The sequence below is a fragment of the Impatiens glandulifera genome, chromosome 5 (assembly GCF_907164915.1).
Source record: "Impatiens glandulifera chromosome 5, dImpGla2.1, whole genome shotgun sequence".
Classification (NCBI taxonomy): domain Eukaryota; kingdom Viridiplantae; phylum Streptophyta; class Magnoliopsida; order Ericales; family Balsaminaceae; genus Impatiens; species Impatiens glandulifera.
In genome coordinates, this window is record NC_061866.1 from 36,001,504 (window position 1) to 36,073,592 (window position 72,089).

The following is a 72,089-nucleotide window of genomic DNA, read 5'->3' on the forward strand; positions in this document are numbered from 1 at the left end:
TAACTGGATATGTCGAACCTGGATGTTTTACGGTGCATATGGGACTGTCCGACTTCGGTAAATCGACGCTACTTGATGCTCTCCCCGGTCGTTTGGTTGCTAATGAAGGACAAAGGGAAATAGCTTTAGAGAATGGATTTGCATAAATGAATAGGAAGAAAGTGTTGAGCGATCAAGGTTCAATTTAGGGCAAATATAATATTTTTACTGAGAGCATGCCCTCTCCTCTCAGTAATAATAATATTTTTACTGAGAGAAACATTTTCCCTCGGTGATATTAATGTCATCGAGAGAATTCTTTATCTCTTGGCGATAATTCTCGATAATTGTGCATATTTTACTAGTGAGCGTTAACATTTCATACTTAAGACTAGAGTTTGAATTTCTCTAAAAATAATTATTATATGTGGTGCAAGAACATTGGTAGATGAAGCGAAAGTGAGAATGTATGCTGAAAAGTATAATCGAATGTTGGGAATGTCGGTTTGAGTAATGCAAATATTTGTGAGAAAATCTAAAGGTTCATCCACAGAGGGTGATTCAGGGCCTAAAATTATGCCAAAAGGTATTATCATACGATTAACCTTTGAATTTGAAATTACTAAATTTCGGCTTAAGTTAAACATTATAATAAATACCGGTTAATTCATGTGGGATGCACACAAAAAATATAAAAAAATAAAATAAATTCAACAACAACAAAATTATAATAATTTTAAAATATGTACTTAATGTGTCTTATACCATGCAGGTCAGAGAGAGATATTAGAGAAAAACCCTAATTATCTTTTAAACTTGCAGGAGAAATCATCAGAATTCGTCGTCGAAACTCTCCGCTCATCGTTGTGCAATCGCGTGTCGTACAATTGATATGTCATTCATTCATTGTCCCGTGTTGTGTTGTGTTGTGCAATGTCGAGCAATCGCAAACGTCGTGCCTATGCATTCGACATGTCGTGCAATTGATCTTTTTACTTGGCATGAATCCTGATGTTTTGGAATATTGAAGAATAATTGCGGTTTATGCTGTGATCATCTTTAAGGGTTTCTCTGCTCTCATCATCAAAAGTCATTCATCATGAAACTCTAATATTATTCTTGAACTTCTTGTGCAGAATATATAATTGGAGATTCTTCTCTAATAACACGATCTACACATTCTTTTGGTTGCATTTGTTCTGTTTTCTATTATGAGGAAGAAGAACAAAAAATTCACAGAAGTAAGGAAGTTCATCATTCTAGAAGAAATTAAGAATATTGAAAGAAAATAGATTGAGAGGATAGTTGATGAAGTTATCCAAACAAATCATGAGGAAAGCAATGTTAAATCAACATATCCTGCATAAATTCTGATAGAAAAGACTTCAGGAAAATATGGCAACAAAGAGGGAGGGAGTATGGAAGGTTGGTTATAACAAAAGAATCAATCTGTTTGATCTTAAAAACTAGATTACCAAACTCTCGATGCATGCATAGAAGGGAGAAATCACAATCAGTAAAGAGAAGGATCAACAAATAATAGTCCAACTTAATATTTATTATCTCCAAGACTAGAATTTGTTGAAAAAAACAAAATATTAGTAGATAGTTAAATGTTCACTTGATGCAATGAAGGAGCTGATGAAGTCTCCCAAATCCAAGACCTACACTATTAAGAGTAATTCAACATGGAAAGTCAACGAGGTATGAAAAGAATAAAGTAGAAAAAAAATCTGAAGACCATGCCTACATAGTAAAAGTCTACTTGGGGGATATCCAAACATAGGTAGAGGTACTCAACTCTCCTTTTAAATTCAATCTACCTTATGAAGTATATGAGAAATGTATTGAAAACTGAGAGTTTGTGGTGGTTGGAAACTTCATTGGGAAAACAGAGTATCATTCCCAACTACCAAAGATGCTCTAATTAAACAATGAAGAGAAAAGTACATGAAAAAGTTTCTACAAACACACATTACCTCTACTTTCTGCAGTTCAAAAAGGGCTCAAATCTGAAAGAAATGTAAGACAAGTGACATACTTACATAGGATCAAGCTAGAAAAGTGGTCAGAAGAAATGAAACTATAGAGAAAACCAAAGGAAACAGACCAGATTTAGTTCATGCTTTGGAACATTCCAACGCACATGTACAATGCTAAACCAATTAGTCATTTTGCATGTACAATTAGGAAACCATTATATATGGACCCAATAACTGAAGGAGGAGAGCACTTGTCTTTTGCTAGAATTAGCGTTGAAGTGTATCCTAAGAGTGTCCTACCAATAAAAATGGTAGTTGTTAACAGGAAATGAAAGAAAACACAATGCCATGGAAATCTCTTATGAATGAAAATCAAAGAGGTGTTCTTTCTATAACACTTTTTTGCATAATAAATGTGATAAAGCTAAAGAATAAAAGCATAAAAACTAGAAAAGATAGGTAGTAAAAAAAGAAAAAGAAGGAAACAGATGAGGCTAAACTCAAATATCAAACAGTTGTAGAAGAAAGCAAGAATGATTCTGGGAAAAAGGAAAACAGTAAAGGAAAGAAAGTAAGGGGAATCAAGGTGAAGAGAAAGAGAAAATTTGTTATAATGCAAAGGATCGGGATGGAAATGGAAGATGAATCTCAAGTTGTTGTTGAGGAAACTCAAGAGGAAGACACCCAGAATTTGAAAGTTGAAACAAAGAATTCTAAAGCCGATAAAGTAGATTCCAAAACCGATGTGGAGTCTAAAGTTGAAGCCGAAGATAAGGAAGACAAGAACACAGAAATTCAAGTTGAAGATAACAAAAGTAAAAGTCATTAAATTCTAAGAAACAATTTTTTCTATCAAATCAGAACGAGCTCGTACAAAGAGAGAATTCAAAATAAGAAACAAAAATACTCATCATCATCTTCAATAAGATTGCCTTTCATCGTCAGAGAAAGGGGAAGAAGTCCTCTCAATGAAAATGGATGGCATGCGAAAATGTCAAGCTATAATGGTTAAGTTTGAATGTAGTCTTTTCTATTTAAAATCTATATTTTTTTAGAATGCATGAATACTACTAATTAGTTTTTTATGGTCTTTTGATTGTAATCCTTAATCATAATTAGAGTTTGTTTAGCTTTGATTTCTGACTCTCCCATTTTTGGGATTTTAATGAAATTTTTCTAGCCGTTTTCGGAAAGAAAAAATTAGGATAAGAAATTTATTTAATTTTATTATATATAATGTTATATATATCATTATTAACAAAATTATATTTATTTAATATTAGGATAATATATATAATTATTTTTATTATATTTTTTGGTATGAGTATGGAAAATTTATATAATATATATAGTTATTCAAAATATAACTTATAATATATATATATATATATATATATATATATATATATATATATATATATATATATATATATATATATATATATATATATATATATATATATATATATATATATATATATATATATATATATATATATATATATATATATATATATACAAAGTTATTAAAAAAATTCAACAATCATAAGTGGTATAGCGGTTAGTTAACATTTCATATTTAAGACTAGGGTTCGAATATATCTAAAAGTAATTATTATATGTGGGTGCGCAAACATTGTAGATGAAGAGGAAGTGAGAATGTGAGCTTGAGTAACGCAAATATTGGTGAGAAAACCCAAAGGTTCGTTCACGGAGAGTGATTTAGAGCTGTAATTGAATGTTGGGAGTGTAAGATTGAGTAAAACAAATATTGGTGAGAAAACCTAAGGGTTCGTCAATGGAGGGTGATTCAAGGCCTAAGGTCATGCCGAAAGGTGTAATCGAATGTTTAAAAATGCACCTTGAAGACCACAAAGTTCTTCCATAGAGGGTGAGCAAAAGCCAAAAGGCATAGTCGAATGCTTAAATATGGTGGAAATTGAGAATGGTTAGAGGTAATAATGCATCATTCAAAAGATAATTTAGATGATATATATGGGTGCAAATGATTTTAATAATGCATTTTTTCTTTTTAGTATTAAAATTATTAATTATATATATATATATATATATATATATATAATCGGAATGTTTAAGAATTCATCTTGAAGACTGCAAAATTCATTGAAGATGAGCAAAAGCCAAAAGGCATGAACTCGAATGCTGATAATTGAGAATTGTTAGAGTTAATAATGCATCATTCCAAAAATAATTTAGATGATATACATGAGTGTAAAAGATTTAAATAATGTATTTTTTTTTAGTATTAAAATTATTAATTATATATAGAGAGAGAGAAAAGTCCATAAAATATAATAAATATTTGTTATTTTTATTTATAATATTTTTATATATATTATATTTTTAAAAATATATAAATTAGTAAAGAAATTTTAAAATATTTGATTTTTTATTTTTTTATTTATTTATTTATTATAAATAAATAAAATAAAAAATTATATACTTATTTTAAAATTGACGAAAAAAATTAATATTAAAAATATCATTATATATATATTATATTATGACTCATTATATTATTAATTAAAAATACTGAAATAAAAAAATTAAAAATATTTGTTAAAATTAAAAATAAAAACTGTAAAATAAATTAATAAAATTATTTAAATTATAAATTATAAATATTTTTAACTAAATATATTAAGTTTTAAATTTATTGAGAAGGGTATTTAAGACTTATTTATTAGTATTAAAAAAATAAATTAAAATACTTAAAATAATCATTTTTTTATTATCATATTTGTTTTTATTTATATATATATATATATATATATATATATATATATTAATTTTAAATATTTTTTAATAATTTATTATTATAAAAAATTAAATAAGACATGTATGAATTCTATATATTAATTTTAATAAGTTTTTAATAATTTGATAAAAAATTCTATGTTTAATGATTTTTTATTTAAACTATTTTTTTTCATCTAATGAATGTTGTTAATTTAAATGATTTGTTTGCATGTATTATATATTATTTTAGATATTTGACGAATATAAAAATATAAATAAACATTAAATTTGGATTGAATTTAATTTTATAAATTAAAATCAATTGAAAGATTTGAATAATATTATTTTTATTTAAAATATTTATATATAGATAATATTTTGTTTATGTCTTTAAACATGTTGAAATGCACATAATTCATGTATTTATTATAATATTTGTTTGATTTAAAATTAAAATTTAATAAAAATAAAATAAATATATTCTAATATTTTAATTGGTAAAATTGAATAATTAAAAAAAAATGATGAATTGTCATTTGGTAAAAAAGAAAAATTATCGGGTCAAACTAGCTCTCATTTTTCTCCATGCGCATATTTTTTTTCTTGAAAATTTAGTGCACAATTATTCTAAACGACTAGTCTTCTTTTGTTAGTATTTCCTCCACTATAATTTTTTTCCATTTGAATAAGACAACTTGGAGTACGAATTAGCTTGTTTTTGGACTGTTTGATTGTGATTATAAGTGGATGCGTTTTGTGCTTATTGTATAATAACTTATTAAAAAAAATTATAATCAAATATATTTTATGTTTAAATATAATTTATTTTTTTCTATATCGTTAATTTGAACAAATAAATTAGAACAGATAAGTTGACTATAAGCTAAATCAAACTTATATTTTGGTTTTTAGTTGATGAAGAGAAGGAATGTCTTATAAAAAATATTATTTATTTAAAATCTTATAAAAACAAAATTAAATAATTTAGTATTTGAATTAACAATTAATAATAAATTAGATAGTACTTATTTTGAAAATAATATCAACTAAACTACAGTCAAATAAGTTTTTGGTACATTATTTTTTTACTTGGATTGAGAAAGAGAATAAATTAAATGTTAGATAGGTTTAATTTGACATATTAATTTGATTATGAGATACTAAAAACTTATTTATTCTTCTCTAAATTTAGAATATAAAACTCATTCATTCATATGAGATCCACTTTTATTCTCATCCTTTATGTCTATTTTTTCTCTCATATTCACCCTTTCATTATATTACATTACATTTATTTTATAATTATATTATTTATTTTTTTATAATTAAAATAATAAAAAACATATTTCTATTATTTTAATAATATTATGGAATTATTTAAAATATAATTAATAAAATAAATTTTTAATTATAATTATAATAACTAATAATAATATAGTCATTTTTATATAATTAATTTTAAAATTTATATATTAATAATAAAAACATTTCTCAACAGTTATATTTAATCTAGATGTGTTTGATTAATTTATATATAATATTTTTAAAATTTTGTCTTATATTATTTATGTTTGATTAAAAAAAAGTTATTTATAATTGGTAGAAAGTTTGATATTGTAAGTATTTTTTGTTGTGGGAAAAAAATGTAATTAGTATGATTAGGTGTTAATATTTTATTAAATTACGACATACTTAAATATGTTTTATATTTAAAAAAAAGTTAATATAAAAACTTATAATATTTTATATTTTTAATTAAATAAAATATAATATAATAAAAAAATTAAAATATTAATACTAGTTTCAACTTTCAATTACAAAATAATATAGTAATAATTTTTTTTATTTTTTTTATAAATTCAAACATAAAAAATGGAGATGAGAGTTCTAACCAAATATTGTACATATATAATGACACTCATTTTCATCGTACACATCTATCAATTATATTTTTATTTTTATTCTCTTATTTTATTTAAGCCCCTTTAAATTTTATTTTTTTTAAATAAAGATTCTTTTTTATAAAAGACAAATCGTTATAAATCAAATCATATCTTCATTAATAATAAAATAATAAAAATAAATAAAAACTCATCAAATTAATGAAAATATCCAACCAAATTTAATTCTGGCCTTAAATTAGGTTCATAGTCATTGAATTTGACTTGGATACTTAGTGTGTCAAATTTTTATTTTGGACACTTATTTAGATATATTTGTAAATTTTATTGTATATGTGAAATTTAGAACATTTAGACATATTTGTAAAATGTAAATTTTAATGTATATATGAAATTTAAACGTGGTTGTATTTTGAAATGTACGGAGTTGAAGTTTATTTGGATTTAAGAAAATAAATGTTATTAAATTTATGAATATATATATATATATATATATATAATTATAAAAAAAATCATAACATTATTTATCTAAATAAATACCTAATAAATATATTTAAAAAATTGACGCCCAAATTCAACTCAAACTCTGAGGCCTTGTTCGGATTCAGGTTTTTTTTTAAAATCTAGAGGGAGAAAACAAATAATGAGGCCTTGTTCGGATTCAGGTTTTTTTAAAAACCTATAGGGAGAAAACAAATAATGATTGGTGATGATTTTGAGAAAGTGATGATTATTTTTGGTAAAAAGACTTAGGGTATTGATATATATATATATATATAATTAAAATAAAAAATAATAATTTAAAATGGAGAATATTTTAATATTTTAGTTAATAAAATGAGTGTTATAATTGTTTGGAAGTGATTGATTTAAAAATTAATTTTAGTTGAATTTTATAAAAATTGAAAGAAAAGAAACTTGAGAGCTGGAATTTGTATGGTCATTGTAATTTTTGTTGACCAATTCCATACGGCCATTAAAAATATATTATATATTGATATATCTCACCATCTTGTCTTTGTCTTTTCTTACTTTGATGTTTAATTTAAATCGTTCAAAATTTTATTATTTAATATTTTATATAAATGTGCAAGTAAACCAATCAAATATGATTGAAACCAATTAAATCTGATAGAAAACCAATTAAATTAAATGTATTGCGAATCGAACCAGCTGTTATCCCAATTGGTCGGTTCAGCACCACTAAAATCAACTAATTATTTAAAAACAATTTATATATATTTAAATAATGTAATGTCTCTATTCTCGATAGTCTCGAAAATCTTATTTGAAAATAATCCTTATAGGGCGTTGAATAATCAATTCTTGAAAAGTAATATCATTCATAGTTTAAATTTAAATGATTGATCTAGTTATAAATCACTTTGTCAATTCAAATATTAAATTATTTTTTACTTTAACTTTTTATATTAATCATTTAAAAAATAAAAACATTTGATCATTTTACTCAATTAATCCAAATTTTCACTTCAAAACTTTTCAATTAATAATCTAATAACCCTGCACCAAACAAGGCCGCCTAAATTGTTTCCGTATGTTCAAAACCACAAACTACTTTCTTTTTCTCTTGTTAATAATAATTTAAATTTAATTAAACTAAAAAAAAGTGAGGGAAAATCAGGCCTAAGAAATTAAAATAGGGATAATTCCAAAACAACATATCATGAAGATGAAAATTAAAAATGTTGGAACGTTAACTCAACATGATTTACACGGTATCAAGGTCGCGGTTCGCTTATTGTGGTCACGGTTGTTAGTCGCTTAGTGTCGTTTGTGAAACGTGAGCACGATCGGTACAATCGGCACAATCGACACGATCGGCACAATCAGCATGAACGACACAAACGAAACGATATCGGCTCTAATAGCTAGGTCGGTTATTCATCTACAAAGCTTGGTTGAAAGGTTAGGGTTTGTGGTTTACCTTGTTCTGTAATAGCTAAGGTTTTTGGTGTACCCTATTTTCTATTTTCTCTTCTTTATTGCTTTGTTGATGTGCTTTGTTTTCATTAAAATAGGAAGAAAGAAAAACAATAAGTATAAGGAAGTAAAAGAATTTTTGATGGAAGATTTAAGGGAGACAATTGAAAAGGAAATTGATAGGATTGCTAAAGAACAGGGAACAAATTGCTGATAAAAATTCTGGAAAAAAATGCAGCAGGAAAACATTGGATGAAATAAGGAATTTAGAAGGTTGGTTATAACGAAAGAGTCAACTTGTTTGGTCTTAAAAACAGATTACCAAACTCCTGGTGAATGCTAAGAATGGAGAAAACACAATCATTAAAGAGAAGGCTCAAGAAATAACAGCTTAACTCAATATTAATTATCTCTAGGATTGGAATTTACTGAAGAAAGTAGAATATGATGAGATAGTTAAATGGTCAGTTGATGCAGTTGATGCAATGAAGGAGCTAATGAAGGCTCCTAAATCTAAGACCTACACTATTAGAAGTAATTCAACATGGAAAGTCAACGAGATATGAAAGAATAAAGCAGAAAAGAAATCTAAAGATCATGCCTATAATGGGAAAGTCTACTTGGGGATATTCAAACAAAGGTAGAGGTACTCAACTCTCTTTTTAAATTCAAACTTCCTTCTAAAGTAAATGAGAAATATATTGAAGACTGGGAGTTTATGGTGGTTGAAAACTTCATTAGAAAAAACATAGTATCATTCTCAACTACCAAAGAGACTCTAATTAAATAGTGGAGAGAAAAATGAATTGAAAAAGTTTCAGCAAACATCCATGACCTCTACTTTCTACAATTCAAAAATGGCTCAAATCTGAAAGAAATCCTAGATAAGGACATACTTACATTGAATCAAATTGCATTAAGATGGAAAAGTGGTCATAAGAGATGAATCTACAGAGCAGACCAAAGGAAACAACACATATTTGGTTCAAGTTTTGGAATATTCCAGCCCACATGTACAATGGTAAAGCAATTAGTCATTTTGCAAATACAATTGGGAAATCATTATATATGGACCCAATAACTGAAAGAGGAGAGAACTTGTCATTTGATAGAATTAACATTGAAATGCATCATAGGAGTGTTCTGCCAATGAAAATGACAGTTGTTGATAGGAAAGGAAAACACATTGTCATGGAGATCTCTTATAAATGGAAACCCAAGAGGTGTGTTTTTTGTAACACTTTCTGCACAATAAATTGTATAAAGTTAAAGAAGAAGAGTATAAAACCAGAAAAGTCAAAAAGTAAAAAATAAAAAGAAGGAAATAGAAGAGGCTAAACTCAAATATCAAACAGTTGTAAAAGAAAGTAACAAGGATTCTGGAAAAAAGGAAAACAGTGAAGGAAAGAAAGTAAAGGGAATCAAGGTGAAGTGGAAAAAAAATTGATATAATGCAAAGGAGCAGGATGAAAATGGAAGATAAACCTCAAGTTGTTGTTGATGAAACTCAATAGGAAGACACCCAAAATTTCAAAGCTGAAACAAAAAATTCTAAAGTCGATAAAAAAGATTCCAAAACTGATATGGAGTCTAAAGCTGAAACCGAAGATAAGAAAGAAAAGAACATCGAAATTTAAGTTGAAGATAACAAAGGTAAAAGCACTAAAATTCTCAGAAACAATTATTTCTATCAAATCAGAACGGACTCGTACAAAGAGAGAATTCAAAATGAGAAACAACAATAGTCATCATCCTCTTCATTACAATCTCTTTTAATCGTAAGAGGAAAAGAAAGAGGAAGAGGAAGGAAAAGAACGTATCTCAATGAAAATGGATGGTATGCGAAAATGCTAGGCTGAGATGGTTAGGTTTGAATGTAGTCATTTTTGTTTGTAATCTTTATTTTTTTAGAATGTATGAATGTTACTAATCAGTTTTTTAGGGTCTTTTGATTGTTATCTTTAATCATAGTTAGAGTTTGTTTAACTTTGATTTCTGACCTTCCCACTTTAATGATTTTAATGAAATAATTTTAATCGTTTTCCAAAAAAAATACTCAAGAAGCTATGGTTGAGTGACAAATCTACAATATAGAAATCATTCAAAAAGTGGAGTTCACATGTTAAATGAAATGCCAAGAATCACTTCTTTAGATGAGAAAAGTTTTATTTAAGTTTAATGATAAAGTTGATTGATGTGAGGGTTAGAGATAAAACAAATTCGTTCAATTTTAGTTAAATAATTTTAAAATTTTATTTTCATTTTGATTGCTAAAACTTCAACTCATTTAAATATGCTAACATTTGCGTAGGTGAATTAGGCCTATATAATAGAGTTGTATACATTATTTTTTATCTTTAATTTATAATTTTAAATAATTTCAAACAAAGAAATTTATTTTTTTTAATTCTTATACGGAATCATTGAATTAGATTAAAATAAATAAATAATTTGGAAACAGTATTATATCTATCGTATTCTAAAATAATAAAATTTTAAAAATAAATAAAGATAAAATAAATAAATCCAGTATTAATATTATTTTATTTGTTTTTGAAGGAATTAAGAAAAATAAATGTTTATCGGAAATGCAAGCGACCGCCAAACCACAAGTCCTAGTCGGTTAGTCAAAGAGTCTAGCAACAGAGCTAGCCAGACCAGTCAACACCCCTTTGGGCAAGTCAATGGCCGCATAGGCTGAACCCAATGACGAAATCCAACACGCATGGCTAAAATAAACAGAGTAGATCGGTCAATGCTCGACTCGAACTCGGTCAAACTCGAGTTCGAGCATGCTTGAGCTTAACTCGTTATATAATCGAGCCAAGTTCGAGTAGTTATATAACTCGCAAAAGTATTCGTTGAGCTACTCAAAATAAATATTATATTTAAAATAAATTAATTTATATTTTATAATATTATTAAAAAATAAAAATAACAAAACCTTAATCTAATTTCATTTCACTTCTTTCTAGTTTTATTTCTTTTCTTTCTTCACCGTCGCCCTATAGTCTCCACTCTTCTTCCTTTTCAATCTTCTTCAATCATTCGTGTTAATGTAGGTTCTCACTTTTCTTTTATAATGAAGCTATTGTCTTTGAAAGAGAGCACCATTTCTTTTACAGAACTTGGGTACCCCGATTTTCATCCATCATCCAACTTTCATTCTCAGCCAACCCTTGCTCCGACACTACAGTTTTAGCCATCGATATCTAATTATCTTCATCCTTCTGTTCTCGGCGAACCCTTTCTCTAACACTGTGTTTTAATCATCAATATCTGATTATTTTCATCATTTTTATCAAGTAACATTTCTTTCTTGATTTGATTTATTTCTTTAACTTAAATTGGTTCCATTTCTTCTAATATATGAGTCCACTTCTTTTATTTCGTTTCCAATTTTCATAATGTGGGATTCTATTGAGACTTTTTTGTATTTGAATGACTAAATCATGTTATATTTTGTCACTAAATACTAAGTTTTGATTATGAATACTAACTTATCATGAAAAGAAAAACTTCAAAGTGTTTAGAAGGATTTTGAAATAGTAATAGTGGATGAAAGTAAAAAAGGCAAAATGGAATCATTGCTTCTCTCTTCTATCAATGTGTAAATATGGGTCTACACTAAGTCTTTTAAGACACATTACAAAACGAATAAAGAGAAAGATAAACTTGCGAACAACTTAACAATAAACAACGCTAAACTTTTTACAAAATGATTAAGGTTCAAATTTTCTTCTCTCTTTGCATTTTAGAAAATTTGATACAGAACATATGAGAAAGGCAACTGTTAACTGGGTAATAATGCATGAACATCCATTCACCATTTTGGATGAGAAATGATTTAATTTGATGATGAAGCGGGGATTCCTAAATGGAAGAAAAAAAAAATCAGTAAAGTTAATGCAAAGCTAATTGTATTAAAATATTTGAGATGGAGAAAAAAAAGTTAAAATGTTGAAGGTATTTGTAAAATCAGTTTGACAACGAATTGTTGGAAATAAAAAAACCAAAAGATTGATGTATTACTAGACATTGAATTGATTTTTCTTGAAGGTTAAATAAAAGAGTTTTATGTTTTTGTTAACATTCCACCACCAAGAGGAGGTCTTCAGAATTCAGATGCAATTTTTAAATGCATAAAATATTGGGGCATTGAAAATAAAGGTTTAACCATTACAGTTGACAATGCTTGGAACAATGATGTAGTTATACGATACATAAATGATACAATTAGATGGTCCAGAACATTGCCAAGTAATAGAAATTTATTTAATGTCTGTTGGTGTGCACATGTATTGAACATGTGTGTTCAAGATGGATTATGAGTGATTGAAGATATTATTTGTGATATCCGAGAAAATGTGGAATATGTGAATCGTTTAGAGACGAGATGTGTGCAATTTGGTGAGTGTGTGTAACAACCGCAATTGAAAGATCAAAAATTGGTTCGTTATTGCAAAACAAGATAGAACTCAACATTTGAGATGCTAAGCACTAAAATTTAAAGAAGCTTTTAAAATGTTCAATAAACGCGGTCGATTTTATTATTATTGCCCTTTTGAAAAAGGTTGGAAGAAGGCCATAAATATTTGCTAATTGTTAAAGGAATTTTGGACAGTCACATACATTATTTCAGATAGTAAATATCTCACTTTTAATTTGTTTTTTAATAAGTTCAAGAAATAAAATCAACATTGGATGGGCACATGAATGATGAAGTTTCTTTTATTAAAAATTTGGCTATGAAAATGTTTTTTTTTTACAAATACTGAGGTGAATGCAATTTGTTGATGGCTTTAGAGCTACAATGTTTGATCCAACCAAGAAGATGTTAGCGAGTTTTGTTTTTCTAAACTTTATTTTCATGGTGATGCCAAAAAAAAATCTAGAGTAAAAGATGCTATCACTAGCATTTATGATTTTTATGTTGCTGAAAATTCTTGTGAAAAAATTTCTCATTCATTGCATTTGGATAATCTTGATTCTTCCAGCTCTACTATGGTTCTTCATATAATTGGAAAGACTTTAATGCTTATTGTGTGAAAGTTGAGACTTTAGAGCCTTCAAAATCTGAATTATCAAACTACCTAGAAAAGGGTCGTTTGAAAAAGACTGAAATTTCAAAAGATTTTTCATGTTTAGATTAGTGGAAGATGAATAGACTACAATATTAAGTGTTCTTAAAAATGGCAGCTGATATTTTAGCAATTCCTGTAAGTTTGGTAGCTTTTGAAGAAACATTTAGTACTAGAACGAGGGTAATTGATGTTGTGATTTGTATCTCCCAAATCCGACCAGCTTGAAATAATCTGTAAAATTGCAAGAAAGAAGAACACAAGAAGACACAGATTTATAGTGGTTCACTCAAATTGAGCTACGTCCACTTCAGCCACCACCAGATTTCACTATGAAGAAGAAGAAGAAAGAATACAAAGTTTTTGCCTCACACTTCATCTCTCTAGAATTCTGTCTTTTGATGTAAACCCTTAATAATCACATATTTATAGGGTAAACATTCATGTAATAAAACCTAAATAACTCTTGGTCAGGCCCAAGCCCAAAACCAAATACAAACCCAATAAACTCTAATTGATAATTGTAGAGTTTATTATAAGTGTAGGCTCCATAACTCAATAATCTCCCACTTGGAGACTAACTTCATCATCTCTCGATCGGTAGTGGTTTTCCATCTGGTGTCTTAACAAAAAAGACCAACTGAAGTTGCACACAACTTTAGTTTCTCATTTGTCACAGCTTTCGTCAACATATCAGCTGGATTCTCACTCCCGGGAATCTTCTCAAGAGCTAATACTCCATCTTCTAAAGTTGACCGAATGAAATGATAACGAACCTGTATATGTTTCGTCCTACCATGATAAACAGGATTTTTTGCTAAATGAATGGCACTCTAACTGTCGTATCGCAACACACTTCCCTCGTAGTCTTGACCCAATTCTAGCAAAAAAGGTTGTAACCACATCATCTCCTTAGCAGCCTCTATCACAGCAACACACTTTGCCTCACAGCTAGAAAGAGCAATAATCTTCTGCAATTTTGAAACCCAATTAATTGCAGTACCTCCCAAAGTATAAATGTACCCTATTGTGATCTTCCTACTATCAACATCACCACTATTGTCAGCATCAACATATCCTTCTAAACCCATATTAGACTTTCGAAAACACAAAGCGAGACCCGTACAATGTTGTCTTAAGTATCGTAGTATCCACTTTACTGCTTCCCAATGTTGTCTACCCGGGTTGCTCATGAACCTACTAACAACTCTCACTGCATGTGCTTTGTCTGGTCTTGTGTAAACCATCGCATACATAATACAACCAATTATAGAGGCATACGGAATAGTGGCCATGTAATTTTTCTCCTCTTCTGAAGTGACTAGCTAAAGGGGCAGTAACTGATTTTGCATCATACAAGTTGAATCTACTAAGAACTTTCTTCACATATTCTTCTTGTGAAAGCTTGAGAACTTCTTCATCCCTGAAAATTCTCATCTCAAGTATTTGTTTTGCAGCATCCAAATCCTTCATTGCAAACTTTTCAGACAACTCTTTCTTGAGTTTGTTAATCTCATACAAGCTTACTCTAGCAATCAATATGTCATCAACGTAGAGTAGCAAAATAATGTACGATTTATCAAACCTCTTGATATAGCAGCAATGATCAGCTTCATACCTTAGGAAATTGTTACTTTTCATGAAGCTATCGAACTTCTTGTACCATTGCCTTGGAGTCTGTTTCAAACCATATAGACTCTTCTAAAGCTTACACACAAGCTCATATTTTCCTTTGATTTCAAATCTTTCTGGTTGTCGCATATAAATATCTTCATCTAAATCACCATGAAGAAAAGCAGTTTTGACATCCATTTGTTGAAGATGAAGGTCTTCTTTGACAACCAAACTCAAAATAGTTCTGATTGTCATCAATTTAACTACTAGAGAGAAGATCTCATTGTAGTCAATACCTTCTTTCTATTAAAATCCTTTCACAACCAATCTTGCCTTGTACCTCATGATTTTATCACGTTCTTCTTTAATCCTTAAGATCCATTTGTTGTGAAGTGCTTTCTTTCCCTTTGGTAGCTCAGTGAGCTTCCAAGTCTGATTGAACGTCAAAGAGTCCATCTCATCTTTCATCGCAAACTCCCACTTAACCGATTCATTAGATTGTATTGCTTCCTCATAGAATTCAGGTTCACCTCTATCTGTCAACAATATATAGTTTAGAGATAGAGACCACCTCTCGATTGGTTTTCGATTCCTTGATGATCTTCTCAATTGTATAACCGGTGTTTGTTGATTTGCCTCTGGGGCCACGTTCTCAACGATTTCATTTTCAACAACACATTGTTCTTCTTCAATGTTCAGTATATATTCATCTGAAAATTCTCTTAAATCGACTGTACTAGTCTCTTCCAACTTGGAATCACCATCTGATGTCTTCCCAACACAATCTTTGTAGAGAACTTGTTCATTAAAGATAACATTTCTGCTACGAATGATCTTCCGATTTTGATTATCCCATAAACGATAACCAAACTCGATATCACCATAACCAATAAAAAAACATTTATTAGACTTTGGATCAAGCAAGCTCATATCACATTCATTAATATGAACATATGATAAATAACCAAACACTTTCAAATAAGAAAGGTTTACCTTTTTATTGCTCCAGACTTCTTCAGGAATTCTGAATTCAAGAGGAACAGAGGGTCCCCTATTTATCAATTAGGCAGCAGTATTAATAGCTTATGCTCAGAAGGTTTTAGGCAGTCCTGCATGCAATCTCATGCTTCTAGCATGCTCGTTCAATGTTTGATTCATTCGTTCAGCTACTCCATTCTCATGAGGCAATCGGGGAACAGTTTTCACCATACTGATCCCAATCACAGCACAATACTCTTTGAAATCTGAATTGATATATTCACCTCCGTTGTCGGATCTCAAGCACTTAACTTTCTGATTTGTTTCATTTTCAACAAAAACCTTCTATTTCTTAAAAATATAAAATACTTCAGACTTGTGCTTCATAAAATATACACATACCTTTCTTGTCGAATCATCTATAAACGTCACGTAGTATTGTGATCCGCCAATAGAAGAAACAGGTGCAGGTCCCCACATATCAGTGTGTACCAACTCTAGCCTTTCTTTCTTGAGCTTCTTCCCAATCTTTAAGAAACTCACTCGTTTTTGTTTTCTAAGAATGCAATTTTCACATAACTGATGTTCAACAGACTTTAGTTTTGGAATCTGTCAATTCTTCAAAAGAATTTTCATCCCTTTTTCGCTCATATGGCCCAACCTGCAATGCCACAGCACACTGTTCTCCGAGTCATCAACTACAACAGCAATTGTTTCTCTTCAAGTTGAAGTCGTGTATAATGTTCCAGTTTTGTGACCTCGAGCACAACAATTGCTCCTTTAGTCACCTTCCACGCACTATTTCCACAACTAAAATTGTGACATTCTTCATCAAGTTGTGTAATAGAAATCAGATCGCGCATTAAACCTGGAATGTGTCTCACCTTATGAATCTTCCAAACAAAACCATTTGTCATCTTCAATTTGATGTCCCCCATGCCAACAATATCCAGTGGCTCACCATCTACGAGATAAACTTTCTCATAGTTTTCAGCCACATATTTCTCCATTAAATCTTTGTGGGTAGTGGTGTGGAAAGACGCTCTCGAGTCCAAAACTCATGAATCTATCAGGCTATCAATAGAAAGAATTAATGCATCAGTGACAGTTTCTGTAACAACGTTTGCTGCATCATTTTTATCATCACTGTTGTGCTTTGTAGTTTCTCTTCAAATGACTCTGTTTACCATAATTCCAACACTCAAATGTCCGCCCAGACTTGGACTGACTCCTCTTGCTCCTCGACATAGATCTGCTTTTACCTCGGTTGAAATTTCTATCATTACTTTTTCCCCTGTTTTCCACATTCAGAGCAGAACCTTTGAACGTTTCACCGGAATCAATTTTACGAACCTCTTCAACAAGAATACGATCTCTAACTTCAACAAATTTCAGTTTAGCATTTCCAACTGAATTACTAATTGCTGCCCTCATAGGTTCCCAACTATTTGGTAGAGATGCTAACAAAATCAGGGCACTAACTTCATCTCCAAAATCAATTTCAATAGATAACAATTGATTCACAATTGTATTGAATTCATTCAAATGAGTAGTGACAGAAGTACCATCAACCATTCTTAAGTAAAAGAGTTTTTTCATTAAGTGTACCTTGTTGTTAGCAGATGGTTTCTCATACATATCAGAAAGAGTTTTCATCAAACCCATGGTGGTCTTCTCCTTTGCTACATTGTGAGCAACCGTCTTGGCTAGCGTCAATCGGACAACTCCCAAAACTTTTCTATCAATGAGTTTCCATTCAGCTTCATCCATCATCTCTGGTTTCTCACTCAAAGGAACATGAAGCTTCTTTCCATAGAGATAATCTTCAATCTGCATTCTCCAAAAGGCATAATCTGTCCCATCGAATCTTCTAATCCCATGTCCTATACTGTTCTCACTTGTTTACAATGCTCAGATCTAGCCTAGCTGCTCTGATACCAGTTGTTAGGATTTGTATCTCCTAAATCCGACCAGCTTGAAACAATCTATAAAATTGCAAGAAAGAAGAACACAAGTAGACACAGATTTATAATGGTTCACTCAAATTGAGTTACGTCCACTTTATCCACCACCAGATTTCACTATGAAGAAGAAAAAGAAGGAATACAGAGTTTTTGCCTCACACTTTATCTCTCTAGAATTCTGTCTCTTGATGTAAACCTTTAATAATCACATATTTATAGGGTAAACATTTAGGTAATAAAACCTAAATAACTCTTGGTCAGGCCCAAGCCCAAAACTAAATACAAACCTAATAAACTATAATTGATAATTGTAGAGTTTATTATAAGTGTAGACTTCATAACTCAGCAATTGATTTTTATCGTTCATCACTATCCCTAGAGACCGTGCAAGTTGTTTAATGCGGTGGGGACTGAATTTGAAATTTGCATGAAGTCATGAGTAAAAAGATGAGAGTAAGTTAAATTTCAATATTAATTTTTTTACGTCAAAATATATTATTATTTGAACATTAATTTAGTTATTTATTATTTTTTGTTACATAGGGATAAAACTTATCAGAAATTTATCTTCTAGTGTCATAGTAAGTTGTATTTATATTCTGGTTGGGTTAAAAATGTTTTACATTTTATTATTATGTGATGAACATGATTTGAAGGTTGGGATCATGAATTTTGAATCTATTTTAAGTTGGACTAATTTAATATGTTGTAAGTTTGGATTGATTTTAATTTTAAGTTGTAATGACTATGTTTGGACATTGGAAGACAAATCAATTTCGGCTCGAAATACGCATTTCACATTTTTTTGGCGACCTTCAATCATACTCCCTACCGTGATTAACGACTCTAATTAGCGGGGAAATACTTAGAGCGATGTGGATAACTATTATAGACATTGAGGTCAATGAAAGAGGCTAGGGGTGAAATTGGCCAATTGTTTGTTTCGGTTATACAATAGTCATGTTGGAGGTTGAAGACTACTAAAATAGTTCATCATCCGACCAAGACTTGTGGATTATAATTTGACTGAGATTTTCACCTAGCGATCGAGGCTTGCTTATGGGAAATCGAGAAATTTTGCATCCTCACACGCGATCGGGAATTTCCGCCCTGACCTAACATGCGACCGAGGATCTGAGCCATGTGTTACGGTCCATTGTGACACAACTCATTCAAGGGGATGTCGAGGCTCATTAAAGTCTTGGCCTCATAGTGCGTCAATCTTTCTAGACTTAAGGGGAGGCACAATCGCCTAAGTAGACCCAACCCAAGGAATATTCTAGTTGAAGGAATGCCCTAAATTAGTGCATCATTAATTGACAGTTAAAAGACATGTGCTATATTAGTGTGTCATTAATTGGTAGTTAAAAGACATGTGCTAAATTAGTGCGTCACTAATTGACAGTTAGAAGGCATACCCTAAATTAGTGTGTCATTAATGTTGTAATTATAATTAATCTTATAAATACCTCAAAGGTATTACATGGTAATCATCAAATATTCAAACAATAATAAAATTCTTATTCTCAAGCTTTTTTCTCTATATAAGTGTTCTTTTGCATTGTGTTCTTCTTGCATTGTCTAAAAGGCTTACTAGCTAGAACTTGATTCGATCTAACATAGTGTCACACGGGTCGAGTTTCAACCCATGACAAGTGGTATTAGAGCAATGGTGTGCTTCCACATTCAAGCTGCAAGAAATGGATTCAAGTGCTACCGTGATTAAGATTTCGACCGGCCAAGATAAGGACAAGGGATCCAAGAGGGATAAGTCCAACTAGAGAGGTTCTTCCATGAAAGCACGGATGACCCGGCTTGAAGAAGGCATGAGCAATCACCAAGAAGCTCTCGAAGCATTTAGCGCGGTGGCCGATAGAGTGACGGTGTGAGATGAGGCAGGTGAAAAGTTGGAGAATGAGGTCATGGGAATCATTAACAATTCGAATCGTAGAATTTGTGACAAAGTGTTGGAATCGATTCGAGGGGAGGTTAATGATATCCGATAGGAAGTACTCGAGACAATCCGAGGAGAAGCCCATGCGATGATTGACTCTCTCTAAAGGGAAATGGTGGGGAGGCTCGATGCAATGGAAGGTCGGATTGGGTGGAATGGAGGGGAACTTCAAGGTGCGGCACCTCATCGAATGGATGTTCCCAAGACAACTTTGTTCAAAGGTTCGAGGAGTGCAAGGGAAGTTGAGGACTTCCTTTGGAACGTGGAACGATATTTCAGGCATCAAGCATACTTGATGATCGCACCAAGCTGCAGATGGCCCCTTTCTTCCTAATAGAGGTGGCGTTATTGTGGTGGAGAAAGCGTGAAACAGACATTGAACGAGGTACGTTGATGATGGAAACATATGAAGACTTCAAGACCGAGTTCAAGCGCTAATTCTTCCTAGAGAACGCTGATTTTGAGGCATAGAAGCGGCTAAGTCAACTTACACACAACATGACCATCAAGGAGTATGTGAAGGAGTTCCAAGAATTGGTGCTCAAATTACCTAGTCTAACGGAACATGAGGCTCTATTCCCGTTTGTTAACGGTTTAAATACTTGGGCATAGTTAGAGCTACAAAGAGCCAAGGTGTTGAAAGTCTCCGAGACAATTGCGGTTGCGGAGAGGCTGATCGAGCTTAAGGTGTCTGTGGACTGACCGAAGTTCATTAAAGATGTTGAGGAGAAAGGTGGGGGAGACAGCCCATATGATAAGGAGAAAGGTGGGAGAGACCGCCCACCTAAGAAGTGACATCCACACAATAACTCAGGGAGGTAAACCGACGAATCGGGTAAGCCAAGAGTCAGTCATATTTGTGGTGCTCATAATCACATAAAGTTTATGTGCCCGTGTAAGGGGGAAAATATTGCAGCGGTTAAAGGAACCGAGCCCTCAGAGGAAGATAAAGTACTCGAGTGGGATCCTTAAGACTACACAATGTTGTGAAGGCTAGTGTTGCGGAACCAATTAAGGGAATAAAGAGAGGCTCGATGTTCGTGGATGCCTTGATCGGGGGAAGGCACATCAAAGCACTAGTGGATATTGGAGCTACTCATAACTTCATGCGTGAAGAAGTGGCTAAGACGTTGGGTATTCGCATCCACCCAACAAGGGACAGTAAAGTATGTGAATACAATAGTCAATCTAGTGACCGGAGAGGCTAAGAAAGTGCACACTAGGATCAGAGACTGGAAGAGAACGGTCTCATTTACGTTAGTCCCTATGGATGACTACGATGTAGTGTTGGGACTACAATGGTTCGATCAGGTACATGCCTTGTATAATGCCTTATTATGATTCCTTAATTATTTTGGATCACGGAAAGACTAGTTTGATACCAATAAGAAGAGAATTATAGAGAATGAGCATGTTCTCGGCAATGCGGTTTAGCCGAGATCGCAAACGTGGTAAAGTGACATTTGCCACTTTTTCCAGGATGAATGATAGGGACGGGTCCAAGGGAAAAGAGGAAGTACCTGAGGAAATCCATATAGTGTGTGGAGGCCTTCGAGGGCTCAAGGCTAAAGACACCACACAATCATCAACGCCACAAAGTTTGGCCACGGGTTACGTTGGTCAAAATCAGTCCGCCTTCACTCTTGCCAGATCCTTAGGAGAGGAAGAAGATCTTGCTCAGGCATCTTTGGACGAAGACACCAAGAAGATGAAGGAATTGACATATCTGAAGAGGCATGTAGTCGGGTTCAAGGAGGGGGCCGAGGAATGGGTAAATTACTCTCGCAACAATATAAGTCTCTACAATCTGTGCTCAAGGGGCTTGTACGTAGATACAAGGGATCGTTTAAAATCGAGCGACGTTAAAGGAATGTCTCATATCGGTTGAAGTTGCCACCCAAACTAAAGATCCATCCAGTATTCAACGTAAGCAAACTTAAGCCATTTCACGAAGATGTAAAGGATGCAAAAAGGGGACAATCTAGTCGGGTATCAACCATTGTCACGACCTCCTTCGACAAAGACATAACAGAAATCATATCTCATAGGGAGATTAGAAGAAGCGGTGTCCCCCTGATACTAAATACTTTGTACGATGGGAAGGTCTACCCGATGCCGAGAATAGCTGGGAAAAAGAGAATCACTTGTGGAAATTCAAGCAGAAGATTGAAGAGTACCGGTACAAGGTCGAGCCGAGGATGGCCATGACTTGGGTGGGGGAGAATGTTACAGCCCATTCAAGAGGAGGCTCATTAAAGTCTTGGTCTCACAGTGCAACAATCTTCATATCTCCAAGGGAGGCCCAATCGCCTAAATAGGCCTAACCCAAGGAAAAATCTAGGAATGTCCTAAATTAGTGCATCATTAATTGATAGTTAAAAGACATATGCTATCTTAGTGCGTCATTAATTGGCAGTTAAAAGACATGTACTAAATTAATGCATCATTAATTAACAGTTAGAAAGAATGTCCTAAATTAGTGTCTCATTAATGTTATAATTATAATTAGTTTTATAAATACCTCAAAAGTATTACATTATAATCATTAGGTATTCAAACAATAATATTCTTATTCTCAAATTTTTTTCTCTCTCTAAGTGTTTTCTTGCGTTGTCTAAACGGCTTACTAGCTAGAATTTGAGTCGATCTAGTTTAGTGTCGGCCCGTGACAAATGGCCTCACATCCAATCGAGATTTTCTTTCGTGCTTCCTCTTATCCAACCATTGCCTATATCGCGATTGATGAACATGTCTGCGACGGAGAGTCAGCATCCTTTCGGCCTAGTTTTCGATCGAGACCAGTTGACTTGCATCTGATTAAGTTATTGCCCAAAATTGAAACCCGTGGCTCGGCTCGGCCCGGTCCCTAAGGACCTATTTGTTTAATTTTTTATTTTCTTATTTCAAAGACGAGTTCGATTTTATAATAAAAAAATAATGTTTTATAATATATATTTTAAACCAAAAAAAACACAAAAATATAAAGACATATTTGGTTCATTTTTAACATCTTTATTTTCTTTACACTCATAACTTGTCTCAAAATCCCCAAAAATACAAGTTAATTTTTTTTTGAAAGATAGGAATTAAGTTAGAAATCTTATAAACATGGTTAGAGATTCATTAATTAACAAAGTGTAAAATTAATTTTTTTTTAAATTATTTGTAACAGGGGTTGTCGCTCATCTGGAATATAACATCAATTATCTTTTTCCGTGTAACAAGATACCCAAACTCAAAAATTTTTTTTTTTTTTTTTTTAGTTTATATACACTAAATTTATATTTTTTCCTAATATTTTGAAAAAAAAAATATGTAGCTACTCTTTTAAACCAAAGTTAATTTATGAACAAAATAAAAACCGAATTCTAGTTAAATATATCATTTTAATTTTTTATCTTAATTAAGATTCGATAGAAAAATAAGTTATGAGATTTAGACTAGTAGTTCAAATTTTAATATTTTTCTTAAAAAGATTGATTTAAAAATTAACAGTACAAGAGCCAACATGATTTCACACAAGATTGATGTTTATGAAATTTGTAAAGCCACCCTCCGAGATAATTAAAAGTGAGTCAAAGAGTCTTTATAATGGGGAGCAGATTTGATGATCTTCACTATGTATCCATAATGTACCATGCTATTTAAATAGGAGGAATTGAAGATGGTTTAAGAAAGAAAAAAAAGATGAAACTACATACTTTTGATTAGGACTCAAACCATGACAAATTGTGGAGTATATGGTGAGAAACAACAATAAGGGTGTGTTTGATAACCCTGGAATTGGCATTGGAATTGGAATTGGAGGGTCCAATTCCAATTCTTATGTTTGTTAGACACTTTAATATTAAGAATTGGAATTGGAATTAAAATTCCAATGGAAGTCAATATAGTGTAATTTGATAGTTCTCAATTCCTATCTTTTTAGGTCGGAATTGTAATTCCAAATTAACACGTTTTTCATGTTTTTGACATGTTTAACACGTTTTTCACACATTAAACACATTTTACACGTTTTTAACACATTTTTTACACGTTTAACATATTTTCATATTTTGGCACGTTTAACATGTTTTTAGCACGTTTAACACGTTTTTGGCACGTTTAACACATTTTTGACGCATTTAACACGTTTTTCACGTCCTTGACACGTCTAACACGTTTTTGACACGTTTAACATGATTTTCACGTTTTTAACACGTTTAACACGTTTTTGGCACATTTAACACGTTTTTGACACGTTTAACACGTTTTGACACATTTAACACATTTTCACGTCATTGACATGTTTAACACGTTTTTGACACATTTAACACATTTTTCACGTCTTTGACACGTTTAACACGTTTTTAACACGTTTTTAACACGTTTTTAACACGTTTAACATGATTTTCACGTTTTTAACATGTTTAACACGTTTTTAACACATTTAACACGTTTTGACATATTTAACACGTTTTTTATATTTTGGCACATTTTGCACGTTTTGAAACGTTTAACAAGTTTTTCACATATTTAACACGTTTTTGACGTGTTTAACACGTTTTCACGTTTTTGACACATTTAACACGTTTTTTTACGTTTTTGACATGTTTAACGCGTTTTCACGTTTTTGACACATTTAACACGTTTTTTTACGTTTTTGACACGTTTACCATATTTTTGACACGTTTTACACGTTTTTCACATTTTGGCACGTTTAACAAGTTTTTCACATATTTAACACGTTTTTGACGCGTTTAACACGTTTTTGACACATTTAACACGTTTTTTTACGTTTTTGACATGTTTAACGCGTTTTCACGTTTTTGACACATTTAACACGTTTTTTTACGTTTTTGACACGTTTACCACGTTTTTGACACGTTTTACAAGTTTTTCACGTTTTGGCACGTTTAACAAAATTTTCACATATTTAACACGTTTTTGACACGTTTAACACGTTTTCACGTTTTTAACACATTTAACACATTTTTTTACGTTTTTGACACGTTCACCACAATTTTGACACGTTTAACACGTTTTGGCACGTTTAACAAGTTTTTCACATTTTTAACACGTTTTTGACACGTTTAACACTTTTTTACGTTTTTGACACATTTAACACATTTTTTTACGTTTTTGACACGTTTAACATGTTTTCACGTTTTTAACACATTTAACACTTTTTTTACGTTTTTGACACGTTTACCACATTTTTGACACGTTTTTCACGTTTTGGCATGTTTAACAAGTTTTTCACATGTTTGGAACGTTTAACACGTTTTTAACACATTTTCATGTTTTTAACACGTTTAAAACGTTTTTAACACGTTGTTGACACGTTTCACATGTTTTTTACGTTTTTGACACGTTTGACACATTTTAAACACATTTAACACGTTTTAACACGTTTAACACGTTTTTCACGTTTTGGCACGTTTAACAAGTTTTTCACTTATTTGACACATTTAACATATTTTAGATATATTTAACACGTTTTTACGTTTTTGATAGGTTTAACCCGTTTTAAACCTATCAAAACGTGTGAAAAACATGTTAAACATATTAAAAATGTCAAAAACATGTTAAATGTGCCAAAAATGTGAAAAGTGTGTGAAAAAACGTGAAAACGTGTGAAAACGTGAAAACGCGTTAAAACATGTAAAAAACGTGTTAAAACGTGTGAAAAATGTGAAAAATGTGAAAAACGTGTAAAAAACATGAAAGATGTGTGAAAAACGTGAAAAACTTGTTAAAACATGTGAAAACGTTTGAAAACGTGAAAAATGTGTTAAAATGTGTTAAAACGTGTGAAAAACGTGAAAAACGTGTTAAAACGTTGAAAAACGTGAAAATGTGAAAAACGTGTGAAAACGTGAAAAATGTGTGAAAACGTGTGAAAAACGTGAAAAATGTGTGAAAAACGTGTGAAAAACGTGAAAACGTGAAAATATGTAAAAACGTGTAAAAAACGTGAAAACGTATAAAACACGTGTGAAAACGTGTTAAAATGTGTGAAAACGTGAAAATGTGAAAAACGTGTGAAAAACGTGAAAAACATGTGAAAAAACGTGAAAACGTGTGAAAACGTGAAAAACGTGTTAAAACGTGTAAAAAATGTGTTAAAACATGTGAAAAACGTGAAAACGTGTAAAAAAACATGAAAGATGTGTGTAAAACGTGAAAAACTTGTTAAAACGTGTAAAAAACATGAAAACGTTTGAAAACGTGAAAAACGTGTTAAAACGTGTTAAAACGTGTTAAAACGTGTGAAAAACGTGAAAAAACGTGTTAAAACATGTGAAAAACGTGAATACGTGAAAAACGTGAATACGTGAAAAACGTGTGAAAACGTGAAGAATGTGTGAAAAACGTGAAAAATGTGTGAAAAACGTGAAAAACGTGAAAACGTGTAAAAACGTGTAAAAAACGTGAAAACGTGTAAAACACGTGTTAAAACGTGTGAAAATGTGAAAAACGTGTTAAAACGTGTGAAAACGTGAAAACGTGTGAAAAACGTGAAAAACATGTGAAAACGTGAAAAACGTTTGGAAAACGTGAAAAACGTGTGAAAACGTGAAAAACGTGTTAAAACGTGTTAAAACGTGTGAAAAACGTGAAAAACGTGTGAAACGTGAAAAACGTGAAAAACGTATGAAAATGTGAAAGAATGTCAAAAACGTATTAAACGTGCCAAAACGTGAAAACATATTTTAAAAGTTAACATTTTGAACCGATATTTTATTTTACAAACATTGGAATTAGAATTGAATTAGAATTGAATTAGAATTGAATCATTTTCCCAAACATAGAAATTGGAATTGAATTACAATTCTCATTTTTCCAAACATAGGAATTGAATTGTAATTCAATGCCAATTCTCATGAAATTGGAATTAGAATTCCAATGCCAATTCCAATTTCCCTCATCAAACACACCCTAAAGGTTCGGATCTGCTATTCCATTTCTGAATCAAAATTCTTCAAAAGAATGTTTAATATCAACTTTCTTCCCTCCTTAATTTTTATTAATTTTAACTCAATCCAGTGGATATTTAATCATATTCAAAAAGACTAAGTCCACCTACCCAATTAGAAACACATTTAGAGTTGAAGTTGGGTTTAGAAACAGAAAAAATCATTTAATAACTTTTCTTAGAAACACATTTTTATTAAATTTTTAACTGAATGTTCATTTAGATATTTAGATGAGATATTGTCTAAAAGATAATTTAAATAGACATAAATTTATTCAGCTTCACATGTTACAAAATGTCAAAAACAATCCCCATTTGCATACATGTACTATGATAAAGCTAAGAAAGAAATATAAAATAGACAATATTTTCTCATAAGTTAAGAGATGTAATAATTGTTTTGTTTAGAAGCAACAGTCCTCTTTTTTGTATTTCAACATTTACTTTTTTTACTATAAAATTCATCAGCATTTTTTTGACAGATTAATATATGTTTCCTATTCAAAACTTTATTTTATCATGATATCAATCATATTCGAAAACAGCTACAAAACTAAAATTGAAAATGAATTTTCAGCTCTTTTTAGATCGTGATCTAAACCATAATGTAATTTGTGTTGCGTAAACAAATTATGTCCTAAATAATGATTCAAATTATGCTGTAATTTCGTCTCATTTGGTATTGAAATATAACTATTTCCTAAATCAATGTGACATTTGACAGACAAAACAAACTTAAGTTCTTTCAATGTAAAAGAATGGTATTATACCAAATCAGCCTTATTAATAACTTTTGTGATCATTCTAATCACTTATTAATAATTCTCATCCCCAATCAAATAAATAATGAAAGATCTAACAAAAGTGTGAGTGAAGAAGAAATACCAAGGAGATTGGTTTGGCTTGAATTGGATTGATTAATGTCTTCACTTTTCTTCGGCTTTCTTCCCTTTAAGCATATCTGTGAAGCTCCCTCTCATAATTCGCCTAAATCTCGTGTCTTCAGCTGCTATTATGGGTGGTTGGAGAGAAACCTTTGGTAACTCAACTGCCTCAGCAGCTGTCACAGCTAATTGGCTATCTGTTGTTGTTTCCTTTTTATTTGTACTACTACTACTACCAAGAAGACCTCCTTCTCCAAACAGACTGGTCATGGATGAAGCAAGTCCTAGATGACTCCCCATCACTTTGCTAATGCTGTCGAAAGTCCCTCCTGATCTTTCCTTTCCTATGATCTCTAAGGCTTCTTTGTGTGCTGGATCGAGTGCATCTGGATCTTTCAATAAGTTTTGTATTGCTGGTAGCAGGAAATCTCTTACGCTATTTGCGGGTATGTCTGCACATAAATTTCATTTGATTAGAGAAGGCAATCGAGAAAACAAAAAAGTGTGGAAGAAGAATGAAACCTGTGGCATCAAGAGCTCGGATGGATTCGCAAAACGCATTTGCTCGGTCGCGTCGACACATAATGTCACTCATGGGAAATGGTGCATTTGTAAGCTGAAATATCTTGGACAATAGATGTATATACCAAGTTAAGGATATACTCATTCAAATGTGACCAACCTTGTAATAAAAAAACATATAATTAATCTTATTTAGAAAAACTTTTTGTTTCTATGACAAACTGTAAATAAATTTCTCAATTGTATCGGGCTAGGTGTTTCAGTGGTAATAATGGAATATCATGGTTTTCTGATAAATGCTTGAATGAATCAAATCAAGTAAATGAATATTATGGAGACTTTGGAAAAAGCAAAAATAAGGATCTTTTTTTTCTTCTTCTCAATTTCAGTAGCATTTTGACCAAAACAAAGAACTATTCATATATTAGAGTTAAAAGGATATAATCTCTAAGTCTGTCTGTGGTGTGAGGTATAGCCACCACTAGTGCACGAACAACCGCAATAGCAGCTTCATGTGATCCATCTTCAAGAAAAGCATCCATTTGGACTCTTATTTTGTCCACAATCTGAAAAGTTTGAATAAATTGGTTAAATTTAGATGCATTACACATTTATACAAGACAGCAAGCTATATTACTTGGTTCACATACCACGTCATTTTTGAATTGCTGTGCCACAGCTCCAAATGCATCAATACTAGCAAATTTAACATTCAAATTCGGATCAGAGCCCAGGGTGACTAGAGCAGGCAAAACATGAGTGGAAGCCACTTTAGAATCAACATAAGGCACCTATATCACAACAAAGATGGAAATAAGACTGATTGACAGAAAACAACTGCAGGAAATAATCGGTCCAAGTAAAATAGACAGCTTACAACGACTTTCAGTGTATTGGCTGCACTAATTTTCAAATCTGTGTTGGAGCTCGCAACCATCTCCCACAGAATATTGAAAACCATGGTATGATGTTCTTCAAACGTGCTGTGTGAATTTGAAATATGGATAAATTATACAGTTGAAAAGTAAGAGGCACTGATTTCTTTACTAACCAGAGAAATCGAACAGAATTAAAAATCCCGTCAAGGTGTTTCGTGTATTGACCATCTTGCTCTGATGATGCCTGTACTAACAAAGTTCTCAGGTATTCTGTAAGTTGTTCACGCTGGTTTGGATAACCTAAAACACCGGCCAAAAACAGTGGGAGGACACATAAAGTTGCAAGTTTCTTTGCCACAGATAACTTTGGCCTTAAACCTGTTGCATAACAAACACCTTAAGAAGTATAGATGAAACTGAATCTGAGGCAATGAAAAATCATCAACCACCTTTAATCTTTGGCTGGATTTTAGATGGGAAAAACGTCAAGTCATCATCATTACCCACTGCCACTGAGAATACTGGTATCATGAACCATGCCATATAATCATCACCAAAGTGTTCAGATACAGCCAATAAAATCTGTTACGAAGAATAGATTAGCAACAAAAGGAAATATTGTCAATGACTTGCTTACAACAAGAAGGAAATAATAAACTAAAGGTAAAAATGAGGTTAGAATGCTAGGAGCTTACCTTGACTAAACGGGTTCTTAGGCTATCTTCCTTCTGAGGTAACAAGGATGCAAGTTGAATGATAGCAGGAAAGAAGTCAATATGCAGCCACTCAAATCCAGACCATTCTGCCTGTCCACTGGACCATATAAATATAGAATATCAAGAAACAAAAAAACATGATCCTCAAAATCAACAAAATAAAACATGAAACATCAAAATAAGGTCCTCTCAGGATATAATGTTCATTGAAAGGTGTGGAAATACAAACACAAAACTCACATTTTCTTTTCCAATAAACTGGTAGGGAGTTTTGTTTCTTCCCAACAAAAGTTAATTTATGTCTATTAGAAAGTTGTTGCATCATCTATTGACTTTTATCTAGTGTTGCCTATAAACTGGTCTCCCTTTGTAGCTGTTGAATACTCTAAAATATACAAATCACATTTCTCTTCAAAATTTCTACAAAAGGGGGCTAGACTCTAATGAGGTGGAGATGCGCTCTCGCCTCCTGGCTCGTGTGTCCGGGGTGTGTGCTAGAGGGGGTCAGCCTATGTTTTGCGATGGAGGGACATGAATTTTTTAGCGTGGGTAACTGTTAAGAGATTTTTGCCAAGGAGAAGGTGTCTTCTTTTCCTTGGGAGCAATTGTCGTTTTATGGTATGTCCCCCAAGATGTCCTTCGACTGAAGCGCGCTATTCACGGTGGACAACCAATGTGAATGGAAAAAAGGATCCAATTGTTAGAATATGCCGATTATGTTATGGGGCGGAGGTTTCATATTTCGCTTATTGTCCATTCGTGTTCAAGATATGGGGTCTTATGTGGATTTCTTTGAGTACAGAATGGGTTATGCCGGGATCTAAAGAATTTTTGGGCTTTGTAAGATGCTGAAGATGTACAATAAATGGTTTTTAATCTCAGTCATTTTCTCGTGGACTATTTGGCATGAGAGAAATAAGAGAGCTTTTGAGTTTTGATAACAAGGCCCATCTTACAGGGATGGTCCTAAGTTCCATCTTCATGTACAATCAGGATTTCCAATTCTATCTATGGGTGGTATTGTGGACTTCCTGGAGGATCCTAGATCTTGTTGAGGTAGTTTTAGTTTCATTATCGGTCCTTGTCATTTTTATGTTGCTGGTTTTTTGTGTTGTTGCTGCATTGTGTCTTTTCACGTTTTTCCTTATTGGATTTTGTCCGGCTTGTCTTTTGATTTTGTACCTTTTATGTCATGACATTGTTTCGAAAAAGAAGAAAATGTTCAACTAAAGGTAGGGACAGGAAAAAATTACCTGGCATATAATTGCAGCAAGGAGGTGGTAAAGATTGTTTCACTATTTTCTGAACTGGTAGGAAATGGACATGTCTCAATTGCCCTTTGCTTCACAAAAGGAAGCAGCTCAAATAATAATCTTAAAAGGACATCAACATTCCACCTTTCTCTTTCACCTAAAACATGAAGATGCGACTCAAGGGAACCCTCAACACCTGAAAGAGGTGGACAACGCTGAAAAAAAAATTGAAGCATATATTGTTACAATGAAGGAACCAACCTTATGAAAATATGCAGATGAAGAAGGCAGAGAATACGATTAAGAATGTGATTTACCTGAGTGGAGCCCAACATATGAGAGACTAGAACTCTTAATACATGGTCCAATTTGTTTCCCCAATTTATTAAAGCAGGGACTAATTGTTTGATTGTAGCTTCCACTACCACCCCTGAAGGATCACATAGTAACTGAAACATTATCTCCTCTACCTGTCACAAATCAAAAAGAAAGATTGAAGAAAGCCTTATTTATTTTTTGTCATAACTCATCATATTATTTATGATCAGGGAAAACATTGTTCCCTAGACCATGTAAGCTTACTTTTAGGCAATCATCCTGTCAAGTCAGAATTCTTCTCCATGATAGCCTCGAAGCATGTTAGTGATGCTGACCTTGAAATATTTGTCCATGTTTGGAAACAGTGGAAGCAGCAAAGCGAGGTTATGAGCAGCTGCCTCACGAACAACTATTGTTGAATCCTCTATGAGTTGCTTCATGATGGATAAGATGAGAGAATCACGGATTTCAGGACGAACATATTCTGCAAGCTCTCCACATGATTGAGCGACTAGCAACCTCCGCTCCTCGTACGAATGACTTATCTGCAAAAACAGAAAACAAGATTATCAGGAAGTTTACAGAAAAAGAACTAACCCAATCAAAGTAACTCAAGTGGTAAAGTGTTTAACTAATAGGCTCAGGTTCAATTCTCACATAAAGCAATTGATTGAAATTGGGGGTCATGGCGGTGGATGTTGCTAGCCTCCTCCATGGAAAAAACCATGGTCTCAAAAAAAAAAAAAAAGAACTAGTCCCTCATAAAGAAAGAAATTAGCTTACTTGTTCCCAGCACTGTGGAAGCAATTCTGTCTCTGTTCTCATTTCTCCAACATTCTTTGCAAGAGTAACACAAGCCTGACAAAATTAGCAAATATTAAGCACAGTTATTTGATTGAAACTTAGTATACTAAGATGATCATTGGACATTATTGATAAGACTCACATCCATGATAATCTTTCTCTGTTGTTCATCAGGACGTTTGATCAAGTTGAACAATGTGTGGGTCAAGGAATCTCTTGTCTGGCTATCAGGGTGGCGCTCAATCGAACACATGATAAGAGGAAGAAGCTCCTACAATAAGGTATCATTCGTATGACATGCAAAGCGTGGTGACTTCCCCATTAGAGACCAAGCAAAATAAAATTAATTAATAAATAAAAGGAGAGAAATGTACCTCACGATGGTTGATCAGGACATAAGGAACAATCTTGGGCAATGCATCAGAGAGAATTTGAACGGTTCCCATACCCTGAGGAATTAGATATCTTAGATTCTAAGGAGTCAAGTTTTGCCACATGGATAACATTAATAGAAGAATGGTCTGGTTATGTACCATCTTCTGAGAAACTAACTCCGCATCTAAGATTTCTGGTTTTAAAACTCCACCATTCTCTATCACTTGGCCAGACTTCACGGTGAGATCATTATCATGTAAGGGACTTGCTGTTATCACCCCAGGAATTTGATCAGGTATATTAAAGGTGCCACAGGTGCCACATTCATCAAATCTCTGATCAACTGAAAATGGAGTATCCATAAAATCTGGACTATCAAGTCCTTTGTCATCTGAAGATTTTATAATTATGCTCATGTTTGACTTAACAACTTCATTATCTTTTTCATTAATCTCTTGGTCACCATCTATTGATCTTGAAATCTCCCCAGGAACAGATTGTGTTGCCTTTAAAGTCTCTATTTTTTTCTGTAGCAAGCTTATTTCCTCCATATATCTTTCCACGGAATGAGTTTGAACATCTTCAGTATCACCAATAACAGATTTTTGAGCTAAAAGAGATCCTTCATTGTGCATCTTAAGTGAAGTGATTTCGGCTCTGCAGTCATTGAGGTTCTTTCTTTGGTGTTTTAGTGCCTGCTTTAATTCTTGGACCTGAAAAGAAAAAAGGCAGTGGCATTTAAAGTAATGTCATATCATATTTTTAGGTGTTGTGGGTGTAAGTAAAAGCTACCAGTTTCTCCTTATCCTGTAGATTCGTCTGTAGGGCTTCTAAGGATTTGTTTAGTGCCGAAACTTGAGCATCAGAAACATCTTTGTATTTCTGCAAGGACCTCAATTCATTCTCGATTTTTTCATTTTCTTTCAACACACACTCATTTTCTATAAGCAATGAAATTTTTTCCTGCAAAAAAATAATTTGTTGACAGTCAGAGAACTTTATTAATAGGTCAACTTTTTCAACATTATTGGGACAAAATATTGGAGAAGTTTTGTAGTATATCTGTAATAAGAGACCACCTACATGCATATCCTACCTTAGGACAGAAAAGATCCAACAAATTTGAACAGTTCTGTATATTGAAATTTAAGACTGTTTGGAAACTACTATTATTTTGCCAAATCACGACCACATTGAAAACTAAACAAAATTGCAAGTGATTTTTTTTTTGGGTATGAGAAGTGTTATTAAGGCATATTTCTGGCGATCCAAAAATTTTCACAGATCAATTTTCTTAGAGGGTTATGCCAAATGTAGATTTTATTGTATTTTGATCCAGTTAAAAAACTATAGAAAATTGAAAGAGGGATAATATTATTCAAATGTTGAGTTGTGGTTTGCATGAGAAATTTAGATATTTAGAGTACATTGAGTGTAATAAGAGTAAGGACTGACAACAAACAACATGTTGGGTGCAAGTAAATTGCACCAATTCCAAAGAAGATGAAGAGATAATTCTACAAAAACATTCTGTGCCAAAACAGGCCGTTCCTAGGTTTTAACAAAGAGAAAAATACTCATCCAGATTGTCAATGGAAAATTTATACAGCTTCATGATATCATTGGATTCATGAAGAACAACTTTCCTAGTTCATGTGTATTTGAGGAAGTACCTCAGCAGCCTCTGAAATGGATGTAAGGTATTGATAGTAATAGTGACGCAAAGCATCAGTACAGCAGGCAGAAGAGTTCTGCCAAACATCTAGGTTCTGGTCAGTAACCTGCATAAAATATGAGCAAGTTAATCAAACTAATATGTTATACATATGTGATATATATCTTATGGGAAAGTTAACTCTTGTGACTGTGGACTACAAATTTGACAAATGTGCAAAATATCACATGGAAGACTAGCAATACAGGTTAGACTATTAAGTTATTTCTTGAATAAAATTTAGTAACCAAACCAAAATGACTATAATACTTATTCTTTAACTTGGTTGATGAGTAACCAAACCAAAATGACTATAATACTTATTCTTTAACATGGTTGATGCAATTAAAATACTAGAAAATGACTTGTCATGCTCTCTTCCATTATTTCTGTTATGTATATGGATGAAAAATGATACTCCCATGTATTAAGTTACTCGAGGACTTACTCGTTGAAAAAACAAAAATTTTAAAACTTAGTACAACATACATCTTCATAAAATGTCATTGCAGTAAGGCGGTACCCAGCTAAAAGCAAATACTCCTTCACAGCACAATTAAGATCTCGTCGCTCATTGTCCTTTAGAACACCAAAATCAGAAGAAGAGGTTTCTCTCGTCTGCTGTTGAGGGTCTGATCCAGAATTTACAGAAGTCTCTGTCTTATGTCCTGAAAAATAAATATAAGCAAAAGTACTTCAAAAAATAGAACCATAGCTAAGTGTGTGAATAAGAACAAGAAAATAAAATGTATTCCTAAAGAGATGAGCCTGAAGAGATACCATAACAGATAAAACATAGATGAACTTCTCGTGTATATAATAATCTCATATAGACATCTTCGTAGAAATGACAGCTAGAACGACACAACCCCTATATCTGAAAAGATGTTAAATATCTACCTACCATTTAATTCATCAGAAGATGGTTTAGATTTCTTCTCCAGTTCAGTTTTCAACTTCTCTATGTCTTCCCGAGCTAAGCGAAGTTCATACTCATTGAGTGACAATTTCTCTACTAGTGCTTCCTTTTCTTCCAGCAAGCTTTGGGGGTCAGCAACTGGTTCCATTAATAAGTAACAAGAACCAAAAAAAAACAGCCATGCTTATTTTAGTCCAAATAGAGCTGAAAAATATTGAATTCCAAATATGACTAGTAAATTCCATCCCAAAAAATATATCTAGAAGACAACCTCAACCCGAATACAAGACTTGCTCAAGTGGTTGAGCTATTACCAAAAAACACAGTTTGTGAATGAAAATTGAATTCTACAGTGTAAATTATCCAAACTGCACAGATCTTGTATAAACATACACTCTAAAAGTCATGTTTGTGTATGTCATGTATCAATATCAGGTCTATCTGTGACTTTTAATTGATATCATAGAATCAGTACCTTATTTTATGAACCTCAGGTAAAATCTGCATCTCTAACAAAATTCATGAAACTCAAAGAACAATAACAGGTGGTGAAAACACATAGACATTCAATAACATATCTAACTAAGACATATCTATAAATAAATCAATCAAAGAAGAAAGGAAATGAAAGACCTCGGATTGAATTTAACCGGGAGATCTGATCATGAGGAAACTGAGAGGAATCCGAGAAGAAGCCTTTAAGACGAATCGCCTGCGCATCACGGCCATCATCGAGAAGCTCGTGAAGAAGCTCAAAAGCCGTAAGTAGGTAATTCTCTTCCAAAAGGAAGTTCACGACGCAATTGCACAACGAAGATCTATCTACGTCCATTCTTAGCATTCCATCTTAATCATACATAGAAATGCAATGACTGAAACGATAAATCTTAACTTATCTTTTTTTTCAAATGATCCAATCTGCTGCGATTCCTTGAAGATTAAACAGGTTGATGATGATGGAGTGAAAGTTTGTGAAGGGTGGTGTAACTGCAAATGCATTACCGTTCATGAGGAGATGTGATCAGATAGTACGCAGCTTACGTATTCTTGATGGTTTCAGTTAAATCTCATCCGTTAAATTTGTGGGACCTACATTGAGTAAGTGAGAATACGTCCGGGCGATCGGTTTACAGCTATCTGTAAGGGTGGCCGTTAAGTTGACATGTGGGAAACCTTCTTGGTAGTTTCTTTTTTTTTACCTTTTCTTTTAAATAAAAATAATTTAAAATTTATATTCATTTAACTTTTTTGGATAAAAGGCTAATGAAGAGGGGAAAATGGATGAAATGACCATATAAAGATTAGTGCTTTTTTTTTTTTTTTTTTTTCAGCACATGAAATAAATGCTTTATTGACATTTTTTTTTACGAAAACGACCCCGTTGCGAGAAGCAATCGGATGCCTTGTGAATTTTTCTTTTAAATAATAAATAATTCGTTTTGCGATTGCCGGTTGCGTCTCGCGAGTGCCGGTTGCGTCTCGCGAATGTCTATTGCATCTCGCAAGTGCCGGTTGTGTCTCGCGATTGAGAACGACAGGGACAAAATCGTCCAAAAAAAAAGAAAAAGGTGTCATCAGCGCTTTTTATTTTAAGTAGGGTCAAAAGGTCAAATAAATAAATATTATGGCCATTTCGTCAAATTTCCCAATGAAGAGATCAAATAATTTGATTATTTTTAAGTAAATGTTTTTAATCTATAATTATAGTTCATGTGTTTTACTTTTGAATTATAATTATAAGTCTTTACAATTTTAATTTTAATTACAAATCCTATAAAAAAAATACTTATGAATTAATAAATAGGGTACAAAGAAGGACTTTAATTTATTTGGTTGATAATAATAATAGATTGGATAATATTTTTCAATGTTTGATGAGAAGATTAGTGAGAGTTGAATAATATTACAATTGTCATGATTATTTGGTTTGTATTGTATGAATAAGTTAAAATGAAGCATTAACCATTTATTTAAAGATGTTTTTTTAGAATTAATTTATTCAATTTGTACTTAGCTTATTGGAAGATATTTTTATTTATTTTTTATTTGTAATAATTAATATATATATATATATATATGACATTATATATATTTAAATATATATATATATAAATATATATGTTTAAATATATAATTGTAAAATATTAATTAATATTTTTTATAAATCATTAATAATATATATCTCATTACTTAATTATATATTTATAAGCTTAATATTTTTTATTTAAAATATTTGAACTTTTTATTAACTTAATTTTAATATTAATAAATTATTTAAATTAAAAATAATTTATTTTAGACTAAATTGTATGAAAGTATTAATTTTTATAAGTTTTTATTATTATATAGTTTTTAAATTATTTAGAAAAAAATAATAGAAAATGAAAGAATTGAATGAAAATAAATAAATAAAAAGAAGATTAAAAGAGTGATATAGAAAAAAATATATATTAAGATTATTAGAGAATAGAACAGATAGAAAATTGATTTTTAAACAGAAAATATATTTTAATATAATTTTAAGTTAAAATTTTAATTAAAATTAATGAGGTAAATGCAAATAAATTTAGATTTCCTAAGATTTTGATTCGAGGTAAACTATCTGCTGATCGTGTGGTTAAATGATTAAAAGTGTTTCAACTTATATGTTTAATTCATTGTTCCATTTTTTCCAATAAAAAATTAAATTTAGATTATAAGTTGAATGGAATGGAAAAATTAAAGTTAGATATTTACCTCTGTTTATAATAATTTATTATAAAAATTTTGTAGGTGTAAATTACAATAATAATAAAAAAAAAAAGGTTTTCATAATTTTTTTAATCATATTATAGAAAAAAAAAATTATAACAATTTTTTTGACATGGATTATTTGTAAATGAAAAATTGATGTAAGCAAAATGGTTTGTTTTCAGTCATCTTTAGCACACACTAATACTCCTTCTCAGCGCTTTTTGTATGTATAGTCATCCTCGCGCTTCATATCACGGTTATCACCAGCTTTAACAAGTTTTCTATATTCCTCTCTCTCTCTCTCTCTTCATTGAACACAGTCCTCTCTAAGGTTAGAATGTGCTTTATGCTATTGCATTTCTGTTCATTTTGATACTGCTATTGCATTTTTTATGTAAACTTCTAAATCTATACGTTTATGGATGCACAATGTAGATCAAGTAAACTCGATCGAGATTCATGCTCATGTTCATAATTGATTGCTTGAATTGGTTCATATATAATTTGTTATCAGTTACATTTGTGTATAAGTTTGAGCTATTATCATATATATATATACAATTGCGGAGAATTTGTTGAATCGCATTTATTGTGCAGTATCAAATGCAGAAAGAGGATTGTTATGGCGGTATCAACAACAACAACAACGAAGGAACTACCGCTACAGTCACGAACTCATCAACATTCCGACCTCGCAATACTCATCATCTCTCTCAGCATCAATTCAACGAAACCGATTTCAACTCAAACTCATTGCATCAATCAATGTTAGAGCTAAATCGGAGATCCATGTCGGTTACATCTTCTGAATGCTACTCTCACTATGAAACCGCACACGCCTTATCAGCTGCTAACCGTCTGAAGGAAGCTCAATTCGTTCTCGAGTACCAGCAACTCTACAACCGGTACTCGCTGTTAATTACTCGTTTACAGGAATCACTAAGAGAAGCTGGATCTATTCGCCAAGAGAATGACGATCTACGTATCGTCAACACTGATTTGATGAAACGCCTAAATCTTCTATCACAGGCTACTATCCAGAATAGCCTTCTCTCTAATCGACGATCATCTCCTCTGTCTATTATAAACAATTTCAATCATCTCAGCCTTGGAGCAAATGTATCAGACGATCTTGTTTCAGCAGAAATTGTCCATCCAAATACTACTACATCGGTTCGTTCAAGGGATTATCTGAATATTTCTCAGCGTGGCGGAAGCAAAGGAAAGAATCCTGCAGCATCTGGAAGTGGAGTAGTAAGTATCAACAAGATTTTCCTTGATTTGTTTGCCGATCGTTCAATTTCATCATATAATTCGTCATGATTTTGATATTATTATAGCAGCAAAGAGTTTATCCAGGAGGTGAGCAGGACGATGATGCACACACGAGTTCCAGGTATACAACTAGGGTTTGATGATGATGATGATGATGTTCATGACTGACTATGCAGCAAGTGAGAGAACTCGCCGGAAAACTCGCCGGTAAACAGGTTTGCCGAATTGTTTGATATAGTTTTATTATCTGCTTTATTTCAACAACTTATCATAATGATGCATACAATTAATGATGAATAGTTTTATCAATTTCATGATATGATAATTACTTACTTGATTAAGTCGTAATCTAATTTGGTAATTTGTGCAATAATAGTATTCAGTGGTAAATAACATATATGATGATACAAATTTGAATAGGAAGAAAAGGTTTTGAAGTATAAGAAAGAAAAAGAACCATTCAGGCATGCCCCATGTCAGTCAGAATTTTGGATAAAGTTTATTTATAAATTTGGTTGAAATTTGACTCTCAGTTTCTTAATTTTACTTAAAAGTATATTAGGTTTTGGTTAAAAGGTTATAACATATTTTAAACAAAGTTATGGGATTGACATAGACGTTTTAGTCAAATTTATTATTTATTTTTAACATAAAAATGTATATTATAGTGGTTTGATAAAATAATTTTTTTTTTTAATTATGATTCAAATCTCATTAAAAAATATTATTTTTAACAAAATTTTAAAATAAAGTTATGGTAGCAAAAATTACTTTTTATATTGTGGGACGCATTTAAAGTTATAAACCGGGACAAAACCAGAATTAAAATTTGAAGGGGTGATTGAAGAAATTTGGGATGAGCTTGAAATTATTTTTGAAATTATAAATGAAAATGGGTAGACCAATGTAAGTTTATCTATGTATAAGAATTAAAAAAATAAATAATGAATTAAATTTTAAAAAATTAATAGATAATATGACATTTTTAACATAAATTATTATTATTTTTTTTAGATTGTCAATATAACCTATCAGGAAATTTGATGGAATGGTCCTACTAATAGTCTTAATTCCAAAAAAGGTCCGCACCTAATAATGTTTGCAAAATGGGCTTTTTTGTTCTACAAAAAGTCTGTAATACCCATCGCGCGCCTGTTTTACCGTTCAATTACGAGAAATGCCATTCAGGAATTTTCATCTAAAAAGCGTGAGTTGATTAACGCGTTTTAAATGAAAATGTGTGAATGGTATATTTCACGCATTTGGTATTTTTCGCATTTGGTATATTTCTCGCATTTAGTATATTTCTTTCTATTTCTCGCATTTTATTAATTAGTTGTGATAGGCTTGAATGTAAAAATTTTTGGATAGGTGTTCTATTTTAGAATTTGCCTACCTATTGGCTAAAATTTGCAAGCATGCTTTTATTTTTTATGTAACTATTAAGCAAAATCAAATCTTTGGTTTGAACTTGTAAAACTTCTGTCATAGTTTCATCCTTTTTTGGGGGAGTATTTAAATTAGATAATGATTACAATGCAAGACAATAAGTTTTAGCAAAAACAAAAAACTTTGGTCTTGAAAATGTTTTGCAGATAGTCTTAATTATTAAATTTAATGAAGATGGAATTATAGAAAGAAAAAACTGTTATAATATTGAATGTTTTTGTCTTGAACAAGGTTCAACAAAACTGAAAAACATCAAAGCTTAAATCAGTAAAAAGTAAGATATATATAACAACAGTTGATCAAGGATATTAAAAGTCCCAAAATGAATCAATGAATAATAATTACAAGAAAATTTGAGGCATAAAGATACCTCACACCCAAAACAAAACAATACTTAAGTCTTTTTCTGTAAATCCCTATCAAAAATGAAAATAAAAGAATACCCACCCAAATTTTCTACTACACATATTTTCTATCTTCTTCCAACAAATTGATAAAAAAGTTAAAGGTGGTTTCGTTAACAACCCACACATATATATAGTCCTTGTAAATATATTTAGAAGTGATAATATTTTGAAATATACATTAATCTTCCCATCGATCATATGAATTTCCAATGCTTAAAAATTTCAATTAATTGTATTATTAGCTACCTAAAATGAGGAATTCAAATTTTAATAAAAAATAATTGGTATATTTCTATTTATTAGCATCAAATGCGAGAAATATATCAAATGCGAGAAATACCAAATGCGAGAAATATCAAATGCGAGAAATATATCATTCACGCATTTTCATCTAAAAAGCGTTAATCAACTCACGCTTTTTAAATGAAAATGCGTGAATGACATTTCTCGTAATTGAGCGGTAAAACAGGCACGCCAAGGGTATTACAAACTTTTCGCAGGGCAAAAATACCTATTTTGCAAACATTATTCGGTGCGGGCCTTTCTTGAAATTAAGGCTATTAGTAGGGCCATCTTATCAAATTTCCCTTTCCCATCCTATCTAATATTACACAAGGACAAGTAAGTTAAATTGAATTACACATTTCTAATAAAACTCTTCTAGTGAATTGAAATTACGTGTAGGTCTACAAAAGAAATGGAAATTTAAATACTTACCAAAATTAATTATAAATTCTGACTATTAAGTATAGTTTCTTACATCTTATTATTGAATTACACTTATAAACTAGGTAAATTATTCTCTATAAAATGTAAATTATTAAGGATAATTTTATTATTTTACCCAAGAATCTATATTTATTTCTGAAATAATAATAATAATAAGAAGAAAAAAACAAATTAAAACAATTAAAAAAAGCCTTTGACCCCTAACACACTTTCTCTATCCACCGCTATTAAACTAACAGTCCACACAATATACAAATTACACTACTTATCATTAATTTATTATTATAATCTTAAAATGTTTTTATTCAAGTGGGCATGGCGGTGATGTGTCAATAAAAAAAATAAAAAAATTCTATTAAACAACTAATGCAATAATTAATTATAATTTTTTTCTATAATATTATAATCTATAATCTATTCATAAACTGTATGACCCAACCAATATAATATTTATCTAAGCATCTTCATCTTTATTTATTTGAATAAAAATGACTTTTAGAGTAGTTATAGATGCAAAAGATGAATATATATACAATAATTTTCTTTAGTTTGTAAAGAGATATACTATTTGTTATTTTGATGTATATTATTAAGTACCTAATCAATTTATTATTAACAAAAAAAAAAAATCTAATTACACTATATAACATCACCTACAAGACTACAATTATTTTGATTTTTTTTTATTAATATATATATATATATATATATATATATATATATTGTCTATTAATATTACACCTAATAGTTTATTATAGATTAGCTTAATATAAAAATAAAATCAGATATCTAGATACTAACAACAGTAAAGTTTTAATTACCGTGAGGTGAAATTGAGCGTTAAATCTGTAAGTAAGGATATAAATACACACCCAAAATCTAGAAAGAACACCAAATAATCAATCCATTAAGAAAGAATGGGTTTCAGAAGACCACCGCCAGATCCTTTCGGTCGCCCTCCACCACCCGGACCATGGGGTCCTAATTATTCACCACCAGATCGTTTTACTCAGCCACCGCCACCACCACCACCCGGCCGATCATGGGATCCTTTTAATTCACCACCAGATCATTTTGCACAGCCACCACCACCCGGACCATGGGGTCCTAATTCACAACCAGATCGATTCGCACCACCGCAGCCGCCACCACGACCGGGCTGGTATGCCCATCAACATGCGGGACCTGCCGGAGCTCCTGGCCCCCCTCCACCGCCATATTTGGACCCATATGGTCCACCTCCACCGCCTAATTGGAACCGGGCTCCTGGACCTGGTCCCCCACGGCCTTATTAATTATGTATGTTGTCATGACTCGATAATATGAGTAGTTATACTCTTTATCTTGGTTTCCCCAATCTTAATAATTACGAATAAAAGATGTTTGTTTTCTTTTGATGGTTTCTTTTGGACATAGATGATGATTTTGATTTTCTTTTGATGATAATTATATACTCCTTTGATTAAATTTGTGTCACTTCAAGCGGGTATCAATTTTCAAAATTGATGTTGTGGGTAGAAATTTAGTATAGTTAGAAACATGTATGTTTTTATCTTATATAAAACTTATATAGATATGTAAGTATGTGTTAGAATCAAATAGTCTAATTATGTATTCCTTTATTATTGTTATTTTCTTTTGTCTATCTAGATTTTTTTGTTTATTATTTTTTTTAAAGTTGAGTTTTTTCTTTTTTTCTACCAGTCAGATTATTTTGTTAGGTGATACATGGCCTTCAATATTTTGAAACCCTCACTTGTTTTCGAATTAGTAAAGTAGGTGAAACGTGAATATTCCATACAATTAAAGTTTTAAAAATGATCACTGTTTTTTTTTTCTTTTTTCTCTTTATTTTTTGTGTTTAATTTTTTTGTTGGGTGAGGATAAGAAATTAAGAACGAGATAAATGAGAGGATTGAAGAACCTAGTGATTGATAAAATCTACACAATTAATTTGTAAATAGTTACAATTTACAACCATCAATTTGTAAATAGTTAGAAACATGTTAGTTTGATAGAAAAAAGCTCAAATTTATTAGAAAACACAAGCTAATAAGAATATGATTTTATCTGTATAGGAAATCACACCATAAATAAAAGAGAAACATGTAAAGATTTGTAAAGTATTTTTATGATAGTAACACTACTCTTATATGGTTCATTCTTGTTATATAACTACAATCCATGTCCAATCAATTTATATAGTCTATTACATCTACCAAACACATAAATCTAATACAATTAATTTATAAGAACCCAAATTCATAACTTCTTATCCAATATATACGCTTCACTTCTATTTTTATTATCCACAAAATGAACAAATATATCCATTTTTTGAGGTCATATATTATAACTTGCTACATCATTCTTAGAATAATCTAGGAAGCCAAAGTCCGTAATGTCCTAAAGTGTAACAGTTACAAATTAAAAATCAATAATAATCAAACACTTTTGATTTCTCCTGTATCTATGGTTCATTTTCACCAATGCTAAAAAATAAAACTAAAGAACAATTAGCATTGCTAATTCATAACTGAATTAAACCCTAGCCTAAAACACATAAATTTAATAGATGTTGGGTAGAATTGAATATTTGGGTTAATAAAGTCGCTATTAAGTTGTCTTTGAGACAACTCTAAATCTAGAAAAGAGACACGGTATAATATTTGGGTCATCTTGTATTGACTAATGCATCTAAGCCATGTAAGTCATCTGTCATTGACTAATGTAAATTGTCAATCTCTAGCATTGAGTAATGCATATTGACCATCTCTAGCATTGCCGAATTGCCGAATGAATATGGCTCATCTGTCATTGACTAATACATCTGGACCATCTAACATTGACGAATGCATCTTGGCCATTCGACATCGAATAGTGCATTTGGGCCATCCGATATCGAGGAGTGCATCTGGACCATCTGACATCAGCGAGTGTATATGGGCCATCCGACATCGGCGAGTACATTTGGGCCATCCGACATCGACAACTACATCTTCTTTTGGTCACTCTAGCTCTCAAGTCAAATTCTCTCTCCGAGTGTGCTGGAAATCTTGCAAATGACAAAAGTTGCCTCAAATGAATGAGGATAGATCCTTATATACCATTGCTCAAGGTAACTTTGGAAATAATTGTTTTGGAAACTAGTAACTCAGTAAATGAGTTAAACCGTCTTATTCCTTCATTTAATTGAGTCTTGACTGTGTTTTGTTATATAGGCGGTGATGCTACACATTGAGCTTTGAATAAAGTCAAAATATCAAGTGTATGCCAAGTTACACATTTTTAAATAGTCTCTTCTTGTCTCGGTTTTTAGTCGTCTTGTTCAAACCGAAACTTCAAATGACTATAACTTTGGTCTCAGATCACTATTGAGGCCAAGCTAGAGTGAATTGGAAAGGTATTGAGGTTAGATAAATATTTTGTCTTGCAGTCAACAAGTTAATGCAATTCGCGATGGAATATTGTTGGCCCCGAAATGAACATTTTGGCTTACGGGCAACCTAGCGTGGGTTGTAGGTCAGGCCATGAGTGCTTCTTGTTACCAAGTGAAAGTCAACTCAACAATATTTCCAATGGTTGAATGAGTCAAAATATATGAATTTATGAAGTCACACCTAGCTTCAATTCGCTTTAGAATTGAAGTGGGTGTACTTGCATCATGTTATCGGGTTGCATATACCACCTTAGTCATCGAATAGAGACTCGACACCCGATCCATTTGAACATGCTGTGTCTTAGCATTCCAACCATAGGTAGCAGATTAAATTTTGAGGCTCTTGGCTCAATTTATGAATATCTAACCGTAAGCATGTCCAATTTGATCCTATTCTGGTCGCATTGTCTTGCACTACCAATTTCATTGGGTTAAGAGCTTCAAATCGAATTATGATTCAAACGGGCCTTGTAGAGGACTCTTAAAGCTTTACAAAATATCTAATATCATCCAAAACTATTCCGTGTAGCAATCTGGTTGAATTTTGTAAGTTGAAGATCCTTGTTGTTCTTCCTTCAATTGATCAATGTCAAAATCAAGGCATTTGGGCGTTTTTCAAATGTGGTATGTAAATGGCGTCATCATGACATCACCCGGCTATTTGATAAGCCTTAAATGTGTGGGCTTATGTGTATACTTTTGTTGACTCAACCCGTCTAGTTTGGCTCGGTTTCAATTCTTTTGTCTTTTTGAAAGTCTTCCACACAAAATTGAAGACAACACTATTACACTCAAATTTATAATTATATGTTGGAAGGCTAGGGAAGATGAGTTGCGTTGAAGATGAAGGGTACATAGCCTCTACGCCGGTGATTCGCGTCCAAGACCAGGTTGGTCGAAGTGCGTTGGTGTCGGACAATCAGCGTCTTGCATGGAGTGGGCTTACCTCCACACCTAGAAGTAGTCCTTATTAGTGTTGACATGCGCCTAGATACGCCTAGGTGCGCTGATGGGACCCGTTGGCTCTATCGTCTGGCCGTCTATGGTGCAGTGGTCTGACAGCCGTACACGGCGATTTCCAGCCACTTCGATCAATTTTTGTTTTCTTAAATTCTTAAAAAAACAAACCCAATAACATTAATAATAGGTATATCTGTTTACTCTTATGTATCTAGTATCCTATTTATTTATTTATCTGTGCCTCTTAGGTATTATTTGAAAATATATAGTCTAAATTTAATTATTTTAAAATCTGATAGATTCGACATTGTTTTTGAATTATTATAATTTTAAATGTCCTACCATGAGTCTATATAAATTTTAGAAAATAATTTTATTGGTTCTAGATTATTTAAAAAAAATTATAAAATGGGTAGTAAAAAATTAATGTCTACACATACATTTGTCAAATTTACCCTCATGTATAACATATAAGAATTAGGGAAAACAAAATAATTAATACTTTTCAAGCTTCAATTTTTTTTTTAAGAAATTGTTATTAATAAAAATGGTTGAGATGAATAACATAAAATAAACAAAACACATAGATAAGGATAAACATGAAATAACAAAACATACAAGGTTATATGGTGTAGTGGTTATCACTTTATATTTGAACTTTGGAATTTGAATCTAGTGGCCTGTGTTCAACGTCAATTTCCTTATTTTGAATCTTCAATTCAATTGGAATTCTTACTTTAACAATATTTTTAACAACCATATTCAACGACAATTTCTTCATTTTGAGGCAATTGTTTCTTCATTACAACACAATTGTGCTAATTATGTTATGAATAATGACCATATTCTAAAGTATAATGAATTCATTATCTATTTTGTTGACGTTGCTAGAACTCGTTTTATTGTAAGAATAATGACATTTCATTCATTTGATGCTATTTTCTTACTTTGAAATGATTTTTTTTTATTTAACTTTTAATGTCTTTAAATGAAATTATGTTTATATTAAAATCACCTCAAAGAAATACTTTAGTTAACATGTGACTAAAACAAATTTGGTGAAACATGATAAAGACAAGAAGAAACATAATTCTTTTGTCAAAAATCGGAACCTTAATCCTAAAGGCGGAATTTATAAGGAATTTATAAGAAGCTCATGAGAAAGTGTTTCAATTGCAATGGCATGGGCCATAGATCTTCCGATTGCAAGAATCCGAGAGGAGTTCGAGAGGCTAACTTAACTCTAGGATGGTTGAACATGGATTTATTTACGGTGATATATGGAGGTTAATTTGGTGGGGTCTAATCTACGAGAACTGCGGATTAACAAAGGAGCTACAAGACATGTTTTCTCCAACAAAGAAGTATTTGCAAGCATCGAAGAAGTGAAGAATGGTGAAAAGTTGTTCATGGGAATTCTGCCACTTCCGATATACAAGGTGAAGAAAAAGTGGTGTTAAGGTTGTCTTCAGGGAAAAATTTAACTTTGACTATTGTGTTGTATGTTTTGGAGATCCGAAAAATTTTAATATCCGATTCTTTTTTAAGTAAGCATAATTTTAGAATTTCGATTGAGTCGTATAAAATTATTTTATTCAAAGGTGGAATGTTTGTTGGTAGAGGTTATGCTACTGTTGGACATTTTAATCTTAATGTAATGGAAGTTAAGCCAAGTATGAATGGAAAAAATAACTCTTCTATTTATTTGTTGAATTTTTCTATTTTACGGCATGGTAGGCTATGTGCTTGGGAATTATACAACCACCTCACCTCTCTTTTTTACCCGCCCTTATTAAATGTTAATTATGATTTGATGCATCGATTAATAAAACTGAAAAATATACATACATTCGAAATAAATAAAAAACACAAGAGTGAAATTTGTGTTGAAGCAAAATTGACGAGATCATACTTTCGAAACGTTGAAAGAAATAATAGATCACTTGATTTAATTCATACAGGCGTGTGTGATTTAAAAGGAACATCAACACGTGGTCGAAATAAATACTTCATTAATTTTATTGATAATAACACAAAATATTGTTATGTGCATATTCTTAAAAGTAAATATGAAGTCACAGAGAAATTCACTAAAAATGAGGTTGAAAACTAACTTGGTAAGAATATCAAGGTGTTAAGAAGTGATAGAGGAGGTTGAATATGAATCACTTTTTGCCGAGCTATGTGATCAACATGGTATAATCCATGAGACGACAACACCTTATTCTCCTCAACAAAATGGTACAAGTGAGAGGAAAAATAGAACATTAAAAGAAATGATGAACTCACTTCTATTAAGTTCTGGTCTACCACAAAACATTTGGGGAGAAGATATTTTGAAGGCTAATTACCTTTTAAATAAGGTTCTACAAAAAAATCTAGATAAGAGTCCATATGAGTTATGGCATAAAAGAAATCATCATATATATGAATACTTACGAATGTGGGGGTGTCTAACTAAGGTAGCCGTACCATTACCTAAAAAGGTAAAAGTTAGACTAAAAAATATTGATTGTATATTTATTGGATATGCACATAACAATAGTACTTATCATTTTCTTGTGTTTAAATCGAACATTCCAGACATTCATAAGAATACGATAATTGAATCGAGAAATGCATCATTCTTTGAACATGTACTTCCATATAATTCTAATGAAGAATAATGTTCTCCAGAAAGATTTCTTGAACTAGATAAACAAGAAAAAGAAAATAATGCTGAGGTTGAACATAGACGAAGTAAACGAGCTAGAACGGAAAAATTATTTGGTCTAGATTTTATTACGTTAATGATGAAAAGTGAACATTAAACGTATAATGAGGCAATTACCTCGTCTGAAGGGCCTCAATGGAAAAAGACAATTAATAGTGAGATATAATCTACCTTAAAAAATAATACATGGAACTGGTGGTTCTGAGTCCAGAAAATAAACCACTAGGTTACTAATGGATTTTCAAAAAGAAAATAAAAGAAAATAAAAACTGATGGATCAATTGATAAATATAAGTAAGGACTGGTGGTAAAAGAATATCTCCAACGAGAATGTCTTGATTATTTTGATACATATTCTCTAGTTACGAGAATAACTTATATTCGATAGATTCTTGTGATTATTTCTTTGCGCAATTTAGAAGTTCATCAAATGGACGTAAAAACAACTTTCTTAAATGAAGAATTGGAAGAAGAAATTTAAATAGATCAACCTCAAGGGTTTTCTACTCAAGGGAAAGAAAATAAAGTTTGTAAATTGGTTAAGTCTTTATATGGCTTAAAACAAGCTCCAAAATAATGACATGCGAAATTTGATCATGTTACGATCTCAAGTAGATTCAAGATCAATGAATGTGACAAATGTATTTATATTAAAGACACAAAAAACAGTTATGTCATTTTATGTCTTTATGTAGATGACATACTTATCATTGGAATTAATGATAAAATAGTTAATTCCACTAAAGATATGTTACATTCAAAATTTGACATGAAAGATATTGGATTGACTGATGTGATTTTTGGAATCAAAGTGATTAGAACATCGAAAGGATAGTTCTAAGTCAATCGCATTATATGGATAAGATTATTGAAAACTTTAACAAGGATGATTTTGTATTGGATAAGATTCTGATAGATACGAGTCAACATCTATCTAAAACTCGTGGAGAGATTTTTGTTAGATATTTTTTCTTAAAAATAAAAGATATATATATATATGATGTTACAAATAAATTAAATAATCTAGAATATACAAAGAACGAAATCACCAGAATACAATATTGATTCGAGGCATGTGTTTATAACATTTCCTTTAAAATAGTTTTACCGTCTTCCCTTGTGTTGGAGCTTATCACAAATGGTAGTCTCCCAGGGCACAACGAATCTAGTAGTGACTCAACACTAGAATCACTACGCAACGAACTTGATACCTGAATCGATCACCGGGTTTCAATGGAAATACGACAAGTCAATAACTCAAAGAACACTCGATTAAATGAAAACTCGAAGAACACTTAGTTGAGTGAAGAACTCGAACAACACTCAAGAAAAAAAGAAAAATCCTTTCGAATTTTAGAGAGATAATATAATGAGTGAAAAAGAGATTTGTTGTATGAAGAGTTCCAACATGAGGGGATATATATACTTGGAAATTAAATCATCATAATAAATTCATTTATTAATCCAACGGTTGATAATTCATCCAACGGTTGCCATTCATAAGCTCTTGACATTTCTAGACTCTTGGTATTCGATATGTTCCATTGACATTAAATTTCACCAAAAATTCACATTTGAATTTGGTATGAATTTATATTTATTTGGATTAAATTACATTTTATTTACTTATCAAAATTATAATTTCCATTTAATTAATAGAATTAATTTAGAATTTCAATAATCCCCACACTAATGGAAATTGAAAGATTAACCCGGTGAAAGATTCAATAATTGAATCCTACATAGGATAGGTATGTGTAACCATTTGAACTTTCTTTTATGAAATTATATAACTTTTACTAGCCGAATAGTAGAGTCAATGTCCTTGAACTATTCTGACATTTGTGTAAACGATTACACACTTTCACATAGAATTCTTCCTCATACATGTCAAGCTCTCATGGTTGTGTCCATTTTGGCCATAGAACACGCGCCTGGTTCTTTGAGAGGGTCTAAAATTGAGCTGTGCAATTTTTTGAAGCGACCCTACTTATCCCTCACATAGGTGATCTCTTTGATCACAAAGAATAATTAAAAACGATATGCTTATCCTCGTCAAAATATATATTGTTTCGTTATAGGATTAATTATCAATAATAACTTTCCAAGTGAGTAAAACTAGGTTGTCCTATTGAACCCAGCTCCTGGGATCTTTAGTCCACATAAGTTGGGTTTTCCTTCATACCAACTTATAGTATGTTAATGTTTCAAAGGACTTCAAACTAACTCTCTATTCAATAATTTGAGTAGTGGATCCATAATGTTATCTTTGACTAACATAGTCAAATGTGATAACTTTATTATAAACTAACCCTAAATCAGATAACAAAATTATTGATACTGGGCAAGAAAGGCCAAATCGCTTTAAGAAAAGAGAAAAGCAAACAGTACACAAAGTAATTCTACCTACATTACCTACAAGACTGGAATTTCTTATAAAAAGAGGAGTACGATACTATTGTGAGCTGGTCTGTTGAAACTTTGAGAGAGCTCTCTAAATGCCCCAAAACCAGAGTCCACTTCATCAAGAACAATTATAATTAGAATGTAGACCAGGTTTGGAAGAAAATTGAAGAACAAAGTAAAACTCAAAGGAATGATCAGAAAATATAGCAAAAGTAGAGTAAGGATCAAAAAACAAGGCAAAACTAGAGTAACGAGAAGAATGAATAACAGAAACAGAATGCAGGGCAGAAAAACAAAAGGGAAACAAAAGCTGATAATCCAGTTCAAGAAAGGGGAAATATTTTCCTTGGAACATTTAAGACAAAGGTTGAAATTACCGGTTCCCCGTTTGAATTCAAACTACCCCAAGAAGTTGAGGAAAACTGTGTAAAGTCATGAAAGAATGTCATAGTGAACAACTTCATCGGAAGAAACAAGGTGCCATTTCTAGTAACCAAAAAAACCTAATAGAACAATGGGGGAAATGATCTAGAAAAGGTAACATCAAACATTCATGACTTGTACTTTCTCAAATTCAAAGAAGGATTAGATCTCAAAAGTATTATGATTAATGAGCATACATTTGTTGTTGGGAAAAACTACACGAAACTCGAAAAATGGGCAGAAGGTATGAACCTATTCAGCAAGCCCAAAGAAACTGCGCAAATCTGGTTCCAATTGCGCAACATCCCTCCACACATGTATAACCCTAAAACATTAAGTCACTTTGCGAGCCTATTGGGGAGTCCACTCTACATGGACCCAACTACAGAAAAAGGTGAGCATATGACTTATGCTAGGATGTGCATTGTGATACACTCGAGATTAAATCTTCCACACTAGATGACGGTAATGGACAGAAAAGGTGAACCCATAATTATGAGAATCTCATATGAGTAGATGCTTTGACTGTATACATTCGAACATGTCTGTTACAAGTGCCCGAAAATGATTGAAGAAGAAAGGAAGAAGAAGATCGAGAAAGAGACAGATACAAAAAAGAAACAAAAAGAAGAACAAGAAAGGTTGGAAAAGAAAAAAGGTTGAGAATGAAAGGTAGAAAGAGGTTACTAAAGAATCAGTAGTAAGTAAGCAGAAGGATCAAGATAAGGAAGGAAATTCAGAATAGGGTTTTAAAGAATAGGGGAAGGAAGATAGAGTGGTAAGAGATTTAGAAACAAAGGCTGAGAATGAAGAGGTAACAAAGAAACTTGATCCGGAAGCAAGAATCAATACCGAAGAGGTTGTGGAAAGGGAAAGCGTGGGAGAAATCAAGAAAGAGGAAGTGGGTAAAAGAAATGGGAAAGATAAAGAAGAGGCATTTAAATCGGTTGAAACTATGCAATCTCCAATTCAAAAGAAAGTTGACCAGAGAAACACGAAAATCTCAAAACAGCAAGGTAAGCAAATTAAGGACAATACAATTCCTTATAGCCCTACTATATGGGCAAAATAGAAAGGAATAAAATGTAAAGGAAGGGGAAGGAAAGTTGGAACATCTTCTTTTCATTTATGAACTTAATGACATGGAATATTAGAGGGTAAAATGACCCTATAAAGAGAAGAGAGGTTAGAAAATATCAGAAAGGAATGAAATCACAGTATTTGGAATTATTGAAACAAAAGTCAGACAAAGTCAAATAGAGAATTTTGCCCAGGGTTGTTTCAAAGAAGAATTAGAATTTATTCATAACTCTGATGGGGTTAAAAGCAGAATCTGGGTAGGATGGGATAAAAGAAGGGTTGAAGTCAAAAAAATTTTGAAAGCCAACAAGTTATTTTAACAGAGGTTTTCAATCTGGTAACATGGGTAAAAATCTTCTTTGCGGTAGTCTATGCAAGCAACTCTGGGACAGAGAGGAAGACACTTTGAAATGATTTGAGAAGAAACATTACGGACGATGAACCGTGGGTTATTATGGGAGATTTTAACGTTACAAGATTTAGAAATGAAAGAGAGCTTGAGACACACATAACACAAGAAATGCAGGATTTCAATGAATGGATTCGAGACATAAGCTGTATTGAACCGTCTTTCTTAGGTAATCTATTTTTATGGTCAACTTCAAGTCGGGCGGACAACATGAGAAAGAACAGAGTTGATAGAGGCCTAGTGAATGAAAAATATGTGGAGTTTTACCCAAGAAGCCAAATCTAAGTTTTGCAACCAGATATCTTTGATCACTACCCTTTGAAATTCATTTGGGATAAGGAGAAAAAACAGAAAAAACCCTTTAAGTTCTTCAACTTCTGGATGAAAGATGAAGAATTTAATGAAATCCTTAATGAAACTTGGAACATCAGAATTAATGGAAATAGATGTTCAGGGTTTGTGAGAAACTAAGATTACTAAAAGGGAAGCTGAATAAGCTAGACCGGAAAAAATATAGTGAGATTTCTAAAAGAGTAGGGGAAGCCAAAATGAAACTAGAGGAAATACAAAGCAAGACACTAAGAGCCCCAAATCTACCTTATAACAGGGAAGAGGAAAAAGAGTCTCTTACGCGATTCAGAGACCTCTGTTTTAAAGAAAAAAGCTTTGCTAAGCAGAAATCTAGAGAAAATTGGCTTTCATTAGGAGACAAGAATACTTCTTTATTTTATAAAAAAATGTTCATCAAGGAATTTCAGAAATCAGGTCCTAAGGCTCAAAACTCACATGGAGATGTTTTATAGGGACAAAATGTAGTTCATGAGGAAGCAATAAATTTATACAAAGAGCTGATTGGAACAGAAACGAGCACAATAATAGAGGACAACCAAAGATTGCTTCAACAGATTGTGTAAAGGAAAATCAGTGAAGAAAGTGGTAACCAATTGATTACAAGAGTCAGTATGAATGAAGTCAGAAAAGATATGTTTTCGATGAAAGGGGATAAAAGTCCAGGACAAGATAGTTTCATGGCTTGGGCATGGGCTTCGCGCCTAAATGTGATCGTTACGCGCATTGACTTGCACTTGGGTGTGTGACGGTCGTTAAATCATCTACAATGTAGTGGTCTAGCAGTTGGATACGGTGGTTTCCTGTCACTTCAATCAACCATTGTTTTTCATTTTCCCCTATCCCTACAAAACAAATAACATTAATATTATATATGTTTCATCTTATCTATTTAATATCATATTTATTTGTGCCTATTGAGTTTTATTTGAACATAGTCCAAAATTTAACTATTAGAATTCGATCGATACAACATCATTTCGAAAATTACTATTTATTTTAAATTATGTGCAATTAGCCCGTATAAAAAGAATTTGAAAATAAATTTATTTACTCGAAATTATTTACAAAAATATAAAATTGTAGAGTTGAAAGTTAATGCTTACACATACCTCCATCCAAATCTAACCTCATGTATAAAATATAAAAGCCCATAATAAATAAGAATTCATAGTTTTCAAGCTTCAAATAATTTTGAGGAAATTGTCAATAATAAAAATGATTGATATGAGTAAGATAAAATTACATGAAATTACAAAATATAGGAGGTTCTATGGTGTAGTGGTTAGCACTTTGGACTTTGAATCCAACGACCTGGGTTCGACTCCCGGTAGGACCTCAATTTTGGTTTTAGCAAATGTTGTTTCTTTTTAATTTAAAGAAAAAGAGTTTGTCGAACCTCAATTTTGGTTTTAGCAAATGTTGTTTCTTTTTAATTTAAAGAAAAAGAGTTTTTACTCGATTGCGACGATACGATGGAAAATATTTTTTCATTTTGAGGCAACTATTTCTTCATTTCAAGGCAATTGTGCCAATTATGTGATGAATAATGATCATATTATAAAGTATAACAAAAAGAATAATTACCTAGTTTGTTGACGTTATTTTTACCCGATTGCGACGATGGCAAATATTTTTTCATTTTGAGGCAACTATTTCTTCATTTCAAGGCAATTGTGCCAATTATGTGATGAATAATGATCATATTATAAAGTATAACAAAAAAAATAATTACCTAGTTTGTTGACGTTGCTAGAACTCGTTTCAATGTAAGAAGATTGACATTTCGCTCATTTGAAGTTGTTTTCTTACTTTCACGATATTTTTGTAGCAACCATATTCGTTGACGATTTCTTCATTTTGAGGCAATTATTTCTTCATTTCAATGTAATTGTGATAATTATGTGATAAATAATTATTATATTATAAAGTATAACAAAAATTTCACTATATAAATTGTTAATGCTACTAGAACTCGTTTCAAAGTTAGAAGATTGACATTTCTTTCATTTGATGCTCGGTTTGTTACTTTGACATGATTTATCTCAATTTATAATGTCTTTAAATATAATTATATTACATTTTAAAAAAAAAGTTTATATCGATCGCAACCATACCATTTTGCTCACCCCATATACACATACCTAGGGATGACAATATATAACCTATCTCTCGGATAGTGAAGTACTCATCATTGAATCTATTTTTAATTTTATTAATCGACCCCAGTCTCGAACTCGATAGGTATCTCAATTTGTATCTTAATCCCTGGTTCGTTGGATACTTAATCTCTGATAGATACCACATTATCCAATTAAATATGTATAAGATTTTAGATGTTGAAAAAAAAGAAATTTTGTTTTATTAAATCATAAATACCTTTAAACTTATGATATTAAAAAAATAGAAACATTATTACATACATTTTTATGTTGTAGTGGTTAAAAAAAATAACAATGTTGTTGTTATTAGAATGGAGGAAATAACTAGAAGAATAAAAGTTGAAGAATTAGAGAGAATAATGTTAAAAATTAAGTAACGAGAGTGAAATAATATTTTGTTCTTAAAATATATTCAAATGAATAATAATGAGAGTGAAATATTTTGATTGACGTCAAATCTGAGTAAAATTATAATAAACTAGCATGAATCCAATAATATAAACACAATATTATTTATTTATAAATATTTTAGATAAATTAATATTATTCAAATTTAATTAATTTAAAATTAGTTTTAGTTTTTAAAAATTAAGTTCAATACAAAATTTAATGTTAACATATATTTTAAAATTCATTAAATATCTAAAGTTTTAAAAAATATTATGAAATTGAAAAACACTTAAAAAGAAATCTAGATTTCTTCTTAGTAAGAATCAAGTCAATTACGCCATTTATCTTATTAGTTATTATAGATTTATTTAGAGATTTTACTGAAAGTTGTGTCATACAATTTTTCTCTTATATAAAGTAATGTTAGACGTGTTTTACACTATTACCAACATCTTATCCATTACCGCGACCATTTTTACATTTACTTTGATGAAATAACCACCAAATCACACAATCCACATCTTATATCGTGACATCACACACTTTCACACACCTATTTTCTCTCGTCAAATCAATCACCAATCTCAATCGATCTCTCATATCATGTCCTCGTATTTTTCATATGTCTCTTATCACACTCAACAAATCAACCGCCAATCTCAATTGACCTCTAGTATCATGAGCTCACATATTTTCACATTTTGGTCAATCAAAATTTCATTCATATTATTTATGACCACCGATATCTCCTTTATTATCGGTCTCTTATCTCCACAAATCTCACCTCTCATCTCATGATTTTTATCCTTACCGCGATCTATTTTAATAATAATCGACCTCTTATCTTGTGACTCACATTTTTTCATACTCTTTTTTATCCACTCGGAAAATCACCCACAAATACTAATCAACCTTTATTCTTGCGACTTCACACACTTTTACAATTCAATTAATCAACATCTTATTCATATATTTTAACCACTAATATTTCATTTATTACCATCCTCTTTTATATTACCGCGACCTCTTTTTTTATCCCACTTCGGTAAACCAACCACCAAATCTCAATCGACATCTTATCTCGTGACCTCACACACTTTTAAGAACCTCTTATCCTCATTAAACCAACACTAATATCTCAATCGACCTCTTATCTTGTGACTCATACTTTTTATATCTCTTTGTCCCCTTGACAAATAACTCACCAATCACAATCGACCAATAATCTCGTGACCTCACACACTTTTACATTTCGGTCAATCAACATCTCATTCATATATTTTTATCCACTAATATCTCATTAGTTACCAACCTCTTAAATTATTCCCCACTTCCGGAAAACCAAACATCAAATCTCAATCGACATCTCATCTCATGACCTTACACACACTTTCACACATCTCTTATCCCTCGTCCAGCCAAACATCAATCTCCCCAATCGACCTCTCATCTCTTGACTCAAACTTTTTCATGTCTTTTTATTTCCTTAGAAAATCATTCACCGATCATAATTTCGACCTCTAATATCGTGACACACATTTGTACTCCGATCAATCAACATCTCATTTATATGTTTTTAACCGTCGATGTCTCCTTTTATTACCGGCTTCTTATCCCGACAAATCAAACCACAAATTTCCACCTCGCATCTCATCATATTTACTCTTATCGCGATTTCTTTTACCCCCTTTAACAAATCAACAACTAATTCCCCAATCATTATAGTCAATCAATATCTAATTCATTTATTTTAACCATTGATATATAATTTATTGAGAAGACCTCTTATATTTACCCTCATTTCGGAAAACAAACCAGCAAATCCCGACATTTTCATGTCGTGACCTCACACACTTTCAGACACCTCTTTATCTCCTTGGAAAATCACCCACCAATCTTAGTCGACCTCTTGTGACTCATAATTTTTCATATGCCTCTTTGAATCCACTTGGTAAACCATCTACCAAATTTTAGTCGACCTCTTGTGACTCCCAAATTTTCAAATGCCTCTTTTTCCCTTCGGCAAACCACCCACTAATCTTAGTCGACCTCTTTTATCCATTTCAACAAATCAACAAGACAAATTTCTTATCCCTCGTCAAACCAACCACTAATCCCCTAATTAACCATCATCTTTTGACTCACACTTTTTCATATACCTTTTTATCCCATCATATGCCTCTTTATCTCCTTGGAAAACAACCCACCAATCTTAGACGACATCTTTTACCAATTGATCACACACCTCTTATACCTCGTCAAACCAACCACTAACCCACCAATTGACCATCATCTTGTGACTAACACTTTTTCATATACCTCTATATCCCCTCGACTGATAAACCACCCACCACCCGACCTTTATCTCATGATTTCACACTTTCAAATGACCGTCAACCAACCAATAAATTCGACCTCACACTTTCACATTCCACTTATCCCTTATTTAAAAGTCGCATCACCATATGTTATACTAAATAATGCATTCTTTAACATTAATCTCTCAAATATTTATAATACTCACTTTTAAATTTGTAGTTTTTGGGGTTTGACTCTTGTCTTAAACATAAAATGTGAATACCTTAACCGCTAGACCACTTGAGATTATTGAAATAAATTTATAATTTTGTGTATGTATAAATAATTTTTATTTACTATTTATTACCAATTAGTTAATTAGTCAATAAGTTATAACTCACACTTTTTCATATGTCTCTTTATTATATTTTCATACGCCTCTTATCCATTGGTAAACTAACCACCAATCTCAATCACATTTTCAACCACCTATTATTCCTTAGAAAACTAACCACCAATATCAATTACAGTTTCAAATGCCTCTTATCCTTCAAAAAACCAACCACCAATCTCAATCGACCTCTATTCTTGTGACCTCACGATCTTTTGTTATTCACCTCTTATCCCTTGGTAAACCACATCCCAATCATACTTTTACATGTCTCTTATCCCTAGAAAATTAAACCAAATCTTAATCGACCTCTAATATTGTGATCTCACGATATTTTGTTACCCCCCTCTTATCCATTGACAAATCACATTCCAATCACACTTTTACACGTCTCTTATCCCTAGGAAAATAACCCACCAATCTCAATCAACCTCTAATCTTGTGACCTCACGATCATTTGTTACTCACCTCTTATGCCTTGACAAACCACATCCTAATCACACTTTCACACGTCTTTTATCCCTAGAAAAATAAACCACCAATCTCAATCGACATTTAACCTCGTGATCTCACACTTTGGTCAATCAAATATTTGATTCATATTTTTTAACCACTCTAATTTCTTACCGACATATTATCCTTCGGAAAATCACACCCCAATCACATTTAGTTAAATTATTGTAATTGTTTAGTTAGGTTGCAAGTTCGATATATAGATATAGCATTTTTAATTTTATTTTTAACCGTTTCAAGTTTATGGGTGAGTAACCCACGATCCGACTCAAGTATCCATTTACTCTCACATATATATCCAAAGTAACCACAATTCTCGACCCGAAAAACCAAGTAACTTCAAGTTAAGCATTATTATATATATATATATTAGTTAGTTAAAAAATTGAAGTTATATTGTTAGAAAGGGTGCGCGTTCATCAAATTTGTTATAGAATATAAAATATAAAGTCTTATTAGCTTAGTTGGTTAAAGAGTTGTATTTGTTTTGTTAGGTTGCAAATTCAAAACATACCTATAATATTTTTAATTATATTTTTAACCGTTTCAAGTTTATGGACGGGTCAACCCTTAATCTGACTCAAGTATCCATTTAGTCTCACATATAAATCCAAATTAAATACAGCTCTCAACCCGGCAAACCAAGCAAATTCAATTTTTTTAGAGCTGAGTCCGCTTCTCCTTTAGAGAGACTAATCCCCGCGGGTTAAACACATAGCCCCCAAACACACTTAACCAGACACATTATTATATATATGTAGATAGATTATATATATTTATTGTAATGATTGTAATTTTGAAAAGTCGCCTCATTAAAAAAAACAATCTATATATATATTTAATATTAATATAGTCGAGTATCGAATTTAGCACACTCTCATCCACGAACCTGATTGTGTAACCTCTCCTCTTCTCATCCCTGACACCGAGCCCAACTCAAATTGAAAATACCTGACCCCGAACATCGAATATCTACGGGTATTAAGTATACGCGTATCAACTATCATCCATATACATATCACTCTAGTTATAGCAAACGACAACGCTGATTTCTTCATTTTGTGATAATTGTACTGAGTATGTGATGAATAATGGTCTTATTCTAAAGTATAATGAAAAGTACTTCATCTAGTTTATAGAACAGGTTAAAGTAAGAAGATTGATGTTTTGTTCTTTTGGAATTATTTTCTTACTTTGACATGATTTTTTAAATTCATTTATCATGTCTATCTCACCGCGACATGATAATATTAAGAAAAAATAAAAATAATTGTAAATGGAAAAAATGTCTATCTCATTTATCACTTTCTAAATGAAAAAATTTGTAAATTAAAAAAGAAAAAAGAGTTTCTAACTCATTGCGACCATACCCTTCTCCCATCTCATATACATACCACTCCAGTTATGGCGAACGACCACGGCTATTTCTTCATTTCAAGACAGTTATCCAAATTATTTGATGAATCATGCTCTTATTATAAAGTATAACAAAAAGTAAATCCAATTCTCTGTTTATTGACGCTGCTAGAACTTGCAGTCAAAATAAGAAGATTGAAATTTCGAGAGTTTGAGAAAAAAATTCTAAGTGTTCAAAATTGTGATAATTCGAAACTCTATGCCACAATTTAAAATTAATTTTGAATCCCAATTATTATAAACGACTCAAGTTCGAGCCTTAAATATTAAATTTGTTAAAATATTATTATTTTCACAAAATTATAAAAAATATATAATAAACAAATCATGATATTAATATTGCACTGCTAACTAATTTAATATTGTAAGAATATGATATTAACCCGTGATTATAAAAGTGCAACAAAAAAAAAAAACTAAAGTGAGACAATAATTCCTCATACATGAGACCAATTAAATTTCCTCGTTGATGTGATCATTTTTTTTCTTTCCCCCTTATAAAATGATCAAGTCAATCGAAAGTTGGCCATTTAAAAAAATTGAAATTTTGGTATTCATGCGTTGTTGGTTCGTTTGATGGACAGGGAAGACGGGTTGTATTGAAGTCTTTGAAGATGAAGGTGAGATCCACACTAATCCGCATCCAAGACTAGGTTGGCAATTCGTGTTGAAGGGCATGGTGTTGGGCATTCCGCATCCTATTTAGGGTGTACTTGGGCTCTGCATCTAGGTGTAGTCCTTACGTGCATTGACCTGCGCTTGGGTGCGTTGATGCGGACCACTAGTTCTACAGTCTGGCCGTCTACAACGCAGTTATCTAGCAGCCATACACGGCGGTTTCTCGCCACTCTGGTCTATTTTTTTCCTTTTTGGTCAATCCATCAAAACAAATAACATTAATAATAGTTGTATTTGTTCACTTATTTGTTTATTATCTTATTTTTTTATTTGTTCCTTTTGGATTTATTTGAAAATAGGCAAAAATTTAATTATTTTGAAATGCTTTAATACCATATTGTTTCCAAATTTATTATTTATTTGAAATTTCGTGTAATGAGCTCGTATAGAAAATTTTGAAAATAAATTGATTGACTCGAAAAAATTATGAAATTGGGGAGTAGAAAGTTAATGTCTACATATACATCCGTCAAAATCTAACCTCATGCATAACATATAAGAGATAGGGAATAAATAAAAATTCACTTTTCAAGTATCAAATAATTTTCAAGAATTTTCAATTAATAAAAATGGTTGAGGAGTAATATAAAATAAAACAACACATGGACAAGAATAATGACATTAAGTTACAAAATTTAAAAAGTTTTATGATGTAGTGGTTAGCACTCTGGACATTGAATCCAACGACTTGTGTTTGACTCTCGGTAGGACCTTAGTTTTTGTTGAATGAATAATGATCATATTCTAAAGTATCGATTTTTTTTCTTATTTAGATTGTCGACGCTTCTAGAACTTGTTTCAATGTAAGAAGATTGACATAATCTGGATTGTTGAGATTTTTTAGCGACTATATTTGACAACGATTTTTCATTTCATTGCAATTGTGTCAATTATGTGAAGAATACTATAATGAAAATTTTCATTATCTAATTTATTGACGTGCTAGAATTCATTTCAATGTAAGAAGATTAACATTTGGTTCATTTATGCTCTTTTCTTACTTTGACATAATTTTGTAATTAATTTGTAATGTCTTTAAATAAAATTATATTTATATTAAAAAGTAGAAAAAGTTTCACCCAATCGTAACCATACCATTTTCCTCATCCAATATATATATACCACACTAGTTATAGAAAACGAGGATAATGATTTCATCATTTTTAGACAATTATATGTTATGTGATGCATCATGATCTTATTCTAAAGTATAAAGAAAAGTTTCTTTATCTAGTTTGTTGATGGTGCTAGAAATCGTTATAATAGTAAGAAGATTGACATTTTGTCCATTTGTAGTTTTTTTCTCATTTTGACGTAATTTTTTAAGTTAATTTATCATTTTCTATGTTTGTAAAAGAAAAAATATTTAAATTAAAAAAGAAAAAGAGTTTCTACCTCATCCCTCCAGTTATAGCGATGGATGGCGATCTTCATTTCGAGGCAGTTGTCTAAATTATTTGATGAATAATGCTTATATTATAAAGTATAACAAAAAGTTTCAATTCTCTACTTTATTGATACGGCTAGAACTTGCAGTCAAAATAAGAAAATGAAAGTTTCATTCATTGGAGGAAAATTTTTAAGTAATCAAAATTGTGACATTTTGAAACTCATATGTTACAATTTAAAGTGCAAATTCTAAAAATGACTCGAATTGGGGCCTTAAATAGTAATTTGGTTAAAAAATTATTATTGTCACAAAATAATAAAAGATATAGCACAATTACTAGTTTCTTTCTTAAGCATGATGTCTTTAAGAATGCCTTTGTGGATGACATATACCTAGGGAATAATCTTTTACATTAGGTTGTATGGCTCAAAGAGAGACATCCTATGGGAGAAGAAAGAAACTTAATTCAAAATCAACATACCAATAACCCAATGACCCACACTAAAGGTGTTTATATCCTCTCATCTCATCAAATCATTTAAGTTAGGTCACACACTCACACTAATCTCCCCTACAATTGAGAAAAGATGCTACTTAAGCACTAAATCTCTTAAAGTAAAAATCTCCCCTGAGTGGTGAATCATGTCATCCAATTAGCATTTGAATAATTTTGTGACCTCAAACAAATAGGGATAATAAACATTTCAATTAAGGTCACCTTACCATATGTTCTTCTAGAAATTGTTTGGCATACCATGAGTTGGACTCTCATGTGATTGGTGTTGGGGTAACAGATGGATTATTAAAACAAGGATACATCAACATGAAGACAGAAAATCAAACATAGAGAACAAACAAAAATAGATTTAGATAATTAAAGTTTCGACAAGACAATTGAGCAGTCAACCATGTCAGTTTTGGCTCGAATCAAAGGTGGTGAATCTTCGCAGAGTTCTCTACAATATAACTAGTCTAGATCTTTATTTAGACTTCTCTCAGATACTCATTTGAGTATTATACTTCGGTGAGATTTTTTTTTCATTGTTCTTGTAATCTACCATTAAGGGTGAAAACTTTGTATTAGTGAAATTCTAGGGTACTAGAGAAGACTTTGGTGTAACTCACTTTAACTTAGTGAATGAGTTTTAAGAAGCCTACGGGTCCCGTATTTTTTATCCTTGTTGGATTTTCCACGCTAAAATTGATGTGTCTTTGTGTTCTTAGTTTGGTTGTTTTCTATTTAATTTGATTCTTTTGGTTATCTCATTGGGGCATACAAAGAGTGAATGAACAACTATTCTGCAGTTGTTATAAAGAGGTGTTTTCCTAACAAGTGGTATCAAAACATTTGATTGGACTGATCAAATTTTTTGTGTTCCCAAGGGAGGAACAAAATTCTATCGAGATCATAAAGCTAACCTCGACAAACTTTTTGATCAGGAAATATAAGATGTTGGATTACTGATTTGCATAGATATGCTTAGGAATATACAAGGCATGACAAAGTCAAACACGATGAGCGATAAAAATTTGAAAATTGTGAATTGGAAAACATCTTCTATGATCAAGTAGTGGGTTGACCAAAATATCTTACACCATATTATAGAAGGAAATGATGCGCAAACACTTTGGAAAAAGTTAGAGTCGATGTTCAAAAATGGATCTTCAAGAAATAAGGCGATGATAATTCGATAACTCATGAACTTGAAGTATAAAGACAGTGGGAGTTTGATAGAGCACATTAGCAAGTTTATTGGCTTGGTGAATCAAATGGCATCGATGGAGATGACTCTCGATGATGAGCTACGGGCTTTACTACTTCTCAACTCGTTATTGGATAGTTGGGAAATGTTGGTGATTTCGTTGAGTAATTCAGTGAAAGATGGTATTCTAACTATGGACATGTTTAAAGATAGTCTTTTCAATGAAGATGTTAAAAGAAGAGAGAAATGTGAACCAGCTTCAGAAGCCCTAGAAGGTGAAAACTCATAGTCACGTAGAAGGAATAAGAACATATATCCACATAGTAGAAAGGTAAAGAATGAATTCGACAAAGGAAGATCGAAGTCTCGTGGTGGTCTTAAGTGTTATCACTGTAAAAAATTAGGGCACATGAAGAGAGAATGTCGAATATTGAAACGAAAACAAAATGAAGGTTAGAATGTTGAAAAAGAAACCAATGTGGTTATAGAGTGCTATGTTACCGTTGTGTGAAAGGATGGTTGCGTTAATCTCATAAGTCAAGATAGTGATTGGGTGATTGATTCTGATGCTTCTTTTCACGATACTTCTCATGGAAATTCTTTCTCTATGTATTCGATATGAGATTTTGGCAATCTCTGAATGGATAACGACAGTTCATCGAATATAACGGGTATTGGCAACATTTGTTTAGAGACTACAGTCAGTTTCAAATTGATACTTAGAGATGTGAGACACATTTCAGATATTTGTCTCAACCTGATTCTACGGGAAAACTCAACAATGAGGGGTTTGAGAATTAATTTTATAAAGGTAAGTGTAAACTAAAAAATGGTTCGTGTGTGATGACTAAAAGAAAAAAAGATGAACACGTTGAATTTAATGAAATCCAAATTTTACAAGGGATAGATATGTTAGAATTCTTGTCTATAAATTAAAATAACATAAAATATATATAAATACGATGTTATAACAAAAATGAACTATAATATACAGAAAACGAAATCACAATAATACAATGTTGATTCGAGATATGTGCTTAGTACATTTCCCTTAAAATAGTTCTGATAGTTCCACCATCTCCCATTATACTAGAGCTTATCTCAGATGTTTGTCCCTCAAGATATAATGAATCTAGTAGTGATTCAGCACTAGAATCACAACGCACCAAATTAGACAGAGTAACTAAATCGATCACCAGGTTTTAATAGAAATACGACGTGTCAAGAACTCAAACACATTCAATTGAGTGAGGAAATCGAAGAACACTCTGTTGAGTGAAGAACTCGAAGAACACTCAAGAAACAAAGAAAATACTTTTTGAGTTCTAGATAAATAATTAGATGAAGGAAATAAGAGATATATGAAGAGTTCTTACATTAGGGGACATATATAACTAGAAATTAAATTAAATCATCACAATAAATTCATTTATCAATACAAAGGTTGATTATTCATCCAATGGTTTCCATTCCTAGACTCTTGGTATTTCTAAACTCTTAGAATTCAATCTTATTTATATGCATTCGATTTTATACATTGACATTAAATTTACCAAAAACCCACATTTGAATTTGGTATGAATTTATATTTATTTGGATTAAATTACATTTAATTTATTTATCCAAATCATTATTTCCATTTAATTAATGGAATTAGTTTAAAATTCCAACAATATCCTTCACTAATGGAAATTGAAATATTAACTCGGTAAAAGATTTAATAGTTGAATTCTATATAAGATAGACATGTGTGATCTTTTGAACCTTCCCTCATGATAGTATATAACTTTAATAGTCGATTAGTAGACTCGATGTCCTTGAACTATTTTGTTATTTGTGTAAACGATTACACACCTTCATATAGAATTCTCCTAATACATGTCAAACATTCATGGTTGTGTCCGTTTTGGCCATGGAACACACGAGTAGTTCTGTGAGAGAGTGTAGAATTGAGTCATAGAATTCCTTCGAAGTGGCCCCACTTCTCTCTCACATAGATGATCTTTTTGCTCTTAAAGATTTATTAAAATCGATATGCTTAACCTAGTCAAATATATATTGTTTCATTATAAGATTAATTATCAAAAATAATCTTCCAAGTCATTACGATTAGGTTGTCCCATTGAACCTAGTTTTTGGAATCTCTAGTCTGCATATGTTGATTTTTCCTTCATACAAACTTATAGTAGACTTAGGTCTTTAAAAAACTTTTAAACTAACTTTCTATTCAATAGTTTGGTTAGTGGATCCACAATATTATTCTTGACTAATATAGTCAAATGTGAGAACTCTATTAGAGAGTATAGTCTAATGACATTATGTCTAAGACGTGTATGTCAAGACTTATTATTGACTCTAAGTTTGTCCAATTTCAAATTACTATCACAATAATTAGAAATTTCTTTTTAGACAATCTTGAAATATCTTCTAATAAGCATGGTCATTCATACATTATTTTTTGAAAATTATTGTTTACTTGGCTAACTAGTAAACAAAATGTCTTTGAACTATTATGTCTTTGTGTCAATGATTACATATTTCACAAAAATATTTTTTTGACATTTGTCAAAAATTTATGAATATAGATTATATCATTTAATCTATCAATCATAATATTTTTATAAGGTTTCCACTCATATAGTTATACATTCAAGTGTACACATAATTTGTAGACGTAAAGTCTTTCATGCCACTTTATCATTTGATAACAACATGATACCTCATTTAGTGCAACTCACAACCTTAGTGAATTTAATAATTTTTATTGTAATTTCCAACGATAAAAATAGCGTATAAAGACACGAAATGAAATAATTTCTTTCATTGTCTTCATGATACACACAATTGTCACATTCATTAATTTTCAGTTAAAATCAAAGTATGATCAATATTTTCATATCATTATTATAAAAATTGTTATAAGTCATACAAAAACTTTACAAGCCAATTTTTTTTATTAATTTATTTAATAAAAATTTATTTTGAAGATATTTGTTCATCAGATTTAAATGCAAATAATATTAAAGAAAAAACGTGTTTCTTGATTTCAAACCCACAAAAAATCAAATTGAGAACCAACTAAACAAATATAAACAAGGCATTTTTTGTTATGTTATGTTGCGCAACATTATCTTTTATAGAGAACATATTTCTCTTACAATAAATCATCATTTTATTTATCATAATATACACAATAATATTTTGTGTTATTATCAATAAAAATATTTCCCCCCACATTCGTGTTGATACCTTTTAAAACACACAAATTTATGTGAATTAAATACATTTTTTAATCAAAAGATTTTCACACATTTCTAAATTTGCAAACCAGTTCTTCTGCTACCGAATTCTCTGTTCCTTTATTCCGGACCAATCACAATTCAGCATGAATATTATATTATTAAATCTCGTTCAAGTTAAAAATATATATATCTAGAACCTAGAAACATCACCACTTCCTCAGGTCATAAGAGTGAAGTTTGTTTCACAATGTAAATAAAAGTGAAACAAGTTTCACTAATGTGCATTTTTTCTCTTTTATTTATCTTTTAAATATAAGTGAAGCAATCTTCACTCATGTGCGCTTACTTCAATTTTATTTACATTGTAAATAGAAGTGAATCAAGCTTCACTCATGTGTGCTTGCTTCATTTCTATTTACATTGTTAATAGAAGTTAATCAAACTTCTCTCATGTTTGCTTCACTTCTTTTTACATTGTAAATAGAAGTGAAGTAAACTTCACTCATGTGCTCTTACTTCACTTTATTAAAAATGTAACTAAAAGTGAAGCTAGTTTCACTAAAGTGTGTTTCCTCAAATTCTATTTACATTGTAAATAGAAGTGAAGTTAACTTCATTGAAGTGCGTTTGCTTCACTTTTATTAACAATATAAATAGAAGTGAAGTTAGCTTCACTTAAGTGCGTTTGTTTCACTTTTATCGAGTGAAACTTACTTTACTTCTATTAACGCTGCTAATAGAAAAGAAACAAGCTTCACTCAACTACGTTTCACTTGTAATTTATATTATAAATTATTATATTATTATCAAAAAAATTCAACTTGTTTCCATAATATCTCTTTCTCCAGCTTCCTCTTTCACGGTGATTCAAATATGGCGTTCTCTCACGACGATTCACGATTTATAACTCTACTACAAAGTTTTTTCCGTAAAAAACAATATAGCTCACGAAAATGGTATGTACAACAAAATCGTTTTGTTTTGTTCATATTTAAGAAATCCTACTTCGAGAATGGTACGCACAATGACATCATTCTAATTTGTTCATATATATTTAGGATACCCTACTTCGAAAATGGTTCGCACGATGACATCGTTCTAATTTGTTCATATTTACGAAACCCTACTTCTAAAATGGTACGTTCAATAAAATCGTTATGTTTTTTTAATATTTAAGAAACCCTACATTGGTGGGTAAAATATTTCTGGTAGAATTTTTAAGGTACTATTTTTCATTCCCATATAAGTGTGTAGAATATACATATCACATTGCTATTAAAGTAGGACTCAACCTTCTTTATAATATCTCAATCTTACTTCAAGTTTCATCAGTGGCTGATCATGTTGGATTACATGATTTAGGGGCCAAAAGCAGCTGATTTTGATGACGATCATGGGGTTAGTTTGGTGAGTTACATTTATCTTTATCTGGCATGTAAAACTCAGGGTCTGTAAAGATATTATTACATGAATGTTTCGTATTTTTTTTTTGATTAAATTACATTTAATTTATTTATTAAAATTCTCATTTTCATTTAATTAATATAATTAGTTTAAAATTCTAACAAGATAAACTTAATACATAAAGATGTGAACATTGATTTGTGGCACAAGAGACTTGGCCACATTAGTAAGAAGAGAATTCAAGCTCATGTTAGGAAACAATTCCTTCCCGATTTACAAGGTACATCTCTAAAAAATTTTGAGAATAATAATATTCAATTACAAAATATAAAAGGTTCTATGGTTTAGTGGTTAACACTCTGGACTTTGAATCCAACGACCTGGGTTTGTCTCTAAGTAGGACCTTAGTTTGGGTTAAATAAATAATGATCATATTTTAAAGTCAAAAATTTTATTATCTAGATTGTTGACGCTTCTAGAACTTGTTTCAATGTAAGAAGATTGATATTTCGTTCATTTGATGCTCTTTTCTTATTTTGACATGATTTTGTAATTAATTTGTAATATCTTTAAATGAAATTATATTTTTATTAAAAAATAAAAAGTGTTTCTACCCGATCGCAACCATACCATTTTCCTCATCCAATATATACATACCACTCTAGTTACAGAAATTTAGGACAGTGATTTCTTCATTTTGAAACAATTATATACAAAATTTTTATTATCTAGATTGTTGACGCTTCTAGAAATTGTTTCAAATGTAAGAAGATTGACATTTCGTTCATTTGATGCTCTTTTCTTATTTTGACATGATTTTGTAATTAATTTGTAATATCTTTAAATGAAATTATATTTCTATTAAAAAATAAAAAGTGTTTCTACCCGATCGCAACCATACCATTTTCCTCATCCAATATACACATACCACTCTAGTTACAGAAAATGAGGACAGTAATTTCTTCATTTTGAAACAATTATATACATTGTGTGATGAATCATGATCTTATTAGATCTTATTCTAAAGTATAACGAAAACTTTCTTTATCTAGTTTGTTGATGGTGTTAGAACTCGTTCTTATCGTATGAATTTGGCGTTTCGTCCGTTTGTAGTTATTTTCTTATTTTGACTTGATTTTTTAAATTAATTTATCATTTCTATGTTAGTAAGTTAAGAAAAATATATTTAAATTAAAAAAGAAAAAGATTTTTTGCCTCATCACTCCAGTTAGAGCGAACAACGGGGATCTTCATTTTGAGGCAGTTGTCTAAATTATTTGATGAATAATTCTTATATTATAAAGTATAACAAAGACTTCCAATCTCTAGTTTATTGATACTAGTAGAAATTGGTGTCAAAATAATAAAAGGACAGTTTCTTGCTTTTGAGAAAAAAAAATTTTGATGGTTCGAAACTCATATGTTATAGTTTAAGTGCGAATTCTAAAAACAACTCGACTTCGAGACTTAAATAATAATTTGGTTAAAAAATTATTATAATCACAAAATAATAAAAGAGAGAAAATAATAAAAGATATAGCACAATTACTATTTTCTTTTTTAAGCAGGGTGTCGTTAAGAATGCCTTTGTGGATGACATCTACCTAGAGAATAATCTTTTAGATGTGATTGTATGGTTCCACGAGAGACCTTCTATGGGAGAAGAAAGCAACTAAATTCAAAATTAACATAGCAATAACCCAATGACCCACACTAAAGGTGTTTATATCGCCTGATATCATCAAGTCATTTAAGTTAGGTCACACACTTACACTAACCTCCCATATAGTTGAGAAAAGATGCTACTTAAGCACCAAATCCCTTAAAGTAATAATCTATCCTAAGTGGTAAATCATGTCATCCAATATAGGGATAATTTTGTGACTTCAAACAAATAGGATAATAAACATTTAAATTAAGGTTACCTCACCATATATTCTTCTAGAAATTGTTTGACATACCATGAAAGTGTTGAGTCAAGCTCATGTGATGTGATGGCTGTTGGGGCTAACCAACTCATTGAACTTGAATTAATAACATATAATATAAAATAATATATCATTATGTATTATATTATTATATATTATATTCAATGATTATATATTATATTATATTATATTATTATATATTATAAAATAGAAAACAAGGATACAATAAGACAATTGAGTAGTCGAACGGTGTCAGTTTTGGCTTGAATCACAGGTGGTGAATCCTCGTAGAGTTCTCTACAATCTAACTAGTCTAGATCTTTATTTATACTTCTTTTAGATACTCATTTGAGTATTCTATTTTGGTAATATCATTTTCATGTCATTGTTCTTGTAATCAATCATTAAGGGTGAAGACTTTGTATTAGTGAACCTCTAAGGTATTAAAGAGACTTTGGTGTAACTCACTTTAACTTAGTGAATGAGTTTTAAGAGGCATATGGATCCCGTGGTTTTTTATCCTTGTTGAATTTTCCACGCTAAATATATGTCTTTGTATTCTTAGTTTGGTTGTTTTCTATTTAATTTGATTCTTTTGGTTATCTCATTTTGGGAATAGAAATAGGGAAATAACAATTATTCTATAGTAATTATAAAGAGGTGTTTTTCTAACAAGTGGTATCAGAGCATGTCGTTGGACTGATCAAA

General features: G+C 31.4%; 3 protein-coding genes and 1 non-coding gene across 4 annotated transcripts; 3 read left to right on the plus strand and 1 right to left on the minus strand.

Moving 5' to 3' along the window:
* Positions 1–27,886: 27,886 nt before the first annotated feature.
* On the minus strand, positions 27,887–36,430 carry LOC124940084 (RAB11-binding protein RELCH homolog). Its single transcript, XM_047480566.1, has 20 exons — positions 36,129–36,430; positions 35,481–35,633; positions 35,066–35,244; positions 34,536–34,643; positions 33,655–33,825; positions 33,021–33,575; positions 32,862–32,936; positions 32,630–32,758; positions 32,467–32,541; positions 32,019–32,228; positions 31,683–31,835; positions 31,366–31,580; positions 30,092–30,209; positions 29,846–29,978; positions 29,570–29,774; positions 29,396–29,501; positions 29,169–29,309; positions 28,961–29,084; positions 28,519–28,635; positions 27,887–28,448 (listed from the first exon to the last, which is right to left on the minus strand). Exons 1-20 carry the CDS (start codon positions 36,334–36,336, stop codon positions 28,039–28,041), a joined length of 3,585 nt encoding a protein of 1,194 aa, XP_047336522.1. The 5' UTR covers positions 36,337–36,430; the 3' UTR covers positions 27,887–28,038.
* Positions 36,431–38,509: 2,079 nt separating this feature from the next.
* On the plus strand, positions 38,510–39,858 carry LOC124940703 (zinc finger CCCH domain-containing protein 9-like). Its single transcript, XM_047481233.1, has 3 exons — positions 38,510–38,559; positions 38,826–39,482; positions 39,569–39,858. The coding sequence occupies exons 2-3, from the start codon at positions 38,832–38,834 to the stop codon at positions 39,641–39,643; spliced, it is 726 nt and encodes a 241-aa protein (XP_047337189.1). The 5' UTR covers positions 38,510–38,559; positions 38,826–38,831; the 3' UTR covers positions 39,644–39,858.
* Positions 39,859–43,005: 3,147 nt separating this feature from the next.
* On the plus strand, positions 43,006–43,383 carry LOC124939262 (basic proline-rich protein-like). The gene has a single exon (XM_047479751.1). The coding sequence runs from the start codon at positions 43,006–43,008 to the stop codon at positions 43,381–43,383; it is 378 nt and encodes a 125-aa protein (XP_047335707.1).
* Positions 43,384–55,133: 11,750 nt separating this feature from the next.
* Positions 55,134–55,205, plus strand: TRNAQ-UUG. The gene has a single exon. It is a non-coding gene; the product is annotated as a tRNA-Gln (tRNA).
* The last annotated feature ends 16,884 nt before the right edge of the window (positions 55,206–72,089 follow it).

Coding starts and splice junctions, on each gene's coding strand:
- LOC124939262 (XM_047479751.1), top strand. CDS start 43,006: ATGGGTTTCAGAAGACCACCGCCAGATCCTTTCGGTCGCCCTCCACCA.
- LOC124940703 (XM_047481233.1), top strand. CDS start 38,832: ATGCAGAAAGAGGATTGTTATGGCGGTATCAACAACAACAACAACGAA. Junction 39,483..39,568: donor CAGCATCTGGAAGTGGAGTA/GTAAGTATCAAC, acceptor ATATTATTATAG/CAGCAAAGAGTTTATCCAGG.
- LOC124940084 (XM_047480566.1), bottom strand. CDS start 36,336: ATGCTAAGAATGGACGTAGATAGATCTTCGTTGTGCAATTGCGTCGTG. Junction 33,826..34,535: donor CCATTTCAGAGGCTGCTGAG/GTACTTCCTCAA, acceptor ATTTTTTTGCAG/GAAAAAATTTCATTGCTTAT. Junction 29,310..29,395: donor CCAATACACTGAAAGTCGTT/GTAAGCTGTCTA, acceptor GTTGTGATATAG/GTGCCTTATGTTGATTCTAA.